Raw genomic sequence first — 72089 nt, forward strand, 5'->3', positions numbered from 1 at the left:
CATTTCTTTGCATTTGGTCCACAACAATTAAAACAAAACACAAGCACAATGATATATACACAATTATGTGCTCAAGTGAGCAAAAGACAAATTGCATTAACATAAACAAGTGCTCAAATGAGCAAAGGAAAAAGCAAATGAATAATATGTACAAGAAGAGTAAATTGCATAAAAGTAAAGTGCAAGAAGTATACGTTAATGGTTAATAGTCAATGTTAGTAGTTAGTGTACCATAAGGCAAATTTAGCGCTATGTTAAGCAATCGTAATTGGACTTATGTAGAAGTCACAACTATCTGAGGCCGGTCAATAATAATGTAGGCAACAACACAAGTTAGAAGTCTTGATTAGTGAGCCAAGTTCCAACAACTTGCCATGCCAAAAAGAAAAAGGAGAAATGATCTTGTATTGGTTTAAGTCCTTTGCATGATTTAGGAAGCAATCTATCTTTAATGCAAAGCCATTCACTTGATCATTTGATCAAGATGAATTAGATTTGAATCAAGAAAGATTAAACCTCCCTAATCAATGCTAACTTATCAACCTTTAACTCATTGATAAAAAAGAAGAAGAAGAAGAAGAAGAAGATGAAGAAGATAGATAATGGAAATGAAGAAAGTAAAGTGCATCAAATGAAAAGGAATGTACCAATCCATAAATGTTGATCAAAGATAGGGAAGATCAAGGTCAAACCATAAAAATCAGAAATGAGATGGAGATTGGAAGTCAAGAAATAAACAAATATTTTTGGCATTTTTAATATTTGAAAATAAACTTGAATTAAAATATTAAAGAAAGGTCAAACTTCAAAATCACTTCAAATCAACTTTGAAAAGTCCAAGTGAATTATCCCAAGTTCAACAAGGTCAAACAAAGTTTGACAAAAAATTTCAGCATTTTTAAAAGTCAGAAACTATTTTTAATCAATTAAAAATGAATAAAAATGACCTAATTGAACTAAAATCTCAAATAAATCTCAAATCAATTAATAAATTGGTGAGAATATTTTTCATAGATCCATCATCATTCAAATAGTTTGAGAAAATATTTTTGTATTTTTTGAATATCAAAAACTATTTAAAATGAATTAAAAATAACCAGAAAAGAGAAAATTATTAAAAAATAGCAAATGACAAAATAAAAAATATTAAAAATCATTTTTAGAAACTAGAATTAAAAAGAGAAAAAATGCAATTGGTCGCATATTTTTTGGACCAATAATAAAAGAGATATGAATTTTTGAAATAAAAGGAAATAAAGAAAATAAAATCAGAAATAAAAAAATAGCAAAAATCAGGAAGCGTTGGATGGATCCTCTTTAATTGACGTGCAAGATCTAATGGTCATGTGCTGCGCGCGCACCATAGTCCAAGGTCAATAAGAAACACAAGGAATAAAATAAAGTCAATAGATCTAAAGACTATGATATAAACTGGAAAATGCATCCAACGGCTCAGGATTGATCTGGCAATGAGACGGTGGCCTGCGCCACCGTCTTCTCCGGTGAGCTTGCATTTTCCGGCCAAAGTTGCAGGTCATAAAATCTCAACCAAAAGGGGCGATCCTCATATAATTGGAAAGTTGGGGTGATGTACATCATCCCTGTACCATTGGTTTCTCCTCTAGATCCTCATAGAGAGAGAAATCAAAGAGAGAAAATCATGGTGTTCATACTGAACTTCATGGATTTGCAAAATTAAGGTCACAAACAAGTTGCCTCTGTTGAGAGGACTTCAGCCAAGCATAGAGACACAAGAAACAAGCAATAATTAGGGAGTTTCGATGGAAAAAAGTTTGAACATCAACCTTCTAAATGCATATCTATGGAGCACGATCCTTCAACACCCTTGCTTGCAGCTTGCTCTAGAGATGGAGAGGAGATGAGGTCAAGGAATTATAGGTCTGGAAATCAACCAAGGTAGTTGAAATTCAGATCTGAATTTTTAAGAAGAAAGTGAAAATTCCTTTAAGTATGGCTTGGAATAATTTCTGCAGAGCTTCAGGTTAATTCAAGGATGATATTTGAATGAGGCAAGGCATGTATTTATAGTTGAGATGGATGCAAGCAAGTGAAGAACTCGTGTGTGCATGAAGTTGGGTCCTCCATGCATGGGCCTGTACAGGCGCATGTGAGGCCCAAAATAAAGTGCAAATGCAAGCTGATATCATACCAAATTGAAATGGACGTGCACTCTAAGTTGCAATGGCTTGTGCATGGAGATTTATCATGAAATGCATAATTGGTCATAAAACTTCAAGCCTTCGAAAATCCCTTTCGGAAAACCCAAAAATAAGCATGTGGGTAATGGTTGTAAAGGTATTGACATAAGGAACAAATGTTATGTTGAAAAAAAACTCATTTGGAGTGTGGAAATTTATGAAAACAGGCCATGAAGTTCAATGCACAAAATATGCTTTTGAGAATTTTGTCAAAATGAACCAACTTCAAGCCCTTCTGTTTTGATGATTCAAGCTCCAAATGGTAAAACCTCAAACATAAAAGTTGTAGATCTTTTCAATACAATCAATTTGAACTTATATTTTGCATCATTTGGATTTTGTATGAAGAAGTTATGGGCACTTTAAGTTGGACTTTTTTACAATTCAATGCATTTGGCCTAAAGTGACCTATAATGTTTTGCATTATCACATGTATTTCTTTTAAGATTTTGAAATTTTTCTCAACATAACATTTGAAGTAGACATAATAAGCTTTCAAATTCATTTGGTTCCACCTTAAAATCATAAAAAATGAATGAGTTATGTTCTTGGGAAGTTGACCTAACATTAGGGTTTTAGTCAAAATGACCTATAATGTCTTGGAATGGACGATGATCTTCCAAGACTCAAATCAATTTTTTATGAACATTAAAGTTGTTCATATTGTCCTTAAGAACATTTTTTCTCTTGGTATCATCTCCATTTGACCAACACATCAAAAGTTAGGTCTTAATGCATTTCAAAATAGTCAGATGAATTGGCTGATCAACTTCTCAAGTCTATGCCTCAAATCTTGATGAATTGATGATTTAGGGAACTTAAATGAGTTCAAATATGCACGAAATGATGAATTAAAGAACTTCCCTTGATTTTATTTGACCATGGGCTGAGGTTGCTTCATGAGCAAGGCATAGTCAATCCACAGATGAATTAGGGTTTTCTTGGGAACAAACCTCAAACCCCTCAACTTGCTTTGATCAAACATGATGAATTGAGATACTTGGGAGGCATATATGATAGATGAGAGCTTTGGGAACCATTACCATGCTTACTTTCATCTTCTCTTGGCCTTATCATTGCACATAGGATCTCCTAGAAGCTTTTAGACCTTGTGATTGCTCAAGCTACAAACAAGAAATGTTAGTGACATATTTTTTTGCTTTTGGTTAGTAAATAAAAATGAGAAAAGCAATGATATACAATTCAAGCATGCTTGGTGATCTCAAACCAACTCACAAGAGGTCCCACCCAAAGGCAAAGGGAACCCAGATGCTCAATGATCCTTAAGGCTATGCAAATGTCATGTTATGATGCCATGAGGGATCTTAGGGCCAAAATTGGGGTCTTACAACCGCTCCAAACCATGAGTCGACTCAAAGATTTTAAATGGTCAAAATGAGTTTTTAAGATGTATTTTGGTCAATCCAAACCATTCTCTTATGGACTTAAGGTACCAACAATGATCAAGTGCAATATTGACATACATGAGATGCTCTTATATGCATAGACACTTTGAATTGATACTTTGAGCATGTTAAAGAATGAATGTCCTCTATGATATGATGACATCATCCAAAGTACAAAGTATGAGCTACTAAAAGGTTTGACATCATTGAAACAATGACTAAGAACCTTTGGCCTCACATACTCCCCTTTTTTGATGATGGAAAACTGTGGCACAATCTTTCATATATCGCGTACTTTGATAGACATCCACCCCCTGATTTTATGCATTCCTTTAGAAAAAAATCTGCTATCATAATCATAAGTTGTGTTTCCATTGCTTCTCCCCCTTTGCCAACATCAAAAAGAGACAATGACAAGGTCAACCGGAATCAAAATATATTCATAAGCATGTAATCAACCATTTTGCAATAGATTGACATCAACAACCATTCACATAAAATGAAGTTAATATAAGAAATATAATCATAAATAAGACACGAAACTAGAAAAAGAAATTTAGTACACTACATAGCCAAATTTGTTCAACATAAGTTCCAAGACAAATAAACTAAACACAATAACATGCAAACAGGAAATGCAACAATGGTCCTAATGATGAATGCATGTTAAATATGATTCCTAAGTAAGTTTACACATATTTCAAACATAGAAATGGATTAGGCTTAATCATAAAATAAACATCAAGAAAGTGCATTATATAGAACAAGTACATACATATATAAATGATCAAGATAGTTCAAATAGATAGGAACGATACTACCTCCAATAACGATAAACGATGAATGCCCTCACATAGCTCGCACTTATCAATTTGACTAATCAAAGAATAAACAAGTATAGACATAAAGCAAACATCATATATAAATTAAAAAGTGATCTGAGATATCGAGAACACCAAGTTCCCTATGGATTTGCAAGAAAGGTTATGTCGCAAGTGGTTTTGTGAAAATATCGGCAAGTTGATTTTTGCTATCAACGTGCTCGAAAACGATATCACATTTCTCAACATGATCCCTAAGGAAGTGATACCGAATTTCAATATGTTTAGTGCGTGAATGTAGTATAGGATTTTTGGTTAGATTAATGGCACTTGTATTGTCACACAAAATGGGAATACATTCAAGTTGAACATTGAAGTCGAGTAATTGTTGTTTAAGCCACAAGATTTGGGCATAATAACTACCGGCTGCAACGTATTTCGTATCGGTTGTTGACAAAGCAACAGAAACTTGATTTTGTTGTGCCAACTCACTAAGAAATTTGAATAAAAATGACAAGTACCACTAGTTCTTTTCCTATCCGATTTGCAACCAGCAAAGTTGGAACCATAGTAGCCAACCAAATAACAATCACTTATCTTAGAAAACCAAAACCCATAATTAGAAGTACCACATAGGTATCTAAGTATGCGCTTGGCGGCCTTTAAGTGTGATTCTTTGGGACATGATTGATACCTAGCACACATACATACACTAAGCATAATATCTGGACTATATGCGGTAAGATAGAGGAAGGAACCTATCATACCTCTATACCTTTTTATATCTATGGCCTTACCATTTTCATCCCGGTCCATATTTACCACAGTAGGCATTGGAGTGTCGATTACTTTAGACTTTGCCATATCGAAGCGCTTGAGTAACTCATTGCAGTACTTCGTTTGGCTCACAAAAGTTCCTTCTTCAAGTTGCTTGATTTGAAGTCCGAGGAAGTAATTTAATTCCCCTATCATGTGAAGGAGAATAGCGATCCAAAACGCAACGGAATTTAAAATTTTCTCCTTTAGTGATCCTTACGAATGGGCATGATCAGTGATAGAATCGTTACCTCTTGTGACGATTGAAACCTTTGATGCAGATCTACGGAGCGATCACGAACGTTGAATGATGACAACGCCTCTACTCAGTCCACACAAACGGATTCCTTCAATCTCAGTGCTAGCTGCTACGAATGAAGGCTTTGAGTGAGAGAGAGAGAGAGAAACGAAATTGCAACTACACAAATGCTTCTGCACAAGGGTTCTATTTATAGAACCACTTGTGTGAGCTACAAGCTAAAAAGCCCACTTAAGTGTTTGTGTCCCATATCTTATAATATGCCAAAATCACTTAAGCGCGTGGTACCTTACCATATTTCATATTCTACTTAAGTACACCGTACCTTACGATGTTCTACAATTCACTTAAGTGCATTGTACCTTACGGTTTTCCTTAGTTACTCTATCTCTCATCAATCCGCCCTTTTGTGCGTGACCCTATAGGTTTTCACGGCATTGACAATTATATTAAATCATATATTTAACATAATAAACAATGAGCAGTATCTAGTAGCAACACATCACTGCTACCCAAGACACAAAAATGTCATGTGATCTGACAAATCCTTTTGTGATAATACTTATGTGTACAATTACCTTTTTGCCCTATGTTTATATTGAACACAAGGCATATACCGTGTGATCCTTGTCCAGTTCAATATTGGGCCCATAGACATTTATCCTATTACGCGGGATGGGCAAATTCCATCTAAGTCACTCATGTCCCTTAGCATGCTTCGTGGAGTACCCATCAACTGTCTTTATGGTCATCCAGTTACGGACAACGTTTGATTAGCAATAAGGCACTCGACTCTACATCTAGGGTCCATAGTGGTTTCAGGTCGAAGGGTGCTATAGACCATTATCACCGTGAGAATAACTTATGATACTTTGCATAACATTCTATATAGTATTCTCATAGCGGGTCAATCCAGTATAAATATTACTCTTAATATTCATACCTATGTTTAAGACTTTATAACTCCTTATCCATGATCAATGAGATGTGATCATCAGTCTATATACATAATAGTCTTAATGCTTTAATTTTATCCCACTTTACAATAAAGCTCGACTACGGATACTTTAAGAATAGTGTCATTATGTTTAATGTGATCTCATGATTAAGCCACACTTGATACATTAAACGGACTAGCTATTCTAGGGACTTTATTAAACAAACATAATAAAGAAAAATCCTTTTATTATTAATAAATAATTAGATACAAGTACCAAAAGTATTGGCCTCTAGGGCTTACACCAACATCATGCTCATTTTAAAATCTCCCTGCATCAACTTAGAGAATTCCTTGACCAAATTTATGTTAGTAGATCCAAAAATTATGTCATCTACATAAACTTGAACTAAAATATAGTGTTTTCCTTGACGCTTAATAAAAAGGGTTGTATCAACCTTCCCTCTTGAGAATCCTTGTTCTGTTAGAAACTTTCTAAGATGCTCATACCAAGCCCTAGGGGCTTGTTTGAGACCGTACAAAGCACGCTTAAGCTTATAAACATAGTTAGGATGCTCATAGTTTTCAAAACCGAGAGATTGAGATACATAGACCCCTTCATTAATGTATCCGTTTAGAAAAGCACTCTTAACATCCATTTGAAATAATTTGAAGTTTTGAGAACAAGCATAGGCAAACGAAAGGCGTATAGCCTCGAGTCGGGCGACCAGAGCATAAGTCTCCTCATAGTTGATGCCTTTCTCTTGGTTATACCCTTGAGCAACAAGGCGAGCCTTGTTGCGAGTTATAACTCTGTTTTCGTCTAAATTGTTCCTAAACACCCATTTTGTACCAATTACTCGATGGCCTCGCGGAGGGGAGACAAGATCCCACACCTCATTCCTCTTGAACTTATTAAGTTCCTCTTACATTGCTAAAAACCAATGTTCATCGAGTAATGCATCTTTGGAGTTTTTAGGCGCAATTTGAGAGACGAAGGAGAAATGATAACAAAAGTTATTTATCTTTGACCGCGTGGTGACTCCCTTTGAGATATCTCCTAGAATATTATCGATGGGATGATCCTTACAAGATTTCCATTCCAAAGGAAGATCGTTGTTATTAATTGGATGATCCTCCTCTTTCTTTTCAGATACATGATTTGGCTCTTCCTCAACTTTTTCCAGATTGGGTTCAACACTCTTTTCTTCTTGATATTTTATTATGTTTTCCGAAGGAACACCTGCACCATCAACAAAAATATCTTCTCTGAAATTTTTTGGATAAGATTCATCAAAGGAAATATGCACGAATTCTTCAATGATACGTAACCTTTTTTTGTATACCCTATATGCTTTACTAGATGGAGAGTATCCGAGAAAGATACCTTCATCGACTTTTGAGTCAAATTTACCAAGGTTTTTTTACCATTATTTAACACAAAGAATTTATATCCAAAGACATGAAGATGTGAAACATTAGGTTTTCTTCCCCTTAACAATTCATAAGGAGTTTTGTTGAGAATATGACGAATGAGTATCCTATTCAAGACATAATAAGTCGTATTTATGGCATCGGCCCAAAAATATTTAGGAAGGCCATTTTCATTGATCATAGTCCTTCTAAGCTCTTATAAAACTCAGCTCTTACGTTCCACTACTCCATTTTTTATGTAGTTCTTGGGGCAAAAAAATTATGATCAATGCCATTTGTTTCACAAAATTCCTCAAAGAGGTGATTTTTAAATTCATCTCCATGATCACTTCGGATAGTAACTATACTAGTGATTAATTTGTTTTGAGAAATCTTGACAAACTTTTCAAAAGCGGAAAAAATGTCACTTTTACTTGCTAAGAAAATGGTCCAACAAAATCTAGAGTAGTCATCTACAATAACAAAACCATAGTAGTTTCCACCTAGAACTTTAATTCTAGATGGCCCAAAAAGGTCCATATGGAGAAGTTCAAGGGGTCTCGTTGTAGAAACAATGTTTTTAGATTTAAAAGAGATCCTTATTTGCTTTCCCATTTGAATCAAAATAACCACTACTAGCCCTATAACCATGAATCCATAAAACCTTTCTTCTGAAGGGAGAAACTGAATTGATTTTCCTACCTTTGACTTTTCTTGTGTCAACCAGTCTTGCCTGATGCAGTATTTGACTTTAAGTCACTAAATTTTACTTTGACCGTCCTTTCGGGTTTTCTGTCCATCGAGACGCTCTTTTTTGCCTAAGTTTCCCTTTCTGGTTTTCAACTTAGTGAGATATCATTTTTTTATTAATCCCTAACTTTTTCCTGGACCACCCTTTCGATTTTTCGGTCCACCTGGAATACCCAGTTTTTCCTAAGTTGCCTTTTAAGGTTTTCGACTTAGCGGGTTTTTGTGAGAAATAATATTTTTTGACTGCATCAAAATTCATGGGTTGTGAGAGTTCTTCACCATCCATAGTCGGAAAAATTAGAGCTCCTCCGGAAAAGGATTTCTTTACAATGTATGGGCCTTCTTAATTAGGGTTCTACTTCTCACGTGAATCCTTATGTAATGACAAGTTCTTCTTGAGCATAAGATATCCTTCTCTGAATTCTCAAGGATATAATTTCTTGTCAAATGCCTTCTTAAGTCGTTTTTGGTATAACTGTCCATGGAACACAACGGTTATACGCTTCTCATCGATGAGGTTCAGCTGGTCAAATCTATTCTGGATCCACTCATCTTCCTCTAGCTTGGTCTCCATCAAGATTCTCATAGAGGGAATCTTTACTTCGATTGGATAACTGCTTCTATCCCATACACCAAGGAGAGTGGGTTTCCCTTGTTGAAATGTGTACTGATGTTCGATATCCATGCAGCGCGAATGGTAGTATTTCGTGCCAATCCTTGTAGATTTTCACCATCATCTGCAGGATCTTCTTGATATTCTTATTGGATGCTTCAACAACACCATTCATCACTGGACGATATGGGAAAGAATTATGGTGATCAATTTTGAAGCTTTCACATAACTCTTTCATGGTTTTGTTGTTCAGGTTCGACTCGTTATTGGTTATGATCTTGCTAGGGACTCCATATCGACATATTATCTCTTTCTCGATCAATTGGGCGACCGCTTACTTCGTCACGTTGGTGTAGAAAGAAGCTTTTACACATTTGGTGAAGTAATCAATGACGGCCATGATGAAGCGGTGACCATTAGAAGCTTTAGGCTCTACGAGGCCAATCATATCAATGCCCCACAATGATAAAGGCTAACATTCAGCGGCGTTGGAGGCACATGCACTTTATCAACATAAATTTAACATTTATGGAACTTTTTGGCATAGCTGAAACAATCAGATTACATTGTCAGCCAATAATAACCAGCTCTTAAGATCTTATTTTCCATGGCGTTACCATTGGTATGGGTTATGAAGGATCCTTCATGAATCTCTCAAACCAACATGTCTTCTTCGTGTCTGTCAATGCATCTGAGCAGAACCATGTCGTAGTTTATCTTGTAGACATGTCATTTCTCAAGAAGAATTTGGATGCTAACTTTCTCAGACTTTTCTTATCCATGTCCGAAGCATTCTTTGTATATTCTTGCTTTTGCAGATAGCATTTGATATCATGAAACCAAGGTTTACCATCGGCTTATTCTTCAACTGATTGACAATGGAATGGCTTATCTCTTCGATCCATTTAGATGAGTGGAGCTTCATTATGGAACCTGACTTGGTACATTGAAGATAATGTTTCCAAAGCATATGCCATTTTATTCCCCCCCCCCCTCAACATATGATGGAAAGTAATGTCATCAAATTACTCCATCAATTCTACGACATAGGCTCGATATGGGATCAACTTGGGATGACGGGTTTCCCATTCTCCTTTGACTTGATATTACCAAGGTTGAGTCTTCATACATCTTGAGGATCTTAATTCGCATGTCAATTGTGGCTTTATTACCCAAGATACATGCCTCATACTCTGCTATATTTTTCGTGCAATCAAAGTAGAGTCTCGCTGTGAAAGGAGTATAGCCACCTTTGGGGATATCATAACGGCTCCAACACCATGCCCCAATGAATTTGGCACACCATTGGACATGATCTTCCATTGAGCTCTAGGTTCAGGGCCTTCATCATCACCTATGACTTTCTCGTCATTCAAAGCCATGATGTCTTTGTCCGAGAAATCAAACCTCATTGGTTGATTGTCTTCGACCGGTTGATGTTCAAGGTACTCAGACAACACACTTCCTTTGATAGCATTCTAAGTGACATGCTAGATGTCCTACTCAGATAATAACATCTGCCAACGGGAAATTCTTATGGTCAAGTCATGCTTTTCAAAGGTGTACTTTATTGGATCCATTTTGGAGATCAACAAAGTAGTATGACAATTGCAAGGTTATGTCAATCGATTGAAACTGTTTTATTTTTCAAACTTTTTAAATGTCAAACGATTGTAAGGTCATATAAATCGATTGATGTTGTTTTTGTTTTCAAATATTTTTAAAAATTAATTATTGGTCAAACCTCATCAATGCACTCCCCTTATAAAATGCATCCTCTTATGACCACTCTTCTTAACCTAGCCGCCCCACAGTTTACCAAATCTGAATTTTTTTCTCTCCATCTCTCTTCCCAAAACACACGTCCCTATTCATCCTCATCTTCACCAAAAATCTTTCAAACTCCATTCTAGTTTCATAAAAGCACACATACTTCTCACTAAAATCTTACCCAAAACCTCATTAACCTTATATTCAAACCTTCATATCATTCTCTCAATGGCTCCCAAACTAAGGAATGAATTTAAGGTAAAAGACAAAGCCACATCCTTCAATTCTCCAAGATCATCTTTAATGGATTCAAAGTTAAATTGTTTGTTTCCAACTCAACTTCAACAGAAAAGGTACATTGAATATTTACTCACCAAACATTTGTTTGGTCCTAGGTATGTTGATTTAAGATCCTTTCTATACCCTTGCTTTAAGTTCATTGAGGATCTAAGGAAGCAAAAGATAGATGGATTAGTAAGCATGCATGTTTATTTTTTCCCTGAACTTGTTAAAAAGAAATTATACAAACATGACTTATGACAAAGGAGTCACTAGTTCATCTGTAAAAGGGATTCCAATTAGTTTTGATGTTGGGGTGTTAGGTAAAATTTTGTCAAGCACATTCTGAGGGATTAAAGATTAAAAGGAATACGACTTTTTCATTGACAAGTTATGTCAAAAAGGAATTTTACAATGGAATTGCTAGGCTTGCTGAACATGAATTCTTTCAGAAGCGTAAGAAAATGATTAGTGGTAAGCTTCCTGAGAGGAACTATTGGTCTACTAGGATATTTTATATCAATGATAGGTTATTACATTATATTTTGGTTTATATCATATTACCTAAATTTTCAAACCATTCAATTGTCTTAGACACTAAGATGAAACTCCTATTTTCTATCATGATTGGTCTTCAAGTGAATTGGGAAAATGTGATCATTTAGCATTTGGTCACTCACTCTAAGGATGTTATTGAACTTATTTGTCCATTCTTCTTATTTAATATCCTTGCACATTTTGGTGTTAAAGTTTCTAATGAAGATCTTGTGTCGATGGACGACTGGATGATTTCTATGAAAGTTTGCAACAATAAGATGCATGTGGAGTATGATTTCAAGAAGAAGATCATCATCTACATTTATGAAATGGTACAAGCTCCTCCTCCTCCACCTCTAGTTCCACAACCAACCAATCCAGAGCAACCATCCAACCAACGGCTCTTTGATTATATGACTTACATGAACTCTTCAACGAATGGTCAATTTTCATATCTTTATTCTCATGTGAACATTCCTTCATATCAAGTCCAACCATACCAATTTCCAACGAGATGAAGACCAAACAAATTTGAATCAAGCCAACATGAATCAAGACAACATCAATCAAGAAAACTTGAACCAAGACAACTTTACCCAAGTCAGGTTTGACCGAGAATTTATGAATCAAGACCAATTTTAGTTTTTTGTTATTTGTTGTATTATATTTATTGTTGGTGTATGTTGTTTTCTTTTGGTTTCAAATGTATTAAGACTTATTTGTGTCCTATGTTTTGTTATGGTTAAGTTATGTCTTATTTTAAATTATGTTTAAGTAATGTACTATGTTTGATTATGTTTAAGTAATATATTATGTTTTTTTTTAATTTATCATCCTTCATATATTGTTATGCATGTCTATTATTAATTTTTATATATTTTTACTTTATTCATCTTTCCCTTCTTTTTGAGCATGTCAAAAGGAGGTTTATGCATGAATTGATTGTGTTGATTGTGTATTATCTCTCTAGGTACATGATAACTTATAGCAAGATTCATATATTAAGGGAGAGTTATCCAATATAGGGGGAGTTTCTCTAATTCTTGTCAAGTAAGCATAACAATCATGCATTGGTTTGTCATCATCAAAAGGAGGGAGAATGTAAAATCAAGTTTCCAGTAAATGTATTTTGATGAAGACAATCTATTGCAAGAAGACATTATCAAATGTTAAAGTATGAAGAAACTACTCAAATGACTATGTTATGGATGATCAAACAAGATGGTGAATAAGGTATCTCATGGTTCATATAACTTTAAGTGCTCAAGTTATCTAAAATGAATCCATGTCATATCTCTTAAATCATGTCATTGCATTTTAGATTTAGAAAATTTCTGCATATTTTTCATTTTGAAAAAACCTATTTCTAAGCCAAGCAATTGATTTCATTGCTATGTCAATCAATTATTCTCTTTCAAATTTGAAAATTCTTTAAAGCCCTCAATTGATTGCATGGGATAAGCAATCGATTGACATGAGTTTAAAAATCAAATTTTTCAACGTATTTAAATGTGCAATCGATTGTCTATCCCATTCAATCGATTGACACTATGAATTTTCAGGAAAAATACTTATTTGGATGGCATCTTTTCATGGCACTCTCATTGTATATTTTCTAAATAATTTCACACCTTATCATAAATTATCAAGAGATTTGTCTTGATTCAAAAGGGTGTGAATGTCCATATAAATAGAGAGTATTTTATCTAATCAAATTGATCTCTTTCAAAAATTTCTCCCTAAGTATTTCACTGTATCTCATTTCATCTGTTATTTTCAATCATCAAGAACTTGTACATTATTTTCATAAATCAAATAACGTAAAATTTCTTGAGCACTTAAAGATATATTGTGATATACCATAATTCTTTAAAGGGAATAAATCCTTCTGTTATGATTTATTATATCCTACTACTTCAAATTTATATTTATCAAAAACTCAGATATTTGCATCATTACCTTGTTGTCCAGGATTGTTGAAAAGAAGAGAGTTGGAAAAAAGAAATGATTGTTTTCTTTTTCTGTGTTGTAAAATTACAAGGTGGTTTGCCTTGTTGATTTAGTTAGAAGCTTGTGTATAGAAGTTAGGTATAGACTTGTACAAAGTTCTAACAATAATAAAATCTCTTACTGTGATAAGAGGACTAAATGTACTCTCAGATTGTGGAGAGAACTAGTATAAACCTCATGTGTCCTTTATTTTTCTGCACTTTACTGCTTTCATAACCTAACATCAAACTAGTAAATTAAAGATATACTCCTCTAAATGTCAAAAACTTTCAAAGTACCTAAGGTTCACTTTATACTTACACTATTAAGAGATTATTACAATGTATTATCAATTTTATATTAAGAGATTATTACAATGTATTATCAATTTTAAGGTAAGTTTGTTAAACGTCAAATGAATTCGGTTGCCCACTTGTTAACTAAAACGGATAATTTTTAGACTAGACGTAATATTTTTTTAATTTGATTGCTCTTTGTATTGAAAAAAAAATTGTTAAATGAAATGTGTTAAAGTTTATTTGTATAAAAAAATCATTATTCTTAAATAATGTGTAAATAATGTGTAGTTATGTTGTAATTGAGATAAGTCAAGTCTTACGTACAAATCTAGAAGAGATTATTAACGTATGTCATTTTCTAATTTAGTATTTGACAGTTAATTAACAAGTGATTATTGATTAAATAAGACAAGTTAAGAAACTAGCTCATATAGTTTAATTAGTAACAAACACAATTAGACCAATAATGGTCCTTTTACTTTGTTGATGTCAACATTCTAATTGCAATTAGTGATAGTTAATAGACCAATAAAAAGAAGACCCCTACAATTGATTTGAATTAATTTGATGTGAAACTACAGCTCATGCTAATTAATTATTCAAATGTCATTTTCTGTTTCTGTTTCTGCTCACTATCTGCTTTCCGACAGCTTGTTTTATGATAATTAATTATGTTATTGAAAAGCAAAGGAAAATGAAGGCGGATAAGCAGCAATTTGAACTTGAAAGCTTGGTTATCAGTTTCACCTACCTTCTATAATTTCAGATAGTGTCTTTTGTTAATTCTCAATCAAGGTTTTAATATCGGTCATCTAAGCATATTTCACAATTTTCTTTCTTTAAGATATTGTATTATGGATTACGTTCATTGCAATATCATACAATAAATAATATATTGTATAACAGTTTTTACTTTGGTCAATAACCAACTAAGATATAATCTATCTTAGACACGCCACTTCTTATTTTTCTTTTAAAAAAAACTAACTAGTCTTACAGTTGGGCTATCGATCAATAAGAAAAGCACTTTCGATTTCCATCAACTATACTTTTTTATTTTATTTTTAAAAATTACTAGCTATTCAATCGGTTAGTATGGAAATCCATAGGAAAAATTTTCACTTTGTGTCTTTTATCTTTTTAGTTTTTAAATTAAAAATGGTTCATTTTATGCCTTTTATTTCATTATTTTTTAATTAAAAATAGGGAGATTTATTTCCTCGATTGAGGTGGCAACCGATAGATAAAGTATTATTTATTCTCTTTGTTGATTTCCTCCCCAGATAGGAAAACTCAATTATAAATAGATTTTCACATAAGAGAAAGTTGTAAGAACAACCATTATTTTCATTTCTCCTTCAAAATCGAACAACCCCTAAACCGAATCTTCATCTTCTCCTTTGAAACGTCATCTTCCCCAAACAACTCGATTTATCTTGAAATGAATTTCATAATTGTCACTTCTTCCGTAATGAGATTCTAAACATGCATCTCTTCCATAAACGTGTTCAAAACATTATCTTCTCCTCTCGTACTCCATTAACTCTATTGAAGATCACTCAAAACTTGAAAAGAAGGAAAGGAAACAAAACTTGAAAGATGCAAGGAGAGGAAACTTAAGTTTCCTCCACCAATATCTTTGTATTATCCATAACGTTTTTGATACATAAATCAATTTATCCATATATTTAACTTAGAAATGTTAGTTGATATTATTGTAAAATATTTAATGTTGTGGTTGTTGTTGAGATTGAAGATTTATCTATGTGTTGAGATATTAGATATAATCCAAGTTGAGTTATGTGGCCCAAGTCCAAAGCTAATTCGGGTTTAGGTTTTGTTACGTAGTTTGTTATTTTACTTAGTAGTCAAGTCACTTAGGTGTATATAAATAGACACTTTGTAATTCAGTTTTATTATCATTCAATTCAATAATACAATCCTTATTTTCTTATTCTCTCTTTCTCTCCTCATTAAAAGTGCTTCAAGCACTAAAAAATTGGTATCAGAGCTCCAATTAGATTCTTGGTCGTGTTTTCAAGAATCACATGTCAGATGTCCTGTTTCCGGGATCGTGGATTGTTGTTGATCAATCGCTACAAAGATGAATGGCAATAGAAATTTACCAAACTCCCTTCCAACTCTTTACGAAAATAATTGACTTCGATGAAGAAAACAAGTGCAAACTCTATTTGGCTTTCATGAAATCCTAGAAGTGGTTACTAACGGTGTTCCTACGGTTGCTGAAGATTCAACCGACGCATGGAGAACCGCTCACAAGGATGTCAAGAAGAAGAATTGCAAAGAGGCATTTTACATCCAATCGACGGTTGATGCGGCTATTTTTGACAAAACCGCCCATACTAAATCAAGGAATGAGGCATGGGATATTCTTGTCAAGTACTACGAAGGAGGCGAGAAAGTCAAGGTTGTCAAATTGCAAACTTGGTGACGACAATATGAATTATTGTCGATGGGAGAAGACGAAAAGATTCTAGGTTATGTGTCAAAGGTGCAAAAACCCGTCCATCTTATGAAGGGTTGTGGTGAAACCCTAACTGGTAAGATGATAGTGGTGAAACTTGTCCCTCGTTCATGTAAATAATCATACTAATACTTCAGCCAATTTCACTAACAATTTCAATCTCAAACCTTTTTCACAAATCAAACCATGTCCATAAACACAAGTGCTTGATCAAACGTCAAGTACCTCTTCCACTTCATATCAAATTATTTTGTAAATCACTTCAAACATTTGACCCAGCGTCAAGTTGTCTGTTCTCAAACTCTTTTTCATAATAAATAATTCGATTGAAAAAGGATTGGGGCAGAAGTAGTTTTCTCCTCCTTCCCGATTGTTCGTGTAACGGCCGCACTTAGCCTACCGTTTGAACATTCGTCAATCGCATCAAAATGCTTTTAAATAACCGGATCGAGTTAATTCTGTGAAGACATGACTTCTCAAATATTTTGATGACGACAAACTTCTCTACAAGTCTAAGATTGATTAACAAAAAGGATTGATCAAGATTCAAGCTCATGAAGGAAGTTTTCAACTAAATGATCAAGTCTCGATGAAACTCATGAAGATTCGTATTTCAAATGAATAGGTATAACACTTGACCTCTAGATGATTATACAAGTGTCCAAAATATGTCTCATTCATGCCATAATCATTGGAAGTAATTTTATGCATCAAAGAAATCATAACACTTCATTTTTTAAGCTATTTTTCAAATCTGGGATGAAGTAATCGATTATCAATTTTAAGGTAATCGATTACTCTGTGAAAAATTCAAATATTTTTGCACGTTGGAGGCAAGTAACCGATTACCCATATTAAGGTAATCGATTACCACTGAACCAGAGGCAAAAATTAGTGCATCTCTTCAAGGAAAATTTTCTATTTTCTTTACCATGAACCATGGAATCCTTTGGGTAATTTCATCCATTTGAGGAGGTGTTTAGACAACATATATACATCATTCTTTTCAGATTTCAAATTCACCTCCTTGCAAAATTTTCAAATCAATTACTCATATTCTTTCAAACATTTTTTAAGTGTTCTTCCAAATTTTCTTAAGAGTGAAACCTTGCATAAACCTTCTTTTTAAGCATCATAGTTTCATTCCATACAAAGAACACTTATATAATTATTGTGAGAATTAAGTGTTACAAAGGAGAAGATCAATTGATAAATATACTTCAAATTTTCAACTATTTCATCTTCTACAAAAATTCAGAATTGTATCTCTTGATTACAACTTATTTTTAGGATTGTTAAGAATAAGTTTGTAAGGTTTTATCCTTGCTATCCGGTGTGTGGATGCAAGAGGTCCTTTTGTGAGAATTTGAGTCTCGATTGGACTTTAAACATTGTAAATCCAAGAGGATTGTTCTTGGTGTGTTAGAATTAGATAGAAAGGCCTTAAGGTGTCTTGTCTAGGAATCTAACATTATAGTGAATTCTCTTTCGTGTTGAAAGGGGAGTGGAGTACTCTCGATCTGTGAGGGGAACCACTATACATCGTGGTGTTCTTTACTTTCCGCACTTTACCTCTTTTCATCACATAAGCATCTCAAGAAAGTAAAAATCAATAAACCGTAAAAAAATCCGGAAAATTGTCTAAGTGCCTCATTCACCCCCCCCCCCCCCCTAAGGCACTCCTTAAACTTACAATTGGCATCAGAGCAGGTTATAGATAACCTGTTCCTAAAAGATCCGCATGGCTTCCGCAAGCACGAATCCGGTTTTCAAAGACGGTGGAAGTAGTAACAAACCACCACTTTTCTCTGGAGAATATTTTGATTTTTGGAAGATCCGCATGAAGGCACATCTAGAAGCCCAAGGAGAAGGCATATGGGAAGTCGTTGAAGATGGTGCGCATAATCCTATGAGTGTGGTAAATGGCATTGGTACTCCAAAGATAAAGAGTTCGTATGATGAAGATGATAAGAAAAAAATCTTAAATGAAAAGAAAGCAATAAACATTCTTCAAAGTGCTTTAAGCATGGACGAGTTCTTCCGCATATCTCAATGCAAATCGGCGAAACAAATATGGGACACCTTAGTGGAGACACATGAAGGCACCGCCGAAGTAAAGAGATCAAGGTTGAATACATTAAGTCAAGAATATGAGATGTTTAGAATGCTGCCCGGAGAATCCGTCGTGGCGCTACAAAAGAGATTTGTTCACTTGACTAACCACTTGATTCCTCTCGGAAAAACATTTACAAATGACGATCTCAATATTAAAGTACTAAGATCATTGACTCGAGAATGGCAACCGAAGGTGACGGTTATCTCCGAAAAGAAAAGTCTTTCAACAATGACGTCCGCATCACTCTTTGGCAAACTTCAAGAACATGAGTTAGAACTTGGTAGGCTTGAGAAACATTAAAGTCAAGAAAAGAAATCTAAAGGAATTGCCTTGAAGGTAGACTCAAAAGAAGATAAAGATGATGACGCATTGGAGGAAGATGAGAATTTGATGCTCCTTGTTAAAAGGCTTGGTAAGTTCTTTAACAAAAATGATAAATCCTTTAACGCTAAAAATAATAGACATTTCAGGAAAAAGGATACCATCACATCTACGCAAGATATAACATGTTACGAATGTGGAAAGCAAGGCCACATAAAGCCGGAATATCCTAAACTTTCAAAGAAATGCGGATTCAAGAGCAAGAAGGATTTCAAGAACAAAAAGGCATATGTTGCATGGGAGGACAATGAAATTAGTTCTTCATCTGGATCGGATAGCGAGGAATGTGGAAACTTGGCGCTAATGGCTTCTCATCATTCTGATGATGAAGAAGAGGTTAGTAATGATTTTTCTCTTTTTGATGATGATGCACAAGGTGCATTTAATGAATTGTTAAATGAATGCAAAATTCTTTATAAAACTATATCATCTCAAAAGAAACAAATTTCTTCCTTGGAAGAAAAGATTGAAATTTTTGAAAAAGATTTTGAAAATGAAAAACAAAAGATGATTAGTGAAAAGAAGAATTTTGTATGTCTAAAGTGTGAGTCTCTCTCTTTCCAAATTGTCCAACTTAAAAGAGTCATTGAAAGGTATGAAAAAGGACAAATTGGTTTGGAAGGGGTTATTAGTCAACAAACGTACTCAAATGACAAAAGTGGACTTGGTTACTCCAAATTTTCTAAACCAAGTTCAAATAAAACTATCTTTGTTAGGCCTAAGGATCAATCTCCAAAAGAAAGAGTCGACACACCAAAAGTTGTGCATCAACGTCCTAAAAAGAAAAGGTTTACAAAGAAAAAGTATTATGTTCCTTGATATAAAAGCAATTTTGAACCAACTTATTTTTATTGTGGTATTATTGGCCATACACCTAATGCTTGCTATGTTAGAAACTTTACTGTAGAAAAGGGGAATTATGTATGGGTTGAGAAAGGTACTAATTATGAAGGACCCAAAGCAATTTGGGTACCTAACAAAACTTAATTTTGTTTTGTAGGTATGCTTGAAGGCCACATCAAATCTTTGGTATTTGGATAGTGGATGCTCCAAGCATATGACTGGTGATGTGCACAAATTTTCAGATCTAATGCTTAAGGCCAAGGATTATGTTACTTATGGAGATAACAACAAAGGAAGAATTCTTGGCATAGGCAAAGTAGGTGCACCAAATTTTATATCCATCGAAGATGTGCTATATGTCGAAGGACTAAAGCACAACCTCTTAAGCATAAGCCAACTTAGTGACAAAGGATTCAAAATAAGGTTCACAAAAGATGAATGTTTAATTAAAGACGAAGTCACACAAGAGGTAATGCTTATAAGTAAGAGAATTAATAATATTTTCATGATTTCCCTTGATGATGTTTCTTTGAAGGTTAAGTGTCTTGTGGCAAATAAAAATGACTCATGGTTATGGCATAAGAGATTTGCTCACATTCACATGGAGCACTTGAATAAGTTAGTAAAACATGACCTTGTCATTGGATTGCCAAAGGTAAAATTCATCAAAGATAGACTTTGCGATGCTTGTCAAAAGGGGAAGCAAACCAAATCAACTTTCACATCCAAGAATGTGGTGTCCACTTCTAGGCCACTACAATTGTTACATATGGACTTATTTGGTCCATCAAGAACAAGAAGCTCCGGAGGTAACTTATATGCTTTAGTTATTGTTGATGATTATTCTAGATATACTTGGACATTCTTTTTAGTGCAGAAAAGTGATGCACTCAAAGCAGTCAAGAAGTATGCAAAGCAAATTCAAAATGAGAAATCATTAACAATTGCCTCCATAAGAAGCGATCATGGTGGAGAATTCCATAATACTTCTTTTGAAGACTTTTGTGAAGATCAAGGAATATTTCACAACTTCTCGGCTCCAAGGACTCCTCAACAAAATGGAGTAGTTGAAAGAAAGAATAGGTCATTGGTGGAACTTGCAAGAACAATGCTTAGCGACTCAAATCTTCCTAAGTATTTTTGGGCGGATGCGGTTAGCACGACATGTTTTGTAAGTAATAGAGTTAACATAAGACCTATCCTAAAGAAGACTCCATATGAAATCTTCAAAGGAAGGAAACCCAACATTTCTTTCTTTCATATCTTTGGATGCAAGTGCTTTGTCCTTAACAATGACAAAGACAACCTTGGTAAGTTTGACGAAAAATCGGATGAAGGTATTTTTCTTGGTTATTCTCTTACAAGTAAAGCATATAGAATTTATAATAAAAGAACTTTAAATATAGAAGAATCCATGCATGTTAAGTTTGACGAATCTAACCCCTCGAAAGAGGAAATTGTTGTTTGTGATGATGATGATTTTGTAGAAATTCCTAAAGAAGATACTTCAAGCAAGAATCAAGAAGAACCGATTCAACAAGAGTCAAATGAAAATGATCTACCTAAGGAATGGAGGACTCATAAAGATCATCCTATTGACAAAGTAATTGGTGACATTAGTCAAGGTGTTTCTACAAGATTGAATCTCAAGGATGCATGCTTAAACATGGCGTTCGTTTCACAAATAGAACCCTCTAAAATTGATGAAGCTCTAGGAGATGATCAATGGATTATTTCTATGCAAGAAGAATTAAACCAATTCGAGAGAAATCAAGTTTGGAAACTTGTTTCTAGACCAAGTGGTAAGCATATCATTGGAACAAGATGGGTGTTTAAGAACAAACTTGATGAGAATGGAATAATTGTTCGAAACAAAGCAAGATTGGTCGCTCGAGGGTATAATCAAGAAGAAGGAATCGACTTTGAAGAAACTTTCGCTCCGGTTGCAAGGTTAGAAGCTATTCGTTTATTACTTGCTTACGCGTGTTCAATGAATTTTCAGTTATTTCAAATGGACGTCAAAAGTGCCTTCTTGAACGGCTACATCAACGAAGAAGTCTATGTCAAACAACCCCCGGGCTTTGAAGACTTCAAGCATCCTTCACATGTATACAAATTGAAGAAAGCGCTCTATGGATTAAAACAAGCACCAAGGGCATGGTATGATCGTCTAAGTAATTTTCTATGTGAAAAAGGTTTTGAAAAAGGAAAAGTAGACAAGACTTTATTTATCAAGAAGATAAAAGGGAAAACCTTACTTGTTCAAGTCTACGTAGACGACATAATCTTCGGTTCAACCAACAAAGAACTATGTGAAGAATTTTCATTGATAATGCAAGGTGAATTTGAAATGTCTATGATGGGAAAGATGAACTAATTCCTTGGATTGCAAATTAAGCAACTAAAAGACGGAATCTTTATCAACCAATCAAAGTATTGCAAAGAGTTGTTAAAGACATTTGAAATGGATGGTTGTAAAGCAATGTCAACACCAATGGGCTCCGGAACCTATGTTGATCAAGACGAATCGGGTGTGTCAATTGATATTACGAAGTATCGAGGTATGATTGGTTCTTTATTATATTTGACGGCGAGCCGTCCTGACATAATGTTTAGCGTGTGTTTATGTGCTCGCTTCCAAGCAAATCCACAGGAGTCACATCTCACGGCGGTCAAAAGAATCATGAAGTATCTCAAAGGAACAACCAACGTTGGCTTATGGTATCCTAAAGGTAGTGTTTGTAAGTTAATTGGTTATTCTGACGCGGACTATGCAGGTTGTAAAACAGATAGAAAAAGTACTAGTGGAACATGTCACATCCTTGGTAATGCATTAGTCTCATGGTCATGTAAGAAACAAGTGTGTGTTGCTCTTAGTACTGCTGAAGCAGAATACATAGCAGCGGGTAGTTGTTGTGCACAGAATCTTTGGCTAAAGCAACAATTAAGTGACTATGGAATTGATCTTGGATGCATACCACTCCGATGCGACAACACAAGTGCGATTAATATTACAAAGAATCCTGTCATGCACTCAAGGACCAAACACATAGACATTCGACACTATTTCCTTCGTGATCATGTGCTTAAAGGCAATGTCAAAGTTACCTTTGTCGATACTCATAATCAACTAGCGGACATTTTCACAAAACCACTCGCAAAAGAACCATCTTATAAGATTCGAAGAGAACTTGGCATTTTGGATGAAGGTGATATATAAATCTTCCATAATTATTAACTACATTATAATGAGGCCAAGGTACACAAGTTTTTAATTTTTTTTATTTGTGAAATTTCTCTTTAAAATGTGTATATGAAATTTTTGCCTTTTGTTGATTTTATATTAGGTAAATTTAATTTTTTGATAAAAAAAAATTTCACTCAAACTTGCATTAGTATGTATATTACCTTGTCAAACTTAAATTTTTTGAAAATCCTTCATATTTTGGGTTGTACAAAGCTACTGTTTTTTCACTTTTTTCTTAGAGTAATCGGTTACTCCAAATTGGGTAATCAATTACCCTGCCTGTTTTTGTCTTCCTCACGCGCTTTTCATCTATGTAACCGATTACCCTTTTTAGAGTAATCGATTACCACTGTTTCTTCCAGAATTTTTTAAAATTTTTTAATGTTATGTGGTACTTGGTGTATGTTGTTTGCATATTGTTACTTATTTCACCCTTTTTGTTAATGACAAAGGGGGAGAAGAGATTATTATTGTGTTATTTCTTTGTTTTCTGTTTCTCTCTAACAAAATGCAGATTTCAAAAGACTCCTTAAATCATAAATTAAGGGGGAGCATTTGCTAGAGAAACATGCTTGGATCGAACTTTCATTTTTTTGGGTTGTCATCATCAAAAAGGGGGAGATTGTGAAGACATGACTTCTCAAATGTTTTGATGACGACAAACTTCTCTACAAGTCTAAGATTGATTAACAAAAAGGATTGGTCAAGATTCAAGCTCATGAAGGAAGTTTTCAACTAAATGATCAAGTCTCGATGAAACTCATGAAGATTCGTATTTCAAATGAATAGGTATAACACTTGACCTCTAGATGATTATACAAGTGTCCAAAACATGTCTCATTCATGCCATAATCATTGGAAGTAATTTTATGCATCAAAGAAATCATAACACTTCATTTTTTAAGCTATTTTTCAAATCTGGGATGAAGTAATCGATTATCCATTTTAAGGTAATCGATTACTCTGTGAAAAATTCAAATATTTTTGCACGTTGGAGGCAAGTAACCGATTACCCATATTAAGGTAATCGATTACCACTGAACCAGAGGCAAAAATCAGTGCATCTCTTCATGGAAACTTTTCTATTTTCTTTACCATCAACCATGGCATCCTTTGGGTAATTGCATCCATTTGAGGAGGTGTTTAGACAACATATATACATCATGTTTTTCAGATTTCAAATTCACCTCCTTGCAAAAATTTCAAATCAACTACTCATATTCTTTCAAACATTTTTTAAGTGTTCTTCCAAATTTTCTTAAGATTGAAACCTTGCATAAACCTTCTTTTTAAGCATCATAGTTTCATTCCATACAAAGAACACTTATATAATTATTGTGAGAATTAAGTGTTACAAAGGAGAAGATCAATTGATAAATTGATATACTTCAAATTTTCAACTATTTCATCTTCTACAAAAATTCAGAATTGTATCTCTTGATTACAACTTATTTTTAGGATTGTTAAGAATAAGTTTGTAAGGTTTTATCCTTGCTATCCGGTGTGTGGATGCAAGAGGTCCTTTTGTGAGAATTTGAGTCTCGATTGGACTTTAAACATTGTAAATCCAAGAAGATTGTTCTTGGTGTGTTAGAATTAGATAGAAAGGCCTTAAGGTGTCTTGTCTAGGAATCAAACATTATAGTGAATTCTCTTTCGTGTTGAAAGGGGAGTGGAGTACTCTCGATCTGTGAGGGGAACCACTATACATCATGGTGTTCTTTACTTTCCGCACTTTACCACTTTTCATCACATAAGCATCTCAAGAAAGTAAAAATCAATAAACCGTAAAAAATCCGAAAAATCGTCTAAGTGCCTCATTCACCCCCTCTCTAAGGCACTCCTTAAACTTACAAATTCCTTCGTGGACAAAAAAGGACTATGGCGGAAGTAATTTTCTCCTCTTCTCCCCGAGTATTCGTGTGATGGCCTCACTTAGCCTACCGTTTGAATACTTGTCACTCGTTAAATATATATGACTTGATTCGTCACACAAATTTCATAAATAATTCGATTGAAAAAGATTGGGGCGAAAGTAATTTTCTTATTTATTCCCAAATATTCATGTTATGACCGCATTTAGCTTACCGCTTGAATATTCGTCAGTTACTAAAAAATATTCAAACACATCAAACTTGTTTTTTCTCCCTCACATGACTTTTAAAATCATTTTCAGAAATAAGTACGCTTTATCCATTTCAACTCAAAACAAACAAAGACTTCAACATCCAAGAGCGAGTAGAAAGTAAAGGCTTAACCACTTGATATGTCTAAAGCATCCCTCTTTAAAAGAAAGCAACAAACAATTATTTTCTACAAAGAACTATGTAGCCTTAAGTTCTTCATCGCACTAGGAGATACGTAAGAGCAGGATTTTGGAATCTTGTAAGACACAATAATAAAAAACTTAGGTTTATTCCCCTTATTTTCACCACATTAATTAAAACCCCTAAAAATATTTCCTTTCTTATTACCACTCAATAAGTCGAAGAATGAGTGTGAGGGGTGTTAATACCTTCTAGTCGCGTAATCGACTTCCGAACCCGAATTTGATTACGACGACCATCTTCTTTTTCTTTTAAGGGTTTTATCTATATTTTCCCTTTCCTCTTTTGGAATAAATAAAGTTCAGTGGCGACTCTATTCGAATCATTTTTTCGCGAGTGTGCAAACACTTCGCAAATGATCACATTTTTCGAGATACGACACTAACCTTATTTGTTAATGATCTAAGTTCTACAATTATGAATTAAACCTAAAGGCACTTAATTCCTTGACAAGAGCATGGAAACCAAAGGTAACTTCTATTTTTGAAAAGAAGAATTTATCAAAAACGACATCGGCGACATTGTTTAGAAAGCTACTAGAGCATCAACCGGAACATGGTAGACTATAACAACATGAAGAACATGACATGAAACATAAGAATATCTCCCTAAAAGCATAATCAAAAGTAAGTGAACAAGATGATCTTGGATGAATATGAAAACATAACACTACTTGTCAAGAAGTTCAGTAAATTTGTCAAGAAAGATAAAACGGTAACATTTGGTCAAGGAAAGAGATTTTCAAAGAGGAAAGAAAAATTTACTACAAATCATAATTTTACTTTCTTTGAATGTAAGGAGCAAGTACATATCAAGGTTTATTGCTCATCTCTCCAAAAGAAGAATTGACTCAAAGGAAATAAGGATATGAGACCAAAGAAACTCTACATGGCAATGGAAGATAATGAAGTTAGTTCATCCACAGATTCAGACAACAAAGAACAAACAAATCTCACCTTGATGGTCTCACACCACTTCGACAACAATGATAAAGAGGTTAGTGAATTTGAAATTAATAACAAGCCTTCATATGATGAATTACAAAACGTTTTTCTTGAATTATATGCTAAATGTTTAACATTGTCTAGAGTTTGTACTAAACAAACAAAAATAATTGTGTCTAGAAAGTAAAGTTAATATCATACAAATGGAATTAGAAAAGGTTAAAGATTCAACATGTATTAAATGTAGTTCTCTTGAATTAAAAATTGATTATTTGAATCAAGTAATATTAAAAAGGTCAACTTGGTTTAGAAATTTTTTTAAGCAAACAAAGATATACAAATGATAGAAGTGGTCTTGGATATTCCAAATTTGACAACCTTAATTCAAATAAGACTATCTTTATAAAAACTAATGATGCCCACAATAATATTCAAACCAAGAAGGTGTAAGATAACTTTCAATCAAAAATGACTTATGTGAAAAGTACTTATTATTACAACTGGTTGTCTATTTTTTATAGGTGACTTATTGAGAAACATGTCTAAGACATGTTGTGTGACATCCTAACGCACATACTACTTTGTATGTGTTATTGGACTGCTTTAGTATTTGGTTAGAAAGTCTGTTTCAATTTGAGTACAATCAGAATAATATTTTTGGAAGAAGTTGTTACTCCAAATTAGTTTGGAAAAATATTTTATTAAATCATAATCCATAATGGTTGAAGAAGATTTAATTGGATATAATTTAATTATAAGATTATATTTAATTGGATATGCTTTGAAGGAAAACTTGATTCAGTTTTATTTAGTTCAAGATTTTGCTAAAATTGATATGCAAAGATATTGGTTGAAGATTTAATTAAACAAATATTTCATGAAAAGATTTAATTGGACTTGTTTTAATTACAAGATTTGGATTTCCACTTAGTGATGAGATCTCCGATCTCTATTTAAGAAGATTTAAAGTGTGTTTTAGTTTTAAAAGAGTTTTTGTTCTGAATCCTTTACTACATAATTGATTGTATGAAGAGTCATAAAAAGCAAGATGTCAAGCACAATTTATCAAACATCCTGTCTCAGACTGTTTTCTTGGAGCGAGGGATAAATTGAAGTATATCTCTTCCTTTTAAGATTTATTTACTTTTCTGTTCTATCAGAGATATAAGTGTATTTGAATTTTGAAAAAATCTGTTTTTAGCAAGATTGCTTTTGGTGTTCTAATTTGTTCAAGATTTGTATCAATCAAGAATATCAATCATCATAATAAATAATCGATTGATTGTGTTCATTGTTAGAAATATTTAATCTAAAGCAAATTCCGAAAGGTTTAAATGGGTATAATCAAGATATTTAGGTTAAGTTTAGAGGTTATCGATCAAGATTGGCAATCAACATTATTGAAGATTAATCTCAAGTGCTTTTTATAGGATCAATCATATTCAAGATAAAAACCCTACAAGGATTTGGAGAATGGATTTTATTAATATATAAAGAGGAAATCTCCTTTGTGAAGACTCATAACTTCAAAGAAAATATCTAGTCCATGTAAGAGTTTTAGTTGAGTCTTGTTTTTGTAGTTTGTACGCTCTATCATGGGAATTGATTCTAAATTAACCAAATATAGTTTTTAAGTTGTATTAAAGTATTATCTTTCATATTTGTAATTGAATAAACACATGGGAGGTGATCAAGACAAAGGGAGAGGTGTCTCAGATTCAGGTGGAGCCCTGATCGAATATTCACAAGTAGTATTATGAAAGTGGTATTGGACGAAGTGAGTTTAGATAAGACCAATTGTACTTATGACTATTAGGATTAGAGTTCTTTCTATATGGAATTATGAATAGAAATTAATGGATAATATTAGGAAAAGAGGCATTGAACTATGGGAGTTCAAATCAAACCAATTTGTACTTCTGACTATTAAGAGTGAATTTCTTTTGATTGGGTTAACACTCTCCAGACATAGGTGATTGTGTACCAAAGTGGGTTACCAATTCTTGTGTTATTTATTTTTGGCTTTCATTATATCTACTACACATTTAACTTTGCATACACATTGTTAGAACATTGTATTTGACATCTTGTCATCCGAGGAAAAAAATCAATTGGCATAAAAAAATGCATCATTTTATCTTTGAGTTTATCTAGGGTTCTTATTTTATTCCAAAGAAGAAGGATCAGTTAATCAACTAAAGATTCTTGATGGTACTAAGAATCCTCCAAAGATTGTAGCTTAAGCCAATTATGAAGACTGTGAAAACAAGTCAGAAGATGATATTGAAGGAGAAAAGGCAAAAAGTGTGGTGGCCTTCACAACAAGTGTTAGATCCAAGATAAGTGTGCATGATAATGGGGAATCTAGTGATGAATTATCTCATATGAAGATGTTGTTGAAGATTTCAGAGAGTTGTATCTTAAGTGGAAATAATGATGTGTATTTAGTGACAAATAAAGAGTTTAAATCAATGTTCTACTCTAAGACAAGGAAAATCTTGTTACAATTGTTACAGACTTAAAAGAAGAAGTTGACCTCCTGGAATCAAAACTTGAAGGTATGACCAAATCAGTACGTGTGTTAAATTATGGTTCTGAAACTCTTGATAAAATTTTAGGAGTTGGAGAGAATGCTAGAGACGTGAAAAGAATTGAATTTGATTATATCCCTTTCTTTTTATAAATTGAGCGTTCGTGAAAACCCTCTCCAAAAACTTCTCTTCCAACTCCTTCCAAGTATGAATGGTACCACTTGGTAAACAATGTAGCCAATAGTTTTCCCTTCCTATTAAAGAAAATCCAAACACCTTGGCTTGATTTGACTCTCATTTACTCAATCTGCTTTGCACGAAGAACAAGTCTAAAAAAAACAAATCAAGTGCTCCCGTGGAATTTAAATACTAGTTCCATTGAACTAATCATCTATCAAACCTAAAAGAATAACATATTTAATGTTAAATTTAATAGGATTATCCGGTTGGAACTAGGGGTGGAAAAACGGGTTGCTCGCCCCACCATGCCTCGCCTTAAGACCGCCAAAAAAGGCGGCAGGGTGGGCAAGTCCTCCAAGTGAAATTGGGCTTTAAAAAATAGACCACCCTGCCAAGATGGCGGGTTGGCGGACGGTGGACTTGCCCGCCTATTTTTTTATTTTTTTATTTTTCATTTTAATAGATTAATAGGCTTATTTTTATATTTCAATTAGATTTTTTACTTATTTTTTAGAATATTTTTTATAAAGCATCTTTTTAACAAATTTTACTTAAAAAAATATCGCATATATTCACATATAAATGTATAAAATAGAATTATCAACAAGTATTCCAAAACTATAGTTCAAGTATTAACCTTCAACAAACCAAAATAAATATTTTGAGTCCTTGATAACTAGGTTGCCCGTCCCTTTTTTTGGCGGACTTAAAGAGGGGCGGGCTTAAAGTTGGGGGATTGAGCGGGTAGGAGGACACAAAATCCCAACCAACCCGCCATTTTCGGTGGATGCGCGAGCCGACCCGATGAGCCACGACCTATTTTGTCACCCCTAATTGGAACCCAAGAGATATCCTCCCAATGTCAGCTTGTAGCGGGATATTCGTTACCTTTAGATTTATTGACTAAATCAAAAGTAAATCATACAATTCGAGTCGCCACCGCACTTCTATTTATCCAAAGGAAAGGTTAGAAAGCGAACAAAAACCAAGAAGTTTTATCAAATCAAAAACTAATAAAAATGTCAGAGATCTGGGTAAGGGGGTTGGTTATGCAATGGGAAGGTTTTAAGCACCCAAAACATCCTTAGTACTCTAAGGGAGCCTTTTTTGCAAATGTGTATTGTAGGTTGGTATTTGTGAAAAGATATTTGTGCAAACATGATTGGGGAGATGGGAAAAGAATATACAATATTATTTACAATTTTGTTGTGTTTGAATGGATAAACCCATTGCCTACGTACCATCACAAAGGTAGGATCAAAACCTCGTAGTTCGGGGTAAAAATCTCAAAATATGGGTGAATTGATTTGTCAAAAGCCTTAAGGTCTTTTGTTATCAAAGGGAGAAAACTCAACCTAAACCAACAATCCACCATGTGAGGAGACCTTCAACATACTAGTGAGGGATCCATCCTATAATAAGTATGGAAGACTTATAGTCCAATCACTAAGGATAATGTGAGGTTTACATCAACCACTATGATAACTCAAACCTATGACTAGTGTTTATGAAAAGGTTTAGCAAAGGTGGCCATTGGAACCACAAAAATCACTTGAAGTGAGTTGTATTTACAAATTAGAAGTATTCATAAAATGAAGTCAAAGTTGACTTAAGGTTCATTCAACATAAGTATTAATGAAAAGAGTTTGAAAAATCAAAGGCATATGGCCTAGGTTTCTAGTTTTGAAAACAAAGTCAATGTTTGCACAAAATGAGTTTGGCTTGGGTCAGAGTGGAGAGAAGAAGAGAAGGGCTAGTCCTAAATATGCAAGGATGAGAGAAGAGATAAAACCTTTGGAGTTCCTTTCTTGAGATCATAAAGATGATTCATGATGCTCCTTTCCTTTGGATTTAGCAAGAAACAAGTAATCAAAACAAATAAACATTCAAGCTCCTAGGATCTCCAATTGGCTTGTCTTTCTTAACTTGGCTATTCATGACAATGGTCCTCCTTACTATCTCAAGTTTAGAATCCCTATCACACAAGAACAAACAATCAAAAAGTTCACAATACAATAAGAGGAATGGACAAAGAAAGAGTTTAGATTAGGGGTCCTTTGAAGACAACTTCAAGATTAAGCATTCTAAAGGCATGAGGCCTAGTTGCTCTTCAACAAAATCAACATTCTAAAGGCATGAGGCCTAGTTTCTCTTGAACTCCATTAAGCATAGGTAAGGTCCTAATTCTAAGTCCTTTCTCCTTTTTGCATTGGGTTCACACAAACAAAGACAAAACAAGCACAAAGCACAATATATTTATATACAATAATAAGCTCAAATGAGCAAAAGGAAAATGGTATAAACATAAACATGAGCTCAAATGAGCAAAGGGGAAAGACAATATGAATAAATGAGCAAGAAATTAAATTGCATTAAAGTAAATTGCAAGAATTAAATGCTTGAATTAAAAGTTAGTAATTAGTAGTTAATGTTAGTGTGCCATGAGGCAATTTAGCGCTATGTTAAGCAATCGTAAGTGGACTAATGTAGTAGTCACACCTATCTGAGGCCGGTCAATAAAACTATAGGCAAATAAACACAAGTTAGAGATCATGACTAGTAAGCCAAACTCCTACAACTTGCCATGCCAAAAGAAAAGAAGAATGACCTTGTATGGATTTTAGGTTTTTTGCTTGACCAAGAAGCAACCTATCTTGGACATAAAGCAATTCACTTTATCTTTGATCAAGTTGAATTTGATTTGGATCAAAGAAGGTTAAACCTCTCATATGTCAAGGCTAACCACAAATCATTAACTCATTGGCCAAAAGAAAAAGAAGAAGAAAAGAGATGAAGATGAAATGTACAAAATGAAAATTCAAATGACATAACCAAAACACAATGATCAAATATGAGTGGAATCCATATCAATCAATGGTAAACAGAAGTGAAATGAAGATTAGAGGTCAAGAAAGGTCAAATATATTTTTGGTATTTTTTGGAATTAAAATAATACATAAAATAAAATGAACAAACTAAGCTCAAACTTCAAATTCAATTCAAATCAACTTGGATAAGTCCAATTGAATCATCATGAGTCTAACATGGTCAAACAAGGTTTGACAAATTTTCTCAACATTTTTTGAAAACAAAAACTATTTTAAAATCAATTAAAAGCATTAAAATATAACACAAATGAATTAAAATCTCAAATAAATCTCAAATCAATTAAGAAATTGATGAGAATATTTTCATAGACTTATCATGATCCAAATGTGTTAAGAAAATATTTTTGGAATTTTTGAATATCAAAAAGTATTTAAAATGGATTAAAACAATTAAAAACAAAATAATTCACAAAAAAATATTAAATAGAATCACAAAAATAATTAAAAATCAGATTATGAAACTAGATTTTAAAAGAAAAATTTTGCAATTGGTCCCATATTTATGTGATTCCAAATAAAAGAGTTATGAATTTTTGAAAATAAAAGGAATTAAAGAAAATAAAACATTAATTAAGAAAATCTGGAAAATCCACAGCGCTTGGATCAACATTCATTAATTGACGTGGACAATCCAAAGGTCCAGAAGCGCACACGCATGGTGATCATTAGTCAAGTGCATCACACCACAAATTAAAAAAAGTCAAATAAAAGCATGGTCAAGATTAGATCACTTAATCACCATTCAATGGCTCGGAGTGGTTCCACGTGGGGACGGTGGTGGAAACCACCGTCTTCTCCGGTGAGCAAACGGATTCCGGCCACCAGTTGCAGGTTTTGCAATCTCAACCAAACTACACGTGCCTTATACCAAATTAAAGCTGGGGTGATGTACATCACCCCTGTAACCTTGGATTATACTCAAGATCCCTATGGAAGGAGAAATCTGAGATGGAAAATCTAGGTGTTCAATCTGAAATGCATCAATTCATGAAATTAAAGCCACCATTGGCTTGCCTCTCACACGAGGACTTCAGAGGACCAAGCAAACACAAGCAAATCACAAAATATGGTGAGATATGGATCAAAACAGTTGAGATGTAAACCTTTGAAGTGCAGCTTTGATGAGCACGATCCAACCAAATTCTTGCTTGCAGTTTGTTCTTGAGGTATGGTATGAGTGCAAGGCTAAGGAATAAGTGTTGAAGATCAACTGATTTTGTTGAAATTCAAACTTGAAAAGAGAAATGAAAATTCAAAATTCCTTTGGTATGGTTGGGTTTCCAATTCTGCAGAGCTTCAGGTTGATTCAAGGATGAGAAATGAGTGAAGCATGGCATGTATTTATAGATGGAGTTGGTGCAAAGAGGTGGAGAATCCGTGTGCATGAAGCTTTGGGTCCTCCATGCATGGGCCTGTACAGGCGCATGTGAGGCCCAAAACCAATTGGAAATGCAAGCTGAAGTCACTTGGAGTTGAAATGGACGTGCATTCTGAGCTGCATTGGCTTGTGCATCAAGTTACAAAGTGAAATACATAATTGATCACAAATGTTCCTCTCTTCGAAAGTCCCATATGGTAAATCGAAACATACGCATGTGAGTAATGGTTGGAAAGGTCTTGACATAGGGAACAAAAGCTATGTTGGACAAAAATCCATTTGGAGTTTGAAAATTTGTGAAAACTGGCCATGAAGTTTGATGTACAAAAACATGTCTTTGAAAAATTTGCCAAAAGTGACCAACTTCAAGCCATTCTATTTCAATGATGCAAGCCTCAGATGGAAAAACCTCCAACATCAAAGTTATAGATATTTTCAAGATGATCAATTTTGTATTAAATTTTGCATCATTTGAATTTTTGATGAGAAAGTTAGGGGCACTTAAAGTTGGACTTTTTCAAGATTCAATGGCTTTGGTCTAAAGTGACCTATAATGTTTTGTATTATCACATGTGTTTTTTTTAGGATTATGAAATTTTATCCAACATAAACTTTTAAGTATACATCTTAAGATTTCCAATACAATTGGTCTCACCTCAAAATCATAAAAAATGAAGGAGTTAGGTCCTTGGGAAGTTGACCCAAAATTAGGGTTTCAGTCAAAATGACCTATAATGTTTTGAAATGAATGATGACCTTCCAAGTTTCAAATGAATTTTTTATGAACATGAAAGTTGTTCATATGGTTCTTAAGAACATTGTTTCTCTTGGGGTCATCTTCATTTGACAAACACATCAAAAGTTAGGTCTCAGTGGATTTCAATTTAGTCAGATGATTTGACTGGTGAACTTCTCAAGTCCAAACTTCAAATCTTGATGAATGAAGGATTGAGGAACTTAAAATAGGCTCATATATGCATAAAATGATGAATGAAAGAACTTCCCTTGATTATATTTGATCATAGGTTGAGGTTGCTTCATGGGCAAGGCACAGTCAATGCACAGTTGAATTAGGGTTTCCTTGGGAAACAAGCCTCAAACCCTTTGGTTTATCTTGATCAAATTGGCAAATTGAGATACTTGGGAGACATATATGATGATTGATAGCTTTGGGAACCATTGTCATGCTTGCTTTCATCTTCATCTAGCCACTTCATTGAGTATAGGAGCCTCCTAGGAGCCAGGGATCTCATGATTGCTTAAGCTTCAAAACAAAACAAGTTAGTGACATATTTTTGTGCTTTTGGTTAGTAGACAAAATAAGAAAAGCAATAATATACAATTCAAGCATGCTTGGTGGTCTCAAACCAACTCACACAAGTCCCAACCCTAGGGTTAAGGAGCCAAGATGCTATGATCCTTGAGGCAAATGCAATGTGCAACGATATGATGCCATGAGAGATCTTAGGGTCAAAATTAGGGTCTTACACATCTCTCTTACAATAGTCTCCCATGGTCTGCCTGGATGGATTGGCTATTACTCTTTCTTATTGTTCTTTCCTTGTTAACCGTGCTAAATGAGTTGCTTTTATTTTTTATTTTTTTGTTACTCAATCCTAAACCTTGCATAAACAAACAAAAAAAATACCTCAGTAGTATTGCACTAATTAACAATAACTTAAAAACAGAAAATAAATATAAAAATATAAAATAAAAATAAAATTCCAAGTATTAACAAACTGAAAATATAAAACAAAAAATAAAACAAACTAAAATAAAAATAAAGATAAAACATCAAATAAATAAAAACAAAGAAAATAACAAACTAAAACTAAAAGTAAAAAAATAAAAAATCAAGCACAAAAATTGCCTAGAATAACAATAAAAGAGAAAATAAATATAAACAAAGAAAATTTAAAACTAAATAATAAATAAATAAATAAATAATAATAATACTAATAACAAACGAAGCACAAATATGTCTTGTTGAAATAACTAACAGTTTCTAATAACGGTGCCAAAAACTTCATGAGATTCTTAGCAAGTGTACTAATACGGTAGAAGTAATAAAATAATTCATCTCCATAGGGATTGTGAATTTAAACAATGTAATAAGTATCGACCGTCGAAAAAATGAGAACACGACTTAGCAAAACGCAGTTGCACGCTCGCAAGATGGACTGAACAGAGCCGCCACCGAACTTTATTTACTCCCAAATAGGAAAGGGTAAATATCGATAAAACCCAAGAAAGAACGACAACGATATTGGTCGTCCCAACCAAATAAGGGTTCGGGAGTCGATTACGCAAGGGGAAGGTATTAACACCCCTCACGTCTGTTGTACTCAACGGGAACCATTAGCTTAGTTGTATGTGTTAGTGTTAGCTTAAAAATGTTAGACTTCTCATGTTATTAGGAGGGAAAGAAGAATATGATCAAAAGTAAAGAGAAAATATTTTTGGATTTTTTATTAATGTGCGAAGAAAGGAACTAAACCTAAATTTTTATTAATGAGCCTGACAAGATTTACAAATCCCGCTCCTACATATCTCTGAGTGCAATAGAGAACTCAAGGCTTACGTAGTTTTGGGTAGAATATGTTTGTTTGTTGGTTGATTTTAGCGAAAGTTACTTCGTGTCAATCGACGAAAACATTGTTGGCTATCCAAAACAAGTGGAGAAGGGAACGTTTGCATCACAGCTGAATGGATTTACAAATCAACATTCATGGGAAAATCCACAATCTTGCTCACATGTTCAAGTGGATGAAACATTATTTTTACGTCGTCTCAAGACAAAGTAACTTTCATTTGAGAAATGGGTTTGACGATCAATCGCACGACGGTGAGAAAAGATTTTGATTGATTTGAATGTGTTTTGAGTAATTGTGAGAACTTGGATGGGCTAGATATCCATCTTGAATCCTAGTCTCAGGAGCTCGTGGTATCCACCATATTTCGTTTCCATATTATTTTCAAAAGGTTTTATATCTCTTAGATGTTTTAAGATTTGATTAAGAAAAGTTTTGAAGAATTTGAAAGTTTTGAATGATGGCGAGAGCTAAGATGAGTGAGACATTCATCACGAATCTTAGTCTCAAGAGCTCGTGGTATCCATCTCGTTCCATTTCCATCTTTATTGAAAAGTCTTTGATAAACATTAAGTGTTTTTGAATTCATTGGGAAAATTGCTTGACGTTGGACCAAGGTTTTTATTATTGATTGCAAAAGAGTTTGAATGAAATGGTTGGAGAGTTTTTGAAAGGTAGAAGATAGGGGTGATAGAAATGGATTGAATTGGAAGGTTTGAAATGGTTGAATGGTTATTGCGAAAATACTCGATGTTGGATTGATTTTTATTTTGGTTCTTTTTTAAAAGGATTGATTTTATTTTTGTGTTAGAAACTAACTAAACAAATAGAAAATAAAGAATAAAGCGATAAAGTTATTACATGTCATGGGAGTGGGGGTACATTTTGTCGAATGGGGATATGAGATAATAAAACGATTAAATCAAAACCTAATTAACAAACGTAAGTAAATGAGTGTATGTGCACGAGAAAATGGTCTCATTGTAAGAATGCCCAAGAGTAAGCCGTGTGAATTGGAGATAGCAACACAACGTCATATGCTCAAACACATGTTCATCTTAATCAAATCGAAAGAAGAAAAATAATGAAACATGCACAGATCAAAATCATTATGCAGGGATGTGAATCAATGTTACATAACGCAATGATGTGCAAAGTAAAAGGAAGTGGAGTTCAAATTCGATTAAAGCAATAACGACGTTAGATCATTGTATGTTATCATGAATCGAAAGTAATGCAATGGGAACGAGCTCAAGCACTTAACCAAATAAAGTCATAAAGTGAGGTTTAATTCATACAAAACAAACAAAATCCAAACCGATATTAAGTAAACCTCACAATCGACAAATGAAATAAGCAAGAAATCGAGAAGTTCAAGCAAAACCTTAGGTAATATGCTCAAAGTTGGATTGTGTGTATCAACAAAAAAGGAGACGTCGTATGCAAAGGGTCATAACACGGCGAAATACAATCAATATATCGATAAAAAAAATATGGCGACATAACAACATGAAAATTTTGAATCCGTGAATTAAAATCCAATTTTAGCACAATGAAATAAGTCAAAGAAAATAAAACAAAACCCAAACATCACATTTTATAAATCATTAAAATTGCGACATTACAAATATCGTAATTGAAATAAAATGGAAAAATAAACATAAAATGAAATTACAGATAAAGTGTAAATAGCAAGAGTTAAATGTTACAAAACCATAAAAAATGACAATTTAATCGATTAAAAGAAATGACAAAAATAAAACCAAAAGCAGAAAAGAGATAGAAAATGCACAAAAATAGGAATGTTAGAGTTAGGTTTGCAAGCTCCCCCTGAATTCAAGACTTACAATTATACTAACACATATAAAATTTTCAATCAGCATGAAAGAAATAAATTCCCATCAGGCAAAAGCCTGCTTGGACATTTTTTTGTGCCGCGACAGCTGGCGACTCTGCTGAGGATTATCTATTTTATTTAAATTTGTGATTAGTGTTAGCTTTGGTTATTTGCTTTCTTCTACTTTCTTTTAATCTTTTATCTCTTATGTGCTTGTTTATATGGTATATGGTTCTCATGTGTTGTTGTGGATATTATGGTTGCTTGAACACATTGTGAGAAAGGCTCTACATCCGAGTCTTGAGAAAAAAATATAAGATAGGATGATGGTTGCATAATGTTGGCCTATGAGACATATGTCTCATGGGGTTAGCATTAAAACCCCATTTATAATAGATCCTCTTAAGGATATTGTTGTTCAAAAGTAATTTGTTGTAGACGATAATATTTTCATGTTGGGTTCATGACTCTAAGAACCTTTTTAGAACATTAAACTTATGACTATTAGGATTGATGGTTGTGTAATATTGGCCAACTTGACATACTTGTCTCGTTGGGTTGGAACGAAAACCTCGTCTAGAGTAGATCCTCTTGAGAGTATTTTCATATAGCAAGTAATTTTCTATTGGGGAAATATTCTCATATAGGTCCATGACTCTAGGAACCTTTAAAACCCTGGAGCCTACCTGTGAGGGGATTATTGGTTAAATAACACCCAAAATCTTCCTACCATAAGAAACCATATGTAGATCGTCTGAAACCAGATCATGCATTCTCTTATGCATCCATACGAGACATGTCATTTCATTTTGATAAAGAATCTTTTACATACCAAAAAAAGAAAACAACAAAAATTCGTACATCCGGATTCATCAGCATGCATGCATATTTTCCAAAAAAAAACCATCCCACCTTTTGCTCATAACTAGCAAGCTAACTTCTCGACACTCATACAAGACGTCATGAGAGAAGAAATGGATCAACTAGAACAGAATCTGATTGTGCTGAGAGAATAAATGGACGCCATGAGAGACAAGATAGACTAGCTCTTAGAGATCGTGCTAGCCCTAGCCAAAAGGGAAAACGAGCTTCGACATGCTACTGTTGCAGAGAATGTCATTCCAGCATGGGGCTCTACTTCACAATCGCGGCCCATCGTGACCAAACCTAGGTACGGTCTTCTACCGGACTATACTCCACCACAAGTGGAAGATCATATCCAACCATGACCAGTGCATATCACAGTACCCAATGAGGTCTCTGCTATGCAAAAAAAATCCCAATGTCTAGGTTGGGCATATCTCGCCTCATCATCTTATAGAGTAGCATCGATTTGTATGCCACATGCCAAATCCTCACAAGGCCCACTCTTGGTAGACATTGAGATTCCACGGGAAAAGGAACCCAATGAGAAATATTGTATCATAGAAGAAAGGATAAAGGTTATTGAGGGGCATGACGTGAACGGACTTGATGCTCTTGACATGTGTTTGGTGTCTGACGCGATCATTCCCCCAACTTCAAAGTACCTGACTTTGAAAAGTATGGGGGTTTAAACCCTCTAAGAATTACTTGAGGATGTTTTTCCGGAAAATGTCTACCTATGCTCGTAACGAGAAGTTAATGATTCACTGCTTCTATGACAACTTAAGTGGTGGAAGGATTTAACTGTGGTATTCTTGAAACAATATCAGTGTAATACTTATATGGCACTTACCATACGTAGTTGCAGATCTTGAATCAGAAAAATAATGAGTCATTCAAAAAATATGCTCAAAGGTGGAGAGAGCTGGCAGCCAGAGTTCAACCACCGATGTTGGTAGAGAGCTGGTAGATATATTTATGGTGCCTTATTATCAATATTTGTATGCGGTGGTTGTTCAATTCCAGCAACCAATTACTTCCTGGTCCTCAGTACCAACAATCGTGGCCCAGACCATAGAACCAGCGGGCTTGAAATCTAGATCATCAGTATCGACACCAGAATCAACCCAGACCTCAGAACAATTGAGAGGGAAAGTGTCCTCGTTTTGACCCTATACCTGTGAATACCATGTTGGAATAGTGGTACATTCTACCGAAGATTGCACGATTTTCAAGATTAAGGTGTAAATGTTGATCGACTGCGGCTGTTGACTTTCGAAGAAGGCCCTAATGTGATGAACAACCCCTTACCCAAATGAGTGTGGGTTCCTCAGGAAGCACTTCTTAAAGCCAATAAATCAAGCGTAAGAGTTTATCCTCAACGCTGCTGATCATTTGGCATTTTGCATTTGTAATTTCCTTGCATGTTGAGCATTTATTTTCTCTTAAACTTATTTGTTTTAAATTGTAAGATTAATTAAATGATCATGCATCTTTCAATTTAATCCTTTTGTGTGCACTCTTTTTATACTTCTGTCCTTTTTTCACAAAACAATAAAAAAAATGTTTTCTTCACCTCGCTTTCCTTTATCAAACTTTAGTTTAAGAAAAGATCGGATGGAGAATAATGAAAACGAAATACCAAAGTTGCTATGGTAGGATTTCGAATAAAACTTTACTAATGATGTAAGACATTATTTCAATCCCCAAACACCAAGGAGTTAAGGAGTTAATCCCTAGTCAACCACTTTGAGCCTAGAAGTTGGTGTTTCTTTCAGAATTAAAAACCCTTAATCTTGACCAGGGACAAGGTACTTTTGTTTAGTAAGTTTGACTATGCATTCAAAATTAAAGAGAAAACATCCCATATGGGGTTCAAACACATGCTCTTCTTCACAAACATCATGAAGTGTCGAAGAAATCATGAAAAATTCAAAAGTTATAGCGGTTGTTCCTCAATAACCAATAACACGACATTCACAATCCATTTCAAATAAAAAGAACAAATTCCATAGAAATTGTTCTCGAAAAATGAAAAAAATGATATGAAAAAAAACCGCAAAGTGGAACACCATAAAAGGAGAATTAGGCAAAAAATCAGGGCACCCCTTGAACTTAAAGCTTCAAAGAAGCGGTCTTAGAAAAAATTATGGATAAAAAAATTGGAAAAAAGGTGTCACCAAAATTCTTAGAAAAGAGAAAAAGAACAAGATCATGTGACTACCATATCAAAAGGAAAAAGCAAACAAGATTAGGTGACTGTCATTTCGAGAAAATCTCGTTAGTTCTTGAACCTTTCATCTTTACCCTCACACCTTCAAAATTCTTTTGGAAGTTGAATGTGTGTGTCGAATTAACTGAACATAGGACTGGTAATCATCATAAGGAGAATGGGGTGGGTTAAACTTAAAATACTTGAGCCTTATATTCTTTTGTTTTAAAAGTCGTGTTTCAGACCATATTGCAACACTCAAAAGACCTAATTAAAGCAGGTTTTATTTTGAAAGCATACTATGGCAAGATTGTGTTAAACTGAATCCAAAGATTTTTACTAATAATCTATATTGGTATCATGTTCTCACATTACTATTTTCACACTTTGAATGTATAGATTAACATTGTGTTCTTATCATCGACTCATTCATTATATATCACAACTTCATCTCAATAATGGTTTTAATTTCAAAACCTACATGAATATTGCATTAGAATTACCATTTTGAAGGAACAATTTTATTCTTAAGTCGGTGCTTAGCATCAAGGAAATCCCAACAATGAGCAATTAATGAGGAATTTGACCATCCATAAAGGATCCATTATGGGGAAACCACCTCAAGACTATATCGACCAGGGGTAAATTGCCTAAAGACACTGCTAGTTAGGGGAAATCCCTCTAAATATTATTCGATCCTATTCAAATCGTTTCAAGACTTGATCAATCTGAGGCAAAACACTTCAAGGCTTGGTAAACCATTCCAAGAATTGGTTAATATGGGGCAGGTCGATTCAAGAATTGGTCGAATTAAGGGCATCCTACTTCAGGATCGATATACTGGGGCAATACCTATCAAGGTTATATTATGGCAAGTTGCTTCCAAACTCCTTTCAAGGTAAATTTCTTCAAGGACCCAACAGACTAGGGAAAGATAGGATACAAAGGGGCAAGTCTTCTCCATAACTTTAAGTTGCTCAAGCAAACTCTATCATACATCAACAACGATCAAGTTCAAAATGAGTGTCGAGAAATTATGCTAACCACCCATTAAATAACCCTTTCCCTCGACAAGAAACCTTGCTACAAAAGAATCCTTCCATCCATTAGCCACCACATGGGAACTTTTGGAAACCTTTAGGTTATTGCATAAGTCATCCTCATGCATTAACCATGTTTACATTGCTCTAGCATCAAACCAAGCATATCATTTCATCTGTCATATTCCCACATCATCAATCTGACATCAACTGAAAAAAGGAAGAGCATTGTAACACAAGCTAAGAAAATTAAACATCTGGAATAAAAAACCTGACCTTATTAGGCACTCTTAAAGAAAAAAACCAATTTTCATTGAACCCATCCTCACTTGGCCCTTTTCAACAAAAGAAAACCAAGTTATGTTTGACATACTTGCCTCGAAGACCAATTTACATTGGCACACATCCATTAACTCATTACATGCATCGATAAATCATTACATTTCATGCATCATTTCATGCATATAGTGCCTACATATATGGTGTACTACACCAGGTAACTAAATGCATATCTCGCATTAGCACAAAGCGTACATGCATAACGTAAGCCAGGATTTTGTGATCGCTCATGGAAGTCCATATTAATCCCTAGCAAAACCAACTACAACTCAGGAGTTTTATCTCAACATGGCTCCTCGTTAGGTGCTTTCAGGCGGTATACTTCCCAAGTGAGTCTCCCTTGTAACCTTTCTTTTACAAGTGTCCCTTGCAACTTTCTTGATAAATCCCCGATAGATATTCCCAACAACTTTTTACTTCCTCGATCTAGGTATCAGCACTCGGGTTGATGATGATCTTGTTATTGATCTAGGTATCAGCACTCATATTGATGATGTCTTGTTGTCGATCTAGGTATAAGCACTCGTGTTGATGATGATCTTTTTGTCAATCTAGGTATCATCACTCATGTTGATGACGATCTTGATGTCGATCTAGGTATCAGCATTCGTGTTGATGACGATCTTGTTGTCGATGATATTATTATCGATCTAGGAATTAACACTCATGTTGATGACGATCTTGTTGTTGATCTAGGTATTAACACTCGTGTTGATGTTGATCTTGTTTTCAATCTAGGTATCATCACTCATGTTGATGACGATCTTGATGTCGATCTAGGTATCAACGTTCGTGTACAATCTTGTTGTCGATCTAGGTATCAACACTTGTGTTAATGAGGATCTTGTTATCAATCTAGGTATTAGCATTCATGTTGGTGAATATCTTGTTGTCGACCTAGGTATCCGCACTCGTTTTGATGATGATCTTGTTATCGATCTAGGTATCAACACTTGTGTTAATGAGGATCTTGTTATCGATCTAGGTATTAGCATTCATGTTGGTGAATATCTTGTTGTCGACCTAGATATCCGCACTCGTTTTGATGATGATCTTGTTATCGATCTAGGTATCAACACTCATTTTGGTGACGATCTTATTGTCGATTTAAGTATCAACACCCGTGTTGGTGATGATCTTGTCGTCGATCTAGGTATTGGCACTCGTGTTGATGACGATCTTATTTTCGATCTAGTTATCAGCATTGGTGTTGGTGATGATTTTTTTGTCGATCTAGGTATCAACACTCGTGTTAATGACGATCTTGGTGTCGATCTAGGTATCAACACTCGTGTTAGTGACGATCTTGTTATCGATCTAGGTATCAACACTCGTGTTGATGACGATCTTATTGTTGATCTAGGTATTAAAACTCGTGTTGGTGACGATATTGTTGTCAATCTAAGTATCAACACTCATGTTGATGAAGATCATGTTGTCGATCTTGGTATCCTCACTCGTGTTGATGACAACCTTGTTGTCGATCTAGGTATTAACCACATGTTGATGACTATCTTGTTGTCTATCTAGGTATCAACACTCGTGTTGATGACGATATTATTGTCGATATAGGTACCAACACACATGTTGATGATGATCTTATTGTTGAACTAGGTATTAACACTCGTGTAGATGACCCCCTTGTTGTCGATCTAGGTATCAATACTCGTGTTGATGGAAATCTTGTTGTCTATCTAGGTATCAGCACTCGTTTTGAAGATGATCTTGGTGTCGGTCTAGGTATCAATACTCGTGTTAATGACGATCTTGTTGTCTATCTATGTATCAGCACTAGTGTTGATGACGATCTTCTTGTCGATCTAGGTATCAACTCTTGAGTTGATGACGATCAGTTTGACTTGATCTAAGCATTAACTCTCGAGTTGACGACGATCTTGTGTTCTATCCTAGTTTAAATGTTTTCCTAACCCCTCCACATTTCATTTCTGTATTTCGTAGGACAAAATTTGTGTCATTTTGTATTTAATTATCTTTGACCACTAATGTATGAAGATTGTTGTCATTCATACGCTCAGGTTAAAAGTAATTAAATATGGACAACTATCATATCCTTATTGTGTCCCAAGTTTTTTTTCATTTTTTCCATACAGTGTTTGTTTCAACAATTTAATCATATGCATTTTTATCATAAAGTAATTGCTTATTATCTTTAATAATAATCATGAACATGTGCATTCATTTGATTTTTTCATCAAGTCTCTAGTTTTCACATAATACAAAAACAAAATAAAATGCATTTTAATTCATTTATTCTCATGGTATTTCATGAATTTGCATCATCATATAACCATACATGATTCATTCATTTACATCATAATCAAAAGTCAATAAAAAGCCAAGACTTTGACACTAAAGGACAAAATTTGTGCACACTTCATTGGCCAAAACCTCATGTTTCCACACATCATAGAATTCAAGCCAAATGCATATTTACATCAGTAAATTTTCACTACATTGCAGATTTTTCAAATCCAAATGAAATTACAACAAATTACATTCAAATTCACTCACACTTTATGCATTTTCACATAATCCATATTCTATCCTTTAACCTAATTCCTAAGCCTATAAATCAATACCATTTCATCTACAAATGACACAACCATCATACACAAAACAGACGCAAAGCCTTGCACAGATAACTCTACAGGTTTCAAGTTTATTCATATTTAAGAAACTTTGAAAACTTGCACAAACAACCTCCCACCTTGAGCAATCTTCATCATTTTCCATTTAAGTGTTGCTTAGCATCATCACACTTTCCAAACACCTACAAATCAGGCTACAATTTGCTCAAATTCATTGAATCCACTTGAATTCGAATTTGAAAAGGTTGTCCAAAAAGGTTAGATAATGATCGAATGAGATAGAGGAGATCACAAGGAGCTCAAATATGTAAAGAAAAGCAAAAAACTCACCTCGTCGGAGCCTCATCAGAGTTTGGCCGGAAAATGCATATCTTGCTGGAAAGTTCATAGCGTTCTCCATGTTCTTCACTTAGGTAGCCTTCTATTCTCACCATTTTTGTTGACTTCTTGACATGTTTGAGTTTCTGCACCTCTCACGCATAATATCCCTAACTTAATTTCACGAAACCATGCTTAAGTGTGTAATTCTGAAAAATGAGGGGTTTTGAGTTCATGAACATCCATGAACCTTCATGAACCTAAACCCATATTTCTTGAATTTATACCTATTTCGATCAGAAAAGAATACCAATAGCATCGCAATTACATCATGAACATGTAACAATACTTATTTTTATCTGAAATTGTGAATTTCGGTCGGATCAGTGCCATTTTTATTGGCGGAGGCCAGCCGGATTTCGACTGTTTTAAGGATCAATCACGCGGTTTTGATCATGGAAACGTGTTTGTCTCGATTTGCAGATGAATTTCACTTATCCATTTACTAAAATTCATTGAGTTTTGCCCTTGTTCACGAGTTCGGTGGAGCTTTTTTTCCACTTGTTTTAGCATTAAGTTGCAGCGTGAGATTGGCGAAGATAAAGTCTCCTCACACCCATCTAGTTGCCTCACGCGCCCCAGAGCCTCTATTTTGGGCCTATTTTCTCTCTACACCCCTTCCACATCTCACTGCATCCCTGCGTTTGTTATTATTGTTTTTTTTTTGTCTTTTGGGCTCAATCTACTCTTTTTTTATTACCCTTTCATGGTTTCCTACCCCTGGTTTTAATTTCTTTTTTATTCTTTATTTTATTTTATTATTCATTCATTTTAATTTAGCTTAATTAACTAATAAAATGAAAATAACAATCATATTAATAAAATCAAAAGCAGTTAAAATCAATTTTTCAAAAATAAAATAAAAGGTTCTTGATCAACATTAACAATTTTCATAAACATTTCATCACTCCATCAAATTCAAAAACCAAATCAAATCATTTCATATGACGTGAATCAAACACTTTATCAACATCAGGTACTTTTTATCAAACCAAAGCATTTTAACGTAATTATTTCAAATATTTTCATAACAATCGGATTAAAAAAGACTAGTTAGATGTAATATCTAATCCTAGTCTCGAATACTTAGGTACAAGCCATAATTAGCTTGTCTGTCCAAGTATTTGTCTTCCGCTTAAAAGTCTTCGAACGTATATCAAACATTTTCATAAAACCCAGATTAAAAAGGATTAGTTAGACGTAATATTCAATCCTAGTATGGAATATTTGGGAACAAGTAGTAATTAGTTTGCCCGCTCGAGTATTTGTCTTTCACTTAAAATTCATCGAACGAGTTTCAAACTTATCGCAATTAACATGGATGAAAAAGGATTATTTGGAAGTAATATCCAATCGTAATCTCAAGTATTTGAATACATGTCGTAATAGTTTGCCTTTCGAATACATGTCTTTGATCTACAAAACAATTCATCTAACCAAACCTATCATTTTCTGCCTTAGCGTGACCGCAAACTTTTCACAAAAGAACAGTGTTTTATGCATTCTAACGTGATACAAACAAACGTTTAGACCTCCCATGCGCGAGCAACCAAGAAATGTTTAACCACTAGAATACGATCAAACCATATCAATTCTACCGCTATACAAACAAACGCTTAAGCCTCTCATGCGCGAGCATACAAGCAACGTTTAACCGCTATAATATGACCTAAATATCGTTCATTAAAATCAATCAAGACATACGTGATTTTCTACAAAGAACTACGTAGCCTTGAATTCCTCATCGCACGTGAGATATGTAGGAGCGAGATTCAACGTCTCGTCAAGTACTATAATAAAAAATCAAAAATATATTTTTCTTGCCCATAGCTACGTAGATTTGAATTCCTCATCGCACCTGAGAATACGTAGAGCAAGACTCGCAATTTTTTCAAGCACCCTAATAAAAAAATTATTTTTAGTCTTTCTCTTTTCATTTTAATAACTAGAAGAAATCAAATAACGTAAGCTAACACTCTTTTTATTTTCAAGGTGTCTCACTTCAAAGTATGCTAATCTGACATCCTAAAACATACATTTTTTTTGTAAACACATGCTGCTACTCATGATCAAACTTGTATGAAAACTACATGATAAAACTTGTATGAAACTTGTATGAAAACTACGTGATAAAACTTGTATAAAAGTGTATACTACCTAACAGGCCACATGTTTGTACATGTGCTCGTTTTTTTCAATTTTCCTTCTAATATTAGGTAACACATCAACATCGGTCATGTTTTGAAATCTCATCCTTTGATAGTCCATCTTTCCATCATGTAGGTCATAATTTCTTCCACCATGGTTATCAATAGTTTGGCCCTAGACTCCAGCAATCTCTAAGGCACATTTGTCATCAACCAACACATTCATCCCAAATGTGGAATCCCTATAATATATTTTCTCTATAGAACTATAACCTAACTCCTTAAAACAACCTAACAACTCAAAATAACTTCACCTATCAACCTTTATTTTCAAATCAGCCATTTCTCCTCCTTCGTACACACTAAATTCCTCATCCACGAATTCACCACTATGATGGATTTTTAGATGTAAATCTTCGTCTATTTCAAACTCTGCCAAACCCAGACAAAGATGGATTTCAGAAAGATTCCATAAACCCTAAAACTACCACATTTAAAATTAGCAGAAAAATCATTTCAAACATACCTCTAATCAACAATGGTGTCTTCGATTTCACCTTTAACGAACGTTTTCGTCTCAAATCGCAGTAGATGCACCTTTAAGGAATGTCAATAGCTTTGCTAGGGTTTTATGCATGATGCACCTTTAAGGAATGTCAATAACTTTGCTAGGGTTTTATGCATGTGTTATGAATGCCTCAAATCGTTTCACATTCTTTTTTAAGGTTATACACTTAAATTCCACAGGGTTTCACATTCTTTTTTAAGGTTATACACTTAAATTCCACAAGGTATGAACGTGACACTATTTCAACAATTAAAATATCAACTTAACCCTTTTTAAAATTGAGGGACCAAAATAAACCCCAAGATAAAGTTAAAAAAGATATTTTAACCCATTACTTTATTCTAAGATATTCGTATTTATTAATATTTGAATTAAATAATACCAATATTAATCTAATTAAAATGACTTTGAATTCATAAAAATATAAATTTAGAACAACATTTCTGCCAAGAAACATGTAGAGAAGAGCGAATTCACCCCAAAAATCTTGGCAGAGACATCTCTGCACTAAATTTAACAAAAATGATCTTTAGTGAATTTTCAGAGGTTTTTAACCCGTGGAAAATCCATCTTCGTCCAAAGAAGAGCAAAAGAGCCAAACCAACAGTAGCAAAAAGTTCCAACAAAAGAGGAAATAACATCATGTTATATATTCAGCACTCGGCAGTATCAAATTATTTAGCACATCAAAATTTAGTTAAAGTAATACAAATTCCACTCAACTGCCCATAGTAAGGGCTGAAAACAACCAACAGTATAGGTTGGCTACTCAAAATTAACATTGGATTGGAATTTTGACAGACAATAAGAAATGACTTGGTTCCTCGAGTACGCATTTATGTGATGACTGTGGGGGCAGATCGGCCGGTGAACTCCTCCATCTTTGAAAGTTTCAATGCAGCCTCCACCTGATATTATGATAATTCAACTAATTAGGACAACTGCAATCTTGGCAATGAAATTTATATTTAAACTATTATAAGCAGCTTACAAGAGGAGCAAGTGCTTCATTTGAAAGTCTTCCAATCTTTGATGGATCCTTCTCATATTGCTCAATGTATAGTCGAATAGTCGCACCTTCTGACCCAGTTCCAGAGAGACGGAAGATCTGAGAAAGTAAAGCAAAGAAGGTAAAAAGACAAAATAGTTACGAGGTAAGTATGAAAAAGTGAATATATCCATGGAAGCAAAAAAAAACTGCATTAAATAAAATGCATTTTAAATCTTAAAATCCATGTGCATTTCTATCCCAATAAGCTAGTAACAGATAATCAGTAAACCTTTCATCAAAAAGAGAATAATAATCAGTAAACTTACCAATCGGGATCCATCCTCAAACAAATATCGGATGCCCTGGTGTGATGAAATGGAACCATCCACAGGATCATTGTATTCAAATTCATCACCGTGGACAACCTTTGAAACATCTGAACTTGCTCCCTTAATAATCCTAAAAAGACAATGAATAAAATCCATTAGATTTATGATGAGTGATACCTTAAATTCAACCCTACTATGTCATTTCTCGGACACATTCTCATATATGGTATAACTCATACAGGTTTGTCATATCAATTCCATCAACTGTTTTGAACTTAATTCTAAATAATTACAAAACTATTTTCAAATTGGCCCTCCAATTAAAAAAAGACCATCATCAAAAGAAGCTCATATGACCGCTTAGGCACTGAGGCGAGACAAAATAGATTCAGCACTGGAGGTAATCTGGAGGATGGCGCATTCAAAGTGGCGGCAAAGAACTGTTCAAAGACTTCTGTAGTTGTGAGTAAAGGACATCACAATGGTGTTTTTATTCAGGAAGTGCTAGTCACCTAGATTCTTTGGATAGTGAGTTTGATGTTTCATTTTAGGTCATGACTCCCAGAGAAGTCTGCCCGAAGTTAGCAAGGATTTTGTTCTATGATTGCTCGAGTTTTTGGTTAATGGGTTGTCAGTTCTACGCGTTCTCTATTTGTAAATTTCTTATTTAATGCTCTTATTTTTAACGCCTCCGATTAAAAAGTTACAAGCTAGTATAGGCTTGCTCTCGCTGGTATTTAGAAGTACGATAACTAATAAGTACAATAAGGATAAGAAAGCACTGCTAAATAACCATGGGGGATCATTATCCCGGTGTAGAAGTCAATTTCTACTTTCTAAACATCAATTGCTTGGAGAATGTCAAGTCTTGGTCAGAGTTGAAAAGCTTTTACTTCATTGCGAGGAAAACATATTGTAAGCAATCTCAAAGTTTAAATAATGTTGAGTATCAATAATAACATACTCATTGACTTCTGGGAGTGAGGACTGCAGTTTGACCAAATGTGCCATCAGTTCCTTAGCTGCACCTGCATCCACATTCTTCAAGGGAGGTGGGGATCGATTAGATTAACTGATTTTCAGAAGGAATTTTACTAAAGTAGGATAAAATGTAACTGAAGCATACTTCGTAGTCATATCGAGTATAGTAGTGGCGTCCATAAGTAGCCCAATGCTGGCGAACAATGTCTTCAACTGATACAAGCTTGCTTTCAAGATTATCTTTGTTTTTATATGCAAGTATGGATAACCAGGCCAAAACTGCCCAGATTCCATCCTTCTCACGAATGTGGTCCGAACCTATCCATAAACACAACAACAATCACAAGATAGTAAGAGGTTTGAGTAAGTTTAAAAGACTGCAGTTCTCTCTTCTTAATGCAGTAGCAATCACATACCAGTCCCAAAACTTTCTTCACCGCAAACTGAACATAATCCAGCATCCATTAAATTACCAAAGAATTTCCAACCCGTGGGAACCTGGTTTTGAATAATAAATCAAATAACTGTCCAATAGAAACTAGTGATCATTTTCACACTTCAAGACAATAGAAACAGTTTACCTCAAAAAACTTCAACTTCAGATGTTTGGCTACAACATCCAGGGCAGCAGAGGTTGGCATGCTCCTACAAAACATTTACAGCTAAAGTTGGTATATACTGGTAAAAATAGTGCCGAGAAGTCAAGTTTCATAAGATTAAATAGCTAGGAAATAATCTCAAGAACCAATAGCAGATAAAGAACTCTGGGCCACCGGGGCAAGAAATACCATTGTCCATTATACCATTCAAAAAAAAAACCTTGTCAACTACCAGGAGTTATAAACATATATTTGTCTTAAATTCAATGGAGTTCCTTCTTATTCATTGTCCTACTATAAGCACATATGATTTACCCCTTTAGCAGCAACTATCTAGACAATTACAAGATTATTACCAAGCATTACAAGTATAAGCCTTCCATTACTGCATTTCACATGATCACAATGTGTTGTTATATGCTTGCGCACACAAAGAATCTGAAGGGGTGTGTGTGTGTTAGAGAGACAGAGAAGCTAAAAACTTGAAAATATGATGAAAACCTGGCAACTCCCTTTAAGCCAGCAGAAAAGTATGGAATTGCTTCGACAGCATTTGCAGCAATAATGGCCACAGAATCCGAAGGAGTGACAAAAAACCTAACATACAAAAGAAAAATATAAGTAAAAAATAAAATAAAAATAGAAAAGATTTAAACTTATCACAAGTTGAGCTCCACTACCTTTTTCCAAGAACCATGTTGCGATCTGCATCACCATCAGCAGCAGCACCAAACTCCGGGACCTCACCTTCTGGTTCTGATTTTCCCAATCCCATACGAGCAACCAACTCTTTTGCATATGTCAAATTGGGGTCTGGGTGTCCCCCTCCAAAGTCTTCCTGTATCCAAGAAAGTCATCCACAAATCAAAAGTTGGCAGGCATTGCTAAATATCCCAGACTACTCAAAGCTTATCATTGATGTAATCCATATGCGAATAAAGACCTTTGGTACACAGTTTATCAAAGAGTTTTCTTGTGCCCCAAGCTCATCCACAAAAATACGTTTTGCATAAGCTCCAGCAACTCCATGTAATGCATCATAACTTCAATAAAGTTACAGAAATTTACCATTAGGTTTTGGGATGAAGAAAAGGGAAAAATTAAGATTATTCTATATCACAATTTAAAACAGCATTCACAAAATATACCAGAAACTGAATTTAGGAGATGTCAGCAGTTTCCTGATAGATTCAAAGTCAAAAATTGACCTGCAAAATTTCAACCGAGGGATAAGAGAGAATTGAGTTGGTAGAAGCACATAGCTAGATAGAATGTTTGACTATTATATGAAAATCAAATTCATACTTTCCAAAAACAACAGTCTTAAAAGTGACTCCAAACTGAATAAACAAAATGAAGGCGAAAAAACTTAGTAAAACAAGTTTTTGCAGCATGACCAATTTAAGAACATTTTATTCTTTTAACGCTCCAATTATCTAGGTCAAGTGGTTTAGTGACATAACATGATTAAATCCATTTCCAGAAAACTTTTTTGTATAAATGAAGAGTGCAATACTATGTCAATTCTGTAAAATATCTCACTTCATCAACTTTATATAATCGCTTGCTGAATCAAAAACCTCAATATCAAATGGTCCTTCAGGTCCTGTAAAGTTTGTGACACCTACTGTGGTGATATCCACCTGGGAAAACACATTGATGATTGGGAAAAAGGTTTAGGTAGATGAACCACATAGAAATCTTAGTTAGATAAATAAAGATAAGAGAAAATATGTAGCCAGGTTGTGAGCAGTACATTTGGCAGATCTGGTGCAATCAAGTACTCCTTGATTGTTGTTGTATTCTCATATATTTTGTTAGTAATTCCCTCGGGTGCGGGTCCACCATTTTCCATGTTATATTTAATCCCAAAGTCCTGCATAATGGAAACCAATTGACAGTAACAATCACTTAAGAGTTGGTTTTTTATGCAACAATGTCCCAATATAATAGTATAATATCATACAAGAAACTTACATCTGAATAAGTAGCTGATTCTATTTAGTTAACCTAGCCTAACATCCATCTACTCAACACATTCACCTCTTTGAAAATATTCATCTTATTAAGTTACTTTATGTGAAAAGGGAGCAATAACGTAAAGATTGAAGTTGCAGCCCTATGACTTGCAGATCACGGGTTTGAGTTATGGAATTAGCCTCTCTTTCAAATGAAAAGTAATGCTAGAACGCTACTTGTTTACTAAACCCATCATGGCTGGAGCTTTATAACACTAAGTTTACCTTTTAATAACTTCATGTCTTACTAATATCCACAAGAAATTGATATTTCCAATGTTCAGCTTCAGAAATATTTGCAATTATCCAAAACTGAAATGTGATTCACCGCTGTAGAAAGCGTATCTGCCTTTTTGTTTTTTGTTTTGGGGGAGGGACTGAGTAAAGCTTTTGTGGGCACATAAACACAAGAATTCATTGTCAGACTAAATCAAGCTTAGCACTCAAATCTTCCACTTACCACTTAAAAAAGAATATCGTTTCACTGCATGTTTTCCCCACCTATATCTTACTATTTGGTCTCAACACTCCAATCAGAACCACTCAGATCATTCTAAACAAACAGTTATCATCTAAGGCCCACCAGCTACCTATGCATTTTGAAAGTTTAAGGAGAATTTGAAAAGAGTAAGTCTATCATTTATCCAAAAGCTACAAATAAAGGAAGAATACAAATGTTTTATCATGTAATTCCATGATCCAAGGAAATTACATCTAAGAAAGGTAAGTCAATCTCAAATGTTTAGGTGGGTAACGTACCAGCTAAATATCAGACATCTCGGTTCAAACTTCAGAAATGGTGTACAAGACTCACTAAATCCCTATACCAGATTTTATCACAATCACTTATAAAATGTATTCCGCCAAAAATGATAAAACATGGCAGTACTCACCTCATTAGGACCTCCAGGGTTGTGACTTGCTGTCAGTATAAACGATCCTGTTGCCTTGGATCCCTGTAAACAACATATAATTTTATCCACTGCTTTTCTTTAATTCAGGAGAAAAATTGTTACCTAGGTTAAAAAACATGGACTGCCTTGGATAAAACCAAGAAAAAAAAATCTCTATTCAAAGAGAACGGAAGAAGGAAGAGAAGTAAATTACTGAAGACATGACTTACGTCAACTCCAACTCTTTCACGTATAACAGCAGATACTGCAGGAGTTGAAAGCAACCCATTTTGACCAATCCAAATACGTCTTACTCCATTTGCTGCTGCCATTTTAGTTATAATCTACAGATTTATCAAAATCATTAATGATGCACTACTTAATATTATATTGCTTTTAAGAAGACGTGCCTGTGATGTACAGAAAGTTACATATATCCCCTCATACAAGAAACCAGTGGTGTAGTAAGCTGAAGAAACATGTTTTTTCAGGAGTACTGGAATTTGAAGCTGGAAAATAATAATTTGGTTTCTGTTTCCTTGTTATTATAATCTTTAATTTGTACTTCATAGTTTAACTAAAAGTGACAGGCATTTCAAAGACCGAAACAATAAATTGTATCCAAACGACCACAAGTTGTGTAGCTAGATTAGTCAAAATGCCAGCCTGATTTGTGTATGGGAAGTACTAATCAACTTAAACCCAAGAAGCTCGATTTCAAAGCAACAACATCAAATAAATCTACCATGGCATCAAAGCAATGCAAATGTCAAGTTTTGCAAGGACAGTGTATCAATTCACACACACAGAATAGCATCATAAACCAAATTCTTTAGACGTAAAGAAGTCCACATTAAAAGGCAAGAACGGCATATATGTAAAAAGTACCTGAATTGCTTGCTCTGAATAATAACGACCATCACCAGATACAACTAGTGTTGCACCTACAAATATGAAAGGTACAGTTATCAAACCCCACATTGGAGTATAACGGTAACTCAAAAAGGAAACAGTTTCAAAAGACAACATATAAATATTTGGATTTATATTTACAGACAAGATATGCTGAATACTGATCTACTTCTGTTAGGATAAAAAAAGGCATATTAATTTCATTATCATGAGTTTGAGTGATGCTGTAAAAACAAAACATAAATGAACACCAACCTCTAACTTTTCCTTCAGTTAGTGCATTGAATGATGCCTGAACAAAGTTTTCAAGGTAATGAGGTTGCACAAATACTTTCACCTGTAAAGATCCAACCAATACATTATTAGATAGCACAATGAATAATCAACAATCCAATCCAAGTGAAACCAAGCTCGCAACACGTAAAACATTCAGATTCAAATTACAATGTGACTCCCATGAGTAATCATAAAATAAAATAAAATAATAAAAAAAGCAACAATCAAATCCATGTGAAACCGATCTTGCAACACGTAATTAATTTAGATTTAAATTCAAATTACAATGTGATTGAATAAGTAATCATAAATTAAACTTCTCGATCATTAATTGCTGAAAATGAATACGAAATATGAACATGCAAAGTGTTAACATATCATCTATCTTAGTTCTTTCTGATCCAATCACAATTCATAAGATGCTGGTTACAATCGAAACAACATGATCTAAAACAGATCGGATTGATAAGATCTAATTTCAAATACGATCCAGTAAAATAATCATGAGAAAAAATAAATCCAATAATGATAAAAACAAAATGAGTTGAGGAAACGATGAAATGCGTTAAAGAGAAACGAAATCACCTTTTTGCGGAGACCAGAGGTTCCAGGCTTCTGTCCATCGAACGGTGTAGTTTGAATGCGTGAAACAGTGAATAGCGCCATTGTTACCTGATCAAAGAAAAACGAAATCCAGAAATTTCAGATTTCAGAGAGAGAGAGAGAGAGGAGAGAGAAGGACGAGTGTACCTTAGGAGAGTGTGATGAGAAAGGTTCTGGAAGAAAATAAATTGTGATTATGTTTGTGCGAAGGGGAATTTAAAGGCCTTTGTCCATCGCTGATTTCGGAACTTTGTAGTAGTATCGCTTTTTATTTAAACCACGGGTTGTAATTAATTAATTAGATAATGCATTTCAAAACCGGAAATACAAGGAACGGTAGTGAACTCAATTCCTTTTCTTTTGCAATCAATGTTTGTTTCCTCCGCCCTTATTTATAATCCTTCTCACATTTTAAATACATTAAGCTAACTATCGGTCTAATTCATTTTACACTTGTTAATAATTTTTAATTTAGAGTATATTTTCTAATAAGTTAAGTGCTAAGATGTAAAACTATATATATATATATATATATATATATATATATATATATATATATATATAGAGAGAGAGATAGAGAGAGATTGATTGATTGATAGATAGAGAGAGAGAAAGATCAACTTACTAAGAGTACTTTTTTTAACTTACTCCAAATCATAGATTTTAAATTAAATTTAATTGAATGATTAATTAAGTAAAATATTAATTTAATCCTTATATCAGATTCAATTTAAAGGTTATGATTTGGAGTAAAGTAAGTTGATCCCCACTCATATATATATATATATATATATATATATATATATATATATATATATATATATATATATATATATATATATATATATATATATATATATATATTGTGATTTGTAATTGAATATCTTAGCATTAATATCAATTTTCTTTTCTTTTAAACAAATCCATAAGCTTATGCTTTCTTGATTTTTTGATTCCAAACTTTTTCTTCTTTGATAAGATTATGTATTCATCAAAACTAAACTAAGATAGTTGATGAGTGTCTTCTTCACAATCTTCCATTTTTTGATAATGACAAAATATATTTATGGAAAGTTTTCTTTGACACTTGATATTCCCCTTATCTTGTATATCTCCCCATTTATTTTACAATTTATGTTTTTTCTTTGCTATTCTGAAAATTAACAAAAACAATATTTGAGATATTGAAGTACTTATTTGTTTCACAATGATTTAATATCAATGTTAATATCAATGTTGATGCTCTTCAAAAGTGATTATGTTGATATCAATGAGATATTCTTTGAAAGTGTCAATCTTTTTAATTCATCGTCAACTAATTAAACTTTTTAATTTTACCATATCGTATGGTCTTCTTGTATCTTGAACAATCAATCTTAATTTTACAATTTTAGCACATGGCCCCTAAGTACACCTATATATTAGAATTAAAAGTTCTTTCTAGGTACTCAATTTTCTTTTTGGTTAGTTCATTTCTCAACCCATACATAATTACCACTAGGAACACCAAAGTTTCCTATATAGCAAGAATTAGGAGTATGACATTTTGTATTGCAATAAAAATATGTAGGCTTAAAAAAACATAAGATTTATTTTTAACATAGATCTTCTTAGGATGAATTACAACTTGCACTTTCTTTGATTCCTCATTGTTGAATTTATTGTTAGCCTTAACAAAGATAGTTTGACTCGGATTAGTTTATAGAATTTAGAGTATCCAAGCACATATTTATCTTTAGCGTATCTTTGTTTGTTTAACACATTTTCTAAACCAAGTTGTCATTTCTCATATTTCTTTATGACTTGATTCAATTCAACAATTTTTCATTCAAGAGTTTCACATTTATTACATGCTGGATTTTTGACTTGGTCTAATTCCATTTTCCTATCATTAACCTTACTTTCTAGAGATAATTTTTTTTTTGTTTAGAACGTGTTCTAGAAAGTGTCAAACATTCGGCATGTAACTCAAGGAAACCGTTAGGTAATTCATCATAAGATGGTTCAAGATCGCTAACCTCGTTTTCTTCATCATCGGAATGATGTGAAGTCATTAATGTCATATTTTCTTGTTCTTCATCTGAAGATGAACTTACTTCATTCTCTTTCCATGTCACTTTTCTCTTTTTGATTTCCTATCCTCCTTGTTGTTAACTTTGATCTTCTTTTGAAGAGTATGGCACTCACTTTTGACATGACATCTTCTTCCACATTCAAAACGAGTAACTTTCTTTCTTGAAATTGATGCTTCTCTTTGACTATTTTCCTTTGTCTTTTCCTTTCTTAAGAATTTTTCAAATTTTTTTATTAGTGCATCATCTTCGAATTGAGATTCTTCTTCTTAATCAATATCATGTTTAGACTTCAAAGCAAGGGATTTTTATTTAACTTCACACCTTGCATGCTTCTCAAATTTGTCACGATCCAATTCATGTCTTTTTAATCGATCAAGTTCCATTTCATGTTCTTGAAGTTTGCCAAATAATGCAGTCAATAATATTTTAGAAAGACTCTTTTTTTCGAATATTTTAATCATTTTTGGTTGCCATACTCTAGGCAATGATTTAAGAACTCTAAGATTTATATCATCATTTGCGAATATTTTTCTAGGAGCCATCAAATGGTTTTTCAAGTGTGTAAATCTCTTTTGTAAATCAAGAATACATTCATGGGGTAATATTATGAACAATTCATATTCTTAATTTAAAGTGTTCAACTTTGATCTTTTGACTTCTTCGGTTCCTTCTTGTGTTACTTCCAGTGTATCCCAAATTTCTTTGCGGTTTTACAATTTGATACTAAGAAAAATTCATCCATTCCTAAGGAAGATGCAAGTATGTTCTTTTTGCCCTCATCATTCCAAGAGTCTTACTTTTGGTTGTTCTACATTATTTATGACCGTTGTAGGAAAGAATGGTCCATTATTAACAGCATCACATATTTCATCTCCTTGCTTCTAAGAATATTTGCATGCGGATTTTCCAAAACTCATAGTAATCTCAAACATAACATGGAGGTTTGTTATTTCTGTCACCATCTACTAAGAACGATTTTGTGGAAGCCATATATACCCGGATCGAGGAGCAAGTTACCTTAACTTGCTTTGATTCCAATTGTAACTATATAGTGCAATCTAAGAGGGGGTGAATTAGTTTTTAGAATTTTTCTTATTTTAAGCAATGATTTTTTCCTTTTTATTTTTTTTCAGAATTAAGTGGATGAACTTTGAAACAAAGTGGAAAAAAAAAGTGCAGAAAATGTAAATGACACAAGGATATATCTTAGTTCCCCTTATCAACCAAAGGTACATCTAGAACCTTCACACCTTAAAGGATTTTCCACTATGTTAGATCTTTGTACAAGTCTCGCACCAAGACCTCTCTTACAATCTTCTAACATAAACACTAAATCTATGGTGGACTTTGAATCTCACTGAATCAAAAGACATTTTTCAAACACCAATCACTATGGTGGACTTTCAATTTCCCCAAATCAAAGAACCTTTTATAACATAACATAAAATACACCACTTTCTATTTGAAATCACTTTTAGAAAGTACACTCATTTTCTTTACAAGTTATGGCACCACACGCATGGTAATCAATTACAACAATATGATAAAAAATACTTTGAGTAACAGTGATTTTGGACACTTTCCTAAATTCAGAAATTTGATCTTCCTTTCCAATAAACAATTCAAAATTATATAGAAATTAATTGCTCAAAAGTTTGATGAAACTTTTCTATAATATATGAAAATTATGCAGTAAAAAATTTCAACGAAGTTTATGATTGAAAACTTGAAAATTATTGAATTGTTTGAAAATATGAGTGAAAGAGGTTAATTGAAAATCTAACATATTTTTATTTAAATACATCATAAGATATGTCTTAGATTACGTAGAAATGTTTGGAGGAAGTTCATGATGGATTGCAATGGTCTGAAATAACATTTGTTTGTGAATTTCAAAATTTAGTAAGGTGCGATCGATTGGCCAATCAATTACAACTTCTAAATGGTTAAAAAAAATTGAAGAATGGAGGTGTAATCGATTATATATAGTGTAATCTATTACAGTAACTTAATAAAATTATGACGATTTTGGAAGGGTGGTTATGGTGGTTTCAGATGACATACTTTACAAAACAAACCTGTTTATTTTTTCCTTTTTAAAAGACTTGGCATGAATGCTTTGAAACTTTAGAGATGAAAAAATGAATGACTTGGCATGAAATGATTTTTTGGAAATGCATGAATGCCTTGAAAGGAATGTTTTTTTCTAAACCAAAGTATCCAGCTCATGAAAGTCTTTTTACTTCATTCTCTTTACTTTTATTATTATTACCTCATATATATATATATATATATATATATATATATATATATATATATATATATATATATATATATATATATATATATATATATATATATATATATATATATATATATATATATATATAATGTGAATTGTAATGGAATACCTTATCATTAAGATCATTCTCCTTTTCTTCCAAAAAATTCATACGCTTATGCATTTTTGATTCTTAATTTCAAACTTTTTCTTCTTTGATATATCTTTTTTGATAAAATTTTATCTTCATCAAAACTAAACTAAGATAAATGATTAACATCTTTTTCATAGTTAATTTCTTAGAAGCTCTCGAGTTGTAGAAATTGAGATTGATCCTTTGAACCATGCAAGGGAGTATCCAAAAAATCCAGTTTGTTGAATCAAGTTTAAAGACAATGTTTCAAGGCCATTTGGAAGTTGGTAATTTTAATGTCATACTAATGAAATTCGAGGCATGCATAATTCGTTGGGTTACTGTTAAGATTCTCTATCGAAAAGGCAAAAATGGGCAAGAACTAACGAGACTGACTTGCTCGTGATATGTGTTTTACTTACCAGATCAAATGTCAACTAGGTAAAATTCATCATCAACCAGATTATGATTTGTAAGACAAATGCAAATCATCCTCTTTTTTACACATCCTTGATTCAAATCATTCTTGAAATGAAAGGTATTACCTCACCAGATTCTAAGCTTCACGAGGGGTTGATATTTTTTTATGACTTTGCAGTGAAGCAAATACATTACTTTTTGGACAAGTACAGATGGTACTATTATTAGGACAAGATGTGTAGAATCTACGAATATAGGTTTGTTATTGTTGGTAAAGATCATGAAGGCTTTGTTCCTTTAAAGGTGACTCTTGAGTCGTCTACTGCTATTACTGGTTCTGCTGTTATTGATAGGCGGATCCACACGGTCAAGGCATACATCGATGGTTGCTTCTGTTGAATTGTCATTGATTCCCAAGCTAGGGAAGATCATTAGATAAAAAAAAGATGAACAATGTGATGTAGAAGCCCGTGGAAGGGAAGTGTGTCAGGAACAAGCTAACAAGACTCGAGAGGATAGGCCCACTGCTCTATTGACTTTAGTCAAGGAAGAAGTATCTTCAATGAATAATTCGAATTTGGCTTTTGAGTTCTCAAATTTTGCAACTTATGATCATTTTTCAACCAACCTACCTCCATCTTAGAATGCATATTATATCACATCATGTAGTTTAGTTTTAGACTTATTTATTTTTTTGGTTTTTCAACCGTGTTTGCAGATTGAGGTTGTGTTAGTTTTTTGTTGATATATCCATAATGACATGTTTTCCGTTTATGCCTTTTAACTCTGATATTATTTCTTATCAATTATCTTAATCTTTTTTGTTCTTGTATATTATAAAAAATTTCATTCATGTTTTTTTTTACTTAGTGTGTAATTTTGATGATTTATGCCTTTTTTGTCTTATTTTTGCTTATCTCTTTTTTATTTTTTTTCAAATAGGAAGAAGTTTATGAGATATTTCTTAAATGCTTGTGTGTGTTAAGTGTTGAATGCATGGGGAGCTTGAGAGCTCAAGAACTTAAGTTATTTTGGATGTTGCTCAATGAGGAATTAAATTATCCAAAAGTGTGTCAAATTTGACAAACATCAAAAAGGGGGAGACACAAATTGATTTTTCAACAATGTGATTTCATATGTATTTTAATGTTCTATCACATTTTATATATTTTTGATTTATGGTTTAGTTGTAATTTTGATTTTATCGCTTTGTCGTAATTTTAGTATGCTATTTATCGTAGTGATGTATTTCTCAACTATTGCAAACTCTCACTTAGGTTGAAACCATGCAATGTTTTAAAATTGAACAAAAATGATCAAAATTCAATTGTGTATAACTTCAATCACAAGTTAGAAGTCTTAAAATAAGATGTTTTTTAAGCTTGATTCGAGTCACATCTTTGACTAATTCGAATCAAGAGTAAAAGTGAAATTTAGAAATTGGTGTTGTATTTGTGATTTGAATCAAGGTTTTTCTTGAATTAAATCACAAATATAGTTTATTCGAATTATGCATGAATAAATGTTTTTAAGATTCACCTCTGCTTGTGTAATTCAAATCAGGCGATTGCTTGATTTAAATCATGCTCCAAATCAAATTCGCCAAACCCAAATTTTATCATCTTTATTCAAGGCACTCTTTCATCAAATTCAAATCAAAATGTAGGATCTGACTCAAATCGTCTTGTTAATTTTTCACCTATTTTGTGTATTATCTCTAGCATGTATATAAATCATTTTTTCTTTTGTCTCCCCCCAAAAAATATAAATCCATACTTTTCATAATCCTTAAAAAACCAAGAATATTCTTTTATTCACAAACACTTTCTCACTCAATTTAAAATTAAAGGAATATTTCTTTGAGTGTTGATTTCGTGAGTTTCAATTCATTGTTGTGTGAGATTATTCTGAGAATGATTCATCTTCAACCCTTAGGGAAAAAAACCATTGTTGTGGTTACTGAACTTTAAGAGTGAGTGTGAGTGGTAGTTCAAAGATACATTAGGGATTCTAATGTTTTTTGTGAGGCTTATTGTGTATTATCATATTGAAAAGTAGGATTTTGATTATGGATTTTGGATACTGACTTTCAGTGAATAAAAAGAGTAATTTCTTCTCCAAGAGAAAATTTTGGTAGAGTCGAGTAAAGATTATTGCAGAACAAATTTTTTGAATTTATAATTCCTTTAAAATTTCAAAGACCCGGACATGGGAATTTCGGTAAAATCGAGTAAAGATCGATGTGAATGCAATATTGAAGTGCTTTGGTTTAAGGAAGATGGTTGACTCAAGAATGAGTGAAGATCTTGAAGAATTGGTAGTTATGTGGGGTGCGTTCAACAGAAGGAAAATCAAGATTCAAATATATTTTGCTTAAGCATTTAGTGTTAAGCTTTTAGTATTGTATGTGGTTATCTATTGTACAAAAACATTATGTATTAATTTTGGATATAATGGAATACCAACGAATTTTCAATGGTCCACAACTGGACACCAGACAAGATGCAAGCGAGAACGACGCATTAAACCAATATAAATATCGATGTACAATTTTCCCCATCCCTCTTTTAAAAATATCTGTGTAGTTTGCACGTTCATAGGTTTTTATCACTTTCTAGCATTATATGATTTTATGACTTTATCGCTTTTTAGAATTGTATGTTCTTAGGTTTATCATTTATAGTATTTTTTATATTTAAACGTATTTTTGTCTTAGATCTTGTCTTCTAGGTATTCTTTGTGTTGATTTTATATGTATAAACCCTTAACATTAAACTCACATTCGTTTAATAAAATTTTATTCAAAACATATCATGTGAATTGAATTAAATTAATTGGCATATTGTATGTTAGTAAATTTATAAGTCTAGTTTTTCATTATATTTTATGTTTGTTAAGTAAATTGTACAAATTCCTATAATAACTACTACAAATAACACATGTCATGTCGAACGCAAAATAAATTTTACCTTGATTACAATGCCGAGGTAACAAAGGGTGACATGAAAAGTGAGAACTTTTAGCCCTCGGTTTTTATAAAGTTGAGGTTTAAATACAAAAGGTAAATGGTTCGATCTCTAGCAGCAATATATTTTTATTTTCAAAACTAACTAGCGTGCAACATACCTCTCAGTTTTATTCAATAACCGAGATAATAAGCTATGTTTGTACGTCGGTTTTTTACTTTAATAGGGGGGCTTAATCAATTTTATTGCTATATAAATTTGTTTTGATTCTCATTTTACTGGCAGGCCTGTATCATTTTGTACACATGCATGAACTATAAAATTGTTACAGAATACCAAATTAACACAAAATACCAAATCAGAAACAGATAACAAAATTGATATTCTTTTTTTATACCGAATTACAAATTTATATTATGGCAAAACCAAATGTAAAAATTTACATTGTTGTCATCAACACATAATACAAAAGTTAGAGTTTTGCCCATGAAAATTTCAAAACCTCTATATGTACAACTTCAACTTATAACAAAAGAAAAACTATTGTTGTTGAAATTCATGACAAGATAAGAAGACATCGTCCCAAATTAATCGGGTATCATCTATATCTTCTTGTGAGCATGGTGTTTTGTCACTAAACTCCTATAATTAGAACAAAGTTTAAACTATGGTAAGCTAACAAGAACAACATTAACTTAAGAAATATACATAAGTTACATGTATATGGATTAAACTAATATCTTACGCTCGGTTCATCCATTTGTAATGCCTCCGATGATAATATCATGCATATGTTTCATAACATAGTATCCACAAGCATAGTTGTTGGATTGTCTTCTCGACTACAAATAATATTCATATAGTTACAAATTAACAGACACAAATAAAAGAATATAAAAAAGCACAAGGAATACTTACTTTTGGGGAAAGGAGCCTTGGCCTTTTACCAATTAAATTATGTTTGATTGCATTGTATTTATCCACCGTTCTACACATGTCAGTAAAAATTAAACATGCATAAAAACTATTCAAAATTAAAGGTCAAATTTGAATAAAAACTAATACCACTTACCCATACAAAGCATTTAACATAACTTTAATAAGGGAATAGTGCATAGAGCAAAGTAGGCATGACAATGGGGCGGGTCGGAGACGATTTTTACCTCCCCCAAACCCAAACCCAAATCCTCAAACAATCCTTGTTCCCCACCCCAAACCCAAATGGGGATGAAGAATAAAACTCAAACTCGTCCCAAACGGGTTCGGGTTGGGTTCGGGTATCCCCGCCCCGCCACCATCCATTTAGTGAAATCAAATTTTTCAATAGAAATATTTATTTTTTTTCAAAATCAAATTACATTACAAATAATAAAATAAAATAATCTAAAAAAATATCATACTTACATTTCAAATATTTTAAATAATTAATACAAATAAACAAAATCAAAACATTAGTCACTTATTTAATATTCTAAATTATAAAAAATAAATAATAATGTATATAATGAAATAAACGGGTCAGGTTCGGGGCCGGATTCGGGGTGGGTACTAATGTCCCAATTACCCGACCCGTCCTCATATTTTATAAACGGAGAAAATTCAAACTCAAACCCAAACCTCGTCAAAGCGAGTTTTCCCCGTCAACTTCGGGGGCAGGTTCGGGTGGGTATCCGTGGATACAGATTATGTTGTCATGCCTAGAGCAAAGCATAACTACAATATTTTGTCATGGGCATATAATAATTAGTTGCCAACGATTACTGCATAAACATTTAAAATAATTAATAATATGTATAAAATTGATTTACGCGTGGTAAAATGGGGTCAAATAACATTTTTTTTCTCTTCTAACAACCTGTCTTTTAAGTAAACCTTATATTGTTTGCTACCATACCACCATGAAGGCTAATGTTATTTGGATATACAAAAAAATACTTATTTAAATCTCTTTCAACCAGGGCCGGCCCAAAACATTTCGAGGCCCTAATCTAATCTTTCACGTTGAACTCTAATAAAAAATATTGAAAAAAAGAAACTAAAATTTTATTTAAATTGTAAATAATATAAAAAATTATAATAAATAATGATTATAAAAATAAAATTCAACAATAATACATCTTTAGAAAAATTATATTTATTTTTATATAAAAAACATAAAATCATAAATATCATTGTATGATAGTTTATCATAAAAATCTAATAACAAATGAATAAATTATATGATTGATCTTTAATATTATCTCAAAATTATTATTTAAAAAATTTAAAATAATTAAAATAGTGACTATTCTCTTTGTTCTAGAGTTTGTATAGTGAAAAGGTTTATATAATTTATTCACGATATATAACAATAAGATATAGAGTTGAGAGCTCATAACAAATGGTTATTTAATATATTAATTAAGGTTTCCTAATTATTCTTATAGTAAAAAGTGGTGTAGTAGTTAAACTATATAATATTTTAGTTTGAACAATGGTGTTCAATTCCTTCCTATTGCAATTTTGTAAAATAAAATAAATCAAGATTAAGGAATGGTAAAATCGAACTCAGGTCATGCACATCAAAAACTTGATAGAGTTTCGCTAGACCACTACATAAATACTAATTATATATTTAATAAAATATGTATATAATAATATTTAATATATTTTTAATATTTGAGGCCCCCTAATTTTTGAGGCCCTGTGCGGTGGCACACCTTGCACACCCACAGGGCCGACCCTGCTTTCAACACACATCTCATGCAAGTACCTGCAAGAGTCAAATGTTTATTGTTAAAGTACGAGAGCATATGAATATAAATAGAAATTATCAATATAAAAGTTATACTTACGAGCACCAAAATTGTAATATGGTAACGTCTAGCCATTCACCCCCTAAGAAAATTCCTTAATAGTAGACTTTGGAAGTACGTAATACTTATCTGGAACATTACTTAATTGAATAGTCTCGCAGATATCTAGAATACTCTCTACTATCATTTTTAGTCTCTGAATGTTATCTACTTGTTATGGTGTGGTTTCAATATTGTCGTGGTGGGAAGAACAACTTTCTTTTGTGCTTGTACCACACATTACTTTCTCTTGAATGTCTAACTGATTTGAATTTGTTTGGTTGAGTAAACCCAATGAACTCAATCTCTACATCATAAAAACAACAGAAATACAATACAAAAATTAAAACACAAACAATAATAAAAACAACATACGACATAATTTTTTTAACTTATACTTATACCTCAAGCACATCGCAGATGCATTTCATGGATATCCTCTCATACTCCTCGTATTCGCCTTCTTTCACTCCATCTCAGCCAACCTCTCTCGCTCCTCTTGCTCCTTCTGGACCCACTTCCACACCTGCTGCAACAACCTATCAGTCTCCTCCTATAATACCCTTTCCTGCTTCTCCATCTGCACCCTATGAAGTTCCTCCCTTTATTCCACTTCTCCCTTTACTCCTTAACAATAACTATCTCTTCAATCTTTTCCTTACTGTGTATTTCTCTAGTTGATCGAGATCGTCCACAAAAAGTCTTAAAGCCAATGCCTCTTCTAAGACCATGAACATGCCCAAGATGCTCCTCGGTTCCAATCACTTCAACCAAGATGTCATGACGATCTTCTGGAACGAAGAGATCGACTTTGGATTGTTCAGCCAATACATCCTACAACATATATAAAATTTCATCTTTACCAAGTTGATTTAACCTAAGTAAATAATATTGTTAAAAAAAGAATCTACTTACAATCTTTTCAGCCACTCCGCGTATAGCCTCTGATGTGAACTCACAGTCTTTTCTTTGACGTGCCCTCTTCCATTTCTCATAGCGTGATGGTGCAGATGGAGTGCGATCAAGGCTTAGAGAATCACCCAACTCTTGTTCCCTTTGTTTTCGTTTTTCTTCAATCATCTTCTTTTTAAGTTTGTCATATCCCCCACGAGACAATCTATGTGGATATATATTTCTAGATTTATTACGCTTTTCTTTTTTGCTCTTAGTCAAGAAGCTGGGAGTGGTGCGAGACTTTACAAATTCCTTCTAATAATTTTGATCAATAAATGAATACATCACGTATGGAGACTTTTCTTTACTTTTAGTTTTTGGATGAGAAATATAATCATGGATGGGTTGTATCTTAAACGCCCTCCAACGCTCACCAGCATATGTAAGCACTTTCTTTTTCACCTTACTATCATCTTCAATAACATTAAACACTTCCTATGTTTACACAGTAGAGTTGTTATCACTATGAAATAAAATTAAATGATCATACATACTTGTAAAACAAATCATAAAACTTAATATAAATATCGTAATAAAGGCCCATAAGTTGTCTTTCAAATCATCGTCAATGTTGTGCCAACTATCCAATAAAATACTCAATTTACTTCTACCTTGTGATGTAACATAACCCGTAAAATCCTCAGCATGTTCACCATAAGCCTTGTCGGTTGCAACATTAACTCTAACCGGGAAGCGAATACTATTTTCGTGGGCTTTTTTCACCTTGGTATACATCGTGGCACCTCTAGATTTTCTTTTACATTGTGTATTTGTAGAGGTAGTTGTATGAGTCGTGGAGTTTGAATTTATCGAGACACCAACATCTTCTGGGTGAGTCGTTGATGTTGTATGGGAGTTGTTTGTCGTATCGACAATGACTATTTAAATAAAGAATAATAACAGAGACACCATTTCTGTGAAAAAAATGTAGTTCGACCATGACTGATGAGATATAATCAAAATGAAAAAATAATGATCAACAAAATCCATTTAAGTGATATGAACTAAAACCATTTCAGTAAACTATTTCAGTGATGTTGTGTGGGAATATAGATGAAGTTCGTGTTGATATGAATTAATATCATTTTAGTGATATGAATTAAAACCATTTCAGTAATATAAACAAAAGCTTGATAAATAAGTACCTCAAACGTGATAATAAAGATTTAGTTAAGGTCGGAAATAGAGATGATGTTCGTGTTTTGATGAGAGTGGCAGTGAAAATCGCCAACAGTTGGAAGAGTTTTGATGAGAGAGTGACGATGAAATCTCCTAGGGTTTTTGTGCAGAGAATGACGATGAAGTTAGAGCGTTGATAGGTAAACGAAAAGTTAGAGACTAGTTCTTTGAAGTATTTCATGCAAATCATTCTCATATCGATTTTTAGGGAAAACCGACGTGTAATCATTAATTAAAAATAAAATAAAAATAAAAAGTTTTATAGCGCAATAGTCTGAGAAATCAATTAAAAGATCTTTTACGTCGATTTTAAAGGAAAACCGAGGTATATGAGTTCATAAAAAAAAATCTTTTGAAAAAAGTAATTAATAAATATTAACACAATATATTACCTCTCAGTTGGTACATATAACCGAGGTTAATACAAATAAAAAATAATAAAATAATAAAATATTAACAAAGAAAAAAAGGATAGCTAAAAAAGCGCATAGTGCGAAATACTAAATAAATCATAGAAAATAAAATAACATAAAATGTAGTAACTGAGATTCGAAGCAAGGTTTCTTTATATATATATATATATATATATATATATATATATATATATATATATATATATATATATATATATATATATATATTACCTCGGTTTTTAAACAAAACCGTTAGAAAATGTTTTTAGAAAAATAAAACATGGCGCTCTCGGGACATATTCCCTCGATTTTTGAATGTTCGAGGTGAAAGCTTCGTCATGAAATGTCTTATTTGTAGTAGTGAATGCATCTTTTCTAAAAACTTTCGCTCCGACGCATTTTGAAAACTTTGATTTTTAAAAACCTTATTGAAAAGAATTTTTATTATGGGGAAGGTATATTCAACCCCTTCTCTCTTCTAGACTATTCAATCCAACAGATTCAACTTTATTAGTGATGATATTTTCAAATTGTTTAACCTGATCAATCCATACACAAATAATTTTCTCCTTCATCTGGTCTAATATAATACTTTCGACATATTTTTAGAAACCCAAATATTTTTTGCATACCCTTCTCAAGTGTATTACAAATTCGACATATAACTTCTTTGTAAGAAGAGTTGATTATAATATCCTAACTATCCATCATATATTCCAATATCTTACTATGTTTGGCCATTTCCGTGTCTTCTCCCTTAATTTGTTTGGTTTGATGTAGCCTTAATTCTACCTCTTGTATTTTTTGCTATATGATACCTACACAAAAAATCCTATGATGTAGGGAATACCTTGCAACCAAATTCATCATTGAGGTATCGTGATCAATCAAAATTACATGAGGCGTGTTATTTTGGTCTTTCAGCATATTCTGATACATTTCCAAACCCCATGTAATATTATCCTCTTTGTTCATATTCAAAAAACACAAATCCAATCGATAAATTATCTTTGTTGAAGTGACAACAACAATTTTTAGAAGAGGCACCATGTCCTTGATGATCTTATATGTTGAATCAATCATCAATACCATGGAAAATGTGTTAAAAAAATTATGAAATTAGAATGAGTACAAAATATATCTCAAACACTTTTTCCTTCCCTACACACTATGTACCTAGATACATAATGATGGTCACCCAATAGTTTCAACAGTTCTTGCATTTTAGATGTTAGATCACATATCTCCTTATTGTTTCGGTGTCGAACATTGTATACCTACTTAATATTTGAGACACTTTCAAGTATTTTCTTTTTCAAAGTCGTGAGTTTGTTTCTGGGCTAAACAATGTTCAATGTCATGTCATAAACAAGTTTCTTCTCTTATGAATTCATACAAAAGACAAACGAATGACCAACTAACATGTGACAAATTCCATGATTATGTATACCATAAATCATACTAAATGTCCATGTATTATTTGATTTATGGTATTTGCACAACTTAAAATGACATACACATTTTCTAGTTTTGATGTCATCATGTTTCAACTTCCTACATGTTCTTTGTACAAGTCAAATATTTTGTATCTCCTCATAACAAATGCATGTCTTTCATCAGAATCAGAATCAGACCTCTCGATAACAATGTCAAAGTCTAATTTGACAGTCTTTATGTGAATCATTGAAGCACATGTTCACGTAAAGTAAACTCATGTTTATTAGTAAATTCTTTTCCAATATCAACATGTACAACATCTAATTGCAAATATTCTGGATCACCATCCATTGATGCAGTAACTTTGTTGACAACATCAGGATGCACCATACCTACAACTAATAAACAAAATAAGATAATTTTAATCATCATTCAATGAATCAGTAATTCAATCTCCGGATTAATCCTTCAAGGATCTGAATTATAATTTTTGGACTGTTTCATGATATGAAAAAACAATATTATTTCAATGATCATTAATGATAGAAGTGTACATTATGTGTCATTTCAGACGATTTTGAGTTTTTTGATGTTGAAGTACAATAGAATTGTGTTTGCAAGAGAAACTTTGAATAAGGATGCAAGAAATTTGGGGAGGGTTTAAGAAAAAATGTGTTAAGATAGTGAGTGTAAAAGTTTAACAAACAGTTATGCAAAAATTGTGATTGTTTGAATTCTAAAAGGGTGTGTCTGTATTTTCAATAGTCAAAGAGTGTGTCTAGATTTTGTAATCCAAATATATTTTATTTATAAAGATGCAATGAGCAATTCTCACAAATAACATTAACCGGACCTAATATTTGCTTATTTATTTATTTATATATGAATTTCAACCAAAATTATATATGGATCTAACGCAATTTTATTTTAGGCTTAAATAGTATTTTCGTCCTTGAAAGTTGGTGTCTTTTTGTTTTTAGTCCCTAATTTTTTTTTTTTGGAAATAGTCCCTCAATCTTAAAACCATTTTGGTTTTAATCCTTAAAGTAAAAATCCGCAAGAAAATTCAAAGAAAAATCGGTAGGAAACCTGCAGATTTTAAATCTGCAAAAAAATTCGAAGGAAAATTTGTTGGGTCAAATAGTACATTCATCCAAGTCCCACATTGGATAGTAGGAAGAAAATAGAATTTGAGTATTAATTTAAATATATATAGTTAGTTTTAGTTTTTTAGACAACAATAAAATGTAGTTTTTTTTTGTGTATTGGGGATTTGGGTAGTTGTGTGTCTAGAGAAGGTTTTCTATTTTTCCGTTCAAAATAGTTTGTTGAAAGAATTTTCTATTTTTTTTTTAAATAGTTTGTTGAGAGGGTTTGCAATTTTCCGTCCAAAAATTATAGTTGAAAGAGGGTTTGTAATTTTTCCATCCAAAAATTATAGTTGAGAGAGAGAGTTTGCAATTTTTTCATCCAAAAATTGTAGTTGAGAGAGGATTTATAATTTTTCTATTCAAAAATTATAATTGAGAGAGGGTTTGCAATTTTTCCGTTCAAAAATGGCAGTTTAGAGGGTTTGCAATTTTCTCCTTAAAATTTGTAATTTAATGAGAGAGCTTGTAATTTTGTTTTGTAAAGATTTGAAGTTGAATTACGATTTTATGAGTTTTTCTTTTTTTTCTTTTAGGAGGTATGCTTCTGCAGGCGTAGAAATTTGTTTTTTTGTTGTTGTTATTTTTCCAATAATTGATATTAGAGTCTGTTTCAAGTAAGGGACCGACTCCT

The 72089-nt window shown here is 33.2% G+C and overlaps 2 protein-coding genes across 2 annotated transcripts; one reads left to right on the plus strand and one right to left on the minus strand.

Annotated features, from left to right (window-relative positions):
- The first annotated feature begins 21599 nt into the window (after positions 1 to 21599).
- LOC127101755 (uncharacterized) lies at positions 21600 to 44149 on the plus strand. Its single transcript, XM_051039202.1, has 4 exons — positions 21600 to 21735; positions 42825 to 43091; positions 43171 to 43800; positions 43842 to 44149. Exons 1-4 carry the CDS (start codon positions 21600 to 21602, stop codon positions 44147 to 44149), a joined length of 1341 nt encoding a protein of 446 aa, XP_050895159.1.
- Positions 44150 to 48638: 4489 nt separating this feature from the next.
- LOC127108219 (phosphoglucomutase, cytoplasmic-like) lies at positions 48639 to 55968 on the minus strand. The gene is made up of 19 exons (XM_051045647.1): positions 55763 to 55968; positions 55598 to 55684; positions 54992 to 55073; positions 54713 to 54768; positions 54055 to 54168; positions 53825 to 53887; positions 52670 to 52789; positions 52456 to 52556; positions 52062 to 52121; positions 51857 to 51956; positions 51594 to 51751; positions 51415 to 51510; positions 50896 to 50959; positions 50731 to 50812; positions 50460 to 50632; positions 50298 to 50374; positions 49331 to 49463; positions 49005 to 49121; positions 48639 to 48921 (listed from the first exon to the last, which is right to left on the minus strand). The coding sequence occupies exons 2-19, from the start codon at positions 55676 to 55678 to the stop codon at positions 48850 to 48852; spliced, it is 1749 nt and encodes a 582-aa protein (XP_050901604.1). The 5' UTR covers positions 55679 to 55684; positions 55763 to 55968; the 3' UTR covers positions 48639 to 48849.
- Positions 55969 to 72089: the final 16121 nt, after the last annotated feature.

The sequence above is a fragment of the Lathyrus oleraceus genome, chromosome 7 (assembly GCF_024323335.1).
Source record: "Lathyrus oleraceus cultivar Zhongwan6 chromosome 7, CAAS_Psat_ZW6_1.0, whole genome shotgun sequence".
NCBI lineage: Eukaryota > Viridiplantae > Streptophyta > Magnoliopsida > Fabales > Fabaceae > Lathyrus > Lathyrus oleraceus.

Bases quoted from the DNA above. Each gene is read 5' to 3' on its own strand.
- LOC127101755 (XM_051039202.1), top strand. From the start codon at position 21,600: ATGGCGTTCGTTTCACAAATAGAACCCTCTAAAATTGATGAAGCTCTA. The intron at 21,736-42,824 runs GTAAGCATATCA...TTGTCGATCTAG, and splicing joins ACTTGTTTCTAGACCAAGTG to GTATAAGCACTCGTGTTGAT. The intron at 43,801-43,841 runs GTATTAACCACA...TTGTCTATCTAG, and splicing joins CAACCTTGTTGTCGATCTAG to GTATCAACACTCGTGTTGAT.
- LOC127108219 (XM_051045647.1), bottom strand. From the start codon at position 55,678: ATGGCGCTATTCACTGTTTCACGCATTCAAACTACACCGTTCGATGGA. The intron at 55,074-55,597 runs GTGATTTCGTTT...GGATCTTTACAG, and splicing joins CCTCTGGTCTCCGCAAAAAG to GTGAAAGTATTTGTGCAACC. The intron at 50,813-50,895 runs GTAAACTGTTTC...ATTCAAAACCAG, and splicing joins TGAAGTTGAAGTTTTTTGAG to GTTCCCACGGGTTGGAAATT.